The sequence below is a fragment of the Diplotaxodon limnothrissa genome, linkage group LG10 (genome assembly GCF_057381915.1).
Source record: "Diplotaxodon limnothrissa isolate DT_005_m linkage group LG10, D_limnothrissa_male_GT1.1, whole genome shotgun sequence".
Taxonomy (NCBI): domain Eukaryota; kingdom Metazoa; phylum Chordata; class Actinopteri; order Cichliformes; family Cichlidae; genus Diplotaxodon; species Diplotaxodon limnothrissa.
The window spans coordinates 35,284,285-35,351,203 of record NC_140605.1 but is presented as its reverse complement, the minus strand read 5'-3'; the positions used below and the strand labels follow the sequence as shown (position 1 = coordinate 35,351,203).

At 45.8% G+C, this 66,919-nt stretch overlaps 5 protein-coding genes across 6 annotated transcripts; all 5 read left to right on the top strand.

Annotated features, from left to right (window-relative positions):
- The first annotated feature begins 3,576 nt into the window (after window positions 1–3,576).
- LOC146624849 (odorant receptor 131-2-like) lies at window positions 3,577–4,542 on the top strand. Its single transcript, XM_085363482.1, has one exon. The coding sequence runs from the start codon at window positions 3,577–3,579 to the stop codon at window positions 4,540–4,542; it is 966 nt and encodes a 321-aa protein (XP_085219608.1).
- A 9,149-nt stretch (window positions 4,543–13,691) lies between these two features.
- On the top strand, window positions 13,692–14,630 carry LOC146624848 (odorant receptor 131-2-like). Its single transcript, XM_085363480.1, has one exon. It carries the CDS (start codon window positions 13,692–13,694, stop codon window positions 14,628–14,630), a length of 939 nt encoding a protein of 312 aa, XP_085219606.1.
- A 13,047-nt stretch (window positions 14,631–27,677) lies between these two features.
- Window positions 27,678–28,637, top strand: LOC146624847 (odorant receptor 131-2-like). The gene has a single exon (XM_085364180.1). It carries the CDS (start codon window positions 27,678–27,680, stop codon window positions 28,635–28,637), a length of 960 nt encoding a protein of 319 aa, XP_085220306.1.
- A 9,460-nt stretch (window positions 28,638–38,097) lies between these two features.
- Window positions 38,098–39,504, top strand: LOC146624846 (uncharacterized). Its single transcript, XM_085364179.1, has 5 exons — window positions 38,098–38,293; window positions 38,850–38,911; window positions 38,988–39,050; window positions 39,135–39,194; window positions 39,277–39,504. Exons 1-5 carry the CDS (start codon window positions 38,098–38,100, stop codon window positions 39,502–39,504), a joined length of 609 nt encoding a protein of 202 aa, XP_085220305.1.
- Window positions 39,505–42,074: 2,570 nt separating this feature from the next.
- On the top strand, window positions 42,075–65,671 carry nup98 (nucleoporin 98 and 96 precursor). 2 transcript variants are annotated; one of them, XM_085364762.1, is made up of 35 exons: window positions 42,075–42,205; window positions 44,047–44,155; window positions 44,582–44,677; window positions 44,983–45,168; window positions 45,380–45,522; window positions 45,624–45,731; window positions 45,819–45,999; window positions 46,086–46,252; window positions 47,685–47,822; window positions 48,733–48,868; window positions 48,954–49,046; window positions 49,169–49,303; window positions 49,459–49,592; window positions 54,014–54,201; window positions 54,286–54,402; window positions 54,545–54,737; window positions 55,087–55,186; window positions 55,275–55,388; window positions 55,503–55,641; window positions 56,484–56,661; window positions 56,868–57,023; window positions 58,548–58,787; window positions 59,073–59,205; window positions 59,306–59,553; window positions 59,764–59,948; window positions 60,205–60,467; window positions 60,541–60,810; window positions 60,934–61,091; window positions 61,438–61,578; window positions 61,759–61,895; window positions 61,970–62,191; window positions 62,470–62,711; window positions 62,992–63,146; window positions 63,602–63,713; window positions 63,918–65,671. In XM_085364762.1, the coding sequence occupies exons 2-35, from the start codon at window positions 44,077–44,079 to the stop codon at window positions 64,112–64,114; spliced, it is 5,484 nt and encodes a 1,827-aa protein (XP_085220888.1). In that variant the 5' UTR covers window positions 42,075–42,205; window positions 44,047–44,076; the 3' UTR covers window positions 64,115–65,671. The 2 variants fall into 2 exon arrangements, with proteins under 2 accessions (XP_085220888.1, XP_085220887.1); XM_085364761.1 differs by having other exon boundaries at window positions 49,166–49,303.
- The last annotated feature ends 1,248 nt before the right edge of the window (window positions 65,672–66,919 follow it).

Below are 66,919 nucleotides of genomic sequence, written 5' to 3'. Positions count from 1 at the left end.
GTCTCTTCTGTTTTTTTTCTCCATACAGGTGATCCAGGTGTTTTGTTTGTCTTTCTTTTTTTTTCTTCTTTTTTTTCTTTCTTCCCCCCTTCTCACCGTCTCTTCTCCCCTCTGGTTTTCTTTCTCTCCCCCTCTTTCTTTCATTCTTTCTCCCTGTCCTATCCCACAGTCATGTCTGTCCCGTTTGTAGCAACTGAAAATAAAATAAATTCATAATTATAATAAAGGTCAATCAAGTGGACCAATATGGCAAGGCCATGATGATCCACTTGGTAAAATAAATCCGCTTGGCATCTTTCTTGGCCTCAAGACAACAATTCTGATGGCTAAAGATCCAAACGGGACACCAAAAAAAAAAAAAAAAAAAAAATACAAAAAATAAATAAATAAAACCAGTACCGGTACCGAAAAAAAGAAAATTTATTCATAACACGCGTGAAAAGACCCAGGAAAACCGAGTAAACGATAAAAACGATAACAAAATAACGCTGAAAACCGATAAAAACCCTGAAAACTATACATTTCACACCTGAGCCTCAACTCTCGCGCCCCGGTACCAAACGACTCGCGGACCGGTACCGGTCCAAGCCCCGGGGGTTGGGGACCGCTGCTATACATTACTTAATAATAAAATATACTGTAAGAATCCAAGCTTTTCATTTTTTTGCAAACTGTATTATAAATTAAGATCTTTAACATTTATTTATTTACTTCAAATTATTTATTATTGTTAACAAGTCCAGATCTTTAAGATGTAGTCAAAGTCTTCAGGAAAAGCAGTGAAGACTAAAGTTTTCTCCATTCGTACTTGTTTGTGCTTGTTAAACTTACACTTTGTCCCTACAGGGATACACACAACACTCACTTCATTAAGCTTAATGATGCCAACAGGAGGCGTTATTACATCATTATTTACTGCCAACCTTAAAAAAGCAATTAAATAATTAATGTGCTTAAATGACTAATCAGGGGACTTTTATACCTCTGAGTATTTCATCAAGCTCAAAACAAAGTTTACAGAAGGAAAAAACAACATAATTATTTGGAAAGTTTAGTAGGAATCAAAGTTTTAATCACAACTCTTACTCTCCATACTTGTTCCTTTCTTTTGTTAATATTGGTGTTTATAACCCTTTAGAATAAAACCTGAACATGTAACCTAACAAATGACACAGCAACACTGCATAAAATATCTTGATCCATGCTCAATCATCCATGTAAGCAAGTCCGAAAAGGTGGATTCCATTGATGTCGACGTAAACGCTACATTCAGATCAACAGAATCCACCTTTTGGGACTGCATAAAACAGATTTTGGAAAATGTGGCATCCAGAGTTTAAAACTTATTAGCTTACTTTACTTACTCCATTACATTTTTAACTTACTTTATTCTTGAAAGGTTTATATTTTGGACTAAAGTAAGGAATTAAAAATTGGTCAATTCAAACTGTCTCAGGTGTAACACTGTCTGTGAAGCTGAATTTAATATTAAAGTTTTAGAGCATATTTAGTGTCACCTTTTGCCAGCACAGAGCATCAGCTAACTAGTGACAGAACCTATAAGTCAGGGGAAAATGAGGACACTAAATGTATTATTATTATTATTATCAGGAAGTCCTAAAAACTCCCTGAAAAGCCTTCAGTTAATCCAAAATGCTGCAGCAAGAGTCCTGACAGGGACTAGAAAGAGAGCAGATTTCTTCAAAATCCTGCTCCTCACATACAAGGTCTTAAATAATCAGGCCCTATCTTGTCTTAATGACCTTCTAGTACCATATCACCCTATTAGAGCACTTCGCTCTCGCTCTGCAGGCCTACTTGTTGTTCCTCAAGTATTCCAAGGCCCTAAAAATGACCCAAAGCTGATGAACAGTATCCTGTTTAATTGAGAAATAGGTCATTTCAATTTTTTCACTTTACTTTCATGGGGCATTGTGTATTGAATTTTGAGGTGGAAAAAAATGAATTTAATCCTCTTTGGGATAAGGTGGTAACATGATACAATGTGGAACAAGTGAAACACCGTGAATACTGTACTATAACTTCCAGCTGTTGTGCATGAATCTACAAATTCCATAAAATGTAACAAATCACGCAATAAATAAATAAAACAGGCTGTTACGGCCGAGACCATTTTGGACGAGTGACAGGACTCAAACGCAGGACGCCGAACAGCTCGTAAGTAGATTTTAAAAATAATGTTTAATGTTTCCAAAAATATTCATAAACAAAAAGGTGAGAGTGGACAAGTACGACGTTCCACCACTGAAACTAAGTAATGATCTGGTCCGGGTCAGAGAGGACAGCTATTCCGGGGATTGGACTGGAAAGCAAGTCACATTCGATCCAGGAAAAGGTCGGGGTCACTGTAACAGAGTGCAGATGTTCAGATACGGATAAGGAGACATATGAATATGTTGCTGGTTCAGAATCCTTCTTCGTACTGCGTACTTGCCAAAGGAGGTTGAAGATGACGTAGAGGGGTGAGTAGTCCGGGTGTGAAATCCAAAAAACTCCTGGCGTGGAGGCAGAGAGGCAGGTAGGTAATTCGGGTGTAGCCTGTGGGACTGCCAGATGGTCCAGCATCCAAATAGGTGCTCTTCGACAGGGGTTGACAGTTGGGTGTAGCTGAGAGAGAGGCGCACAAAAGACAAACATACAGTGAGGCAAGGTGATTCACAAAATACATAGGGAATGATGGTGGTGGCCTGCACTGACTGATGTTAGCAGAGAATCTGGCGAAGAGAGATTGAGTACGCTGGCCTTAAGAGTCCCCGGCTAAATTACCCACAGGTGTAAGCGATCAGCAAAAACACTGAGGCCCCTCCCCGGGGTGGAGACGCCGGCTCGGAGGGAGACACACTGGCACACACCCGGACCATGACAAACTGCATATGGCATTTATTTTGAATTTAAAGTGAATGTCTACACTTATAAAAGAAAAAAAAACATCTAATAGTAATGTCATGTATACTCACGTTCTTCACAGTTTGCAGTAATGCTAGGAACCCTGGACTCTCAACTATCATTTGAATCACCATCTCAACTCTGTGAAGTATCAGAAACTTATACTGTAAGATCGAGACTGATGAGATTGTGTTTACAGCCAACATTTTATTTATTTTATCGGTTATAGAGAGTAGCTTTTGTAACAGGCATTGGTGGTAATTGAGGTCTTTTAATGTCATCATATCTATTGAGAAAAGGATAGATCACAGTTTTGGAAAAAGGATTACATTACTCACTGCCGTCTAATTGGCTTACTACACTTACATGTGATGCTGTCATGTGAATGGTGTGCGAGGACTGAGTTCATAAAATGCATGTGGACGTGAGTAAATCCTGCAGAAGACTCCTGAGCAGATGGAACCAAGCACTGCTTGTTACCTGCTAACCACTGACAAAGCAGAACTTTTCTCTTTGGAATGTGAACTTAAAACTTATTGTTTCTTTGGGTTATAGCTGCAACAAAAAAACTTTTTTCTGTGTTAACTGACTTTTAGTTGAGAATGACTACATATCTAGATAAAATCCTTGGTCAGATCTTTTGGACAGTCATGTAAATGTGTGTCTAACATGTCCAACATCACTCCATCTAAGACTAACTTCACTGTTGGACTGCAGTACCGAGGGATACTGGAAGTCTTGTTATTTTCTGCTCCAATTACAGCATCCTGCTGTGTGTTGCTCTTCATCAATGGGACCATGCTACACATCTTGAGGAGTAAAGCAGTGTTTCGTGAGACAGCCTGTTATGTTCTTCTTTATAATTTACTTTTTGCAGACACCATACAGATGGTCCTGAGTCAGTTATTGTACTTACTAGCTGCTTGTAGAATCAGACTGACATATCCTGTTTGTGGCATTCTTGTCATGCTTGCCAATCTCACAACTGGGATCTCTCCTCTCACACTGGTGGTGATGTCTCTGGAGAGATATGTAGCTGTGTGCTATCCTCTAAGGCATGCTAGCATCATCACCATCAGGAACACAGCACTAGCGATCATCATAGTTTGGGCCGTCAGTTCACTAAATGTTTTTATTCGACTGATTTTGCTGTTAAATTTTCAATTTGAAGACTTAGAGAGTCTCCAAATGAAAGACTTTTGCTCTAACACCCCTTTGTTGCTTGGCCCCATGTCTGATCATTATGACAAAGCTTACACTTGGGTTATTTTTGTATCTGCTGGTGTTGCAGTTACTTGCTCCTATATTGGTGTTATGATAGCAGCCACGTCAGCCTCCACAGATAAAGCTTCAGCCCGTAAGGTTCGTAGCACACTACTGCTGCACCTGATACAGTTAGGCCTCAGTCTGTCCTCAACTATTCATGACCCTTTGGTTACAGAGATCTCAAAAGTCCTTGACAGAGTAACATTTTTACGCATCTACAGTATACTTTATGTGTCTATGATCCTTTCCCCCAGATGTTTGAGCCCACTTATCTATGGCATTAGAGACCAAATGATCAGAGGCATCCTCATGTACCATCTGTGCTGTCGAGTAAAACTGCCCAACAGTATAAAATTGCTCAAACATTAAATTAATGTAATTTGGAATAATACTGTATATGTTGTTCTAAAGAAAAGCAGACTCTAGTGTATAAACAAAGCTAATGTTGAAGACAACCAAGCTGACATCATATTTCTGCTTTATACTATACTGTAAGTCTTTTCTTATTATTGTATAATAGTAATAAAAGCAAGGCAATGAAGCTGCTTTCTAAATTATGTCTGTTGTGTACATTCTGGACAACTAATATACAGTGGCTTGCAAAAGTATTCGGCCCCCTTGAACTTTCCCACATTTTGTCACATTACAGCCACAAACATGAATCAATGTTATTGGAATTCCAGGTGAAAGACCAGCACAAAGTGGTGCACACGTGAGAAGTGGAACCAAAATCATACATGATTCCATACATGATTTTTTTTTTTACAAATAAATAACTGCAAAGTGGGGTGTGCGTAATTATTCAGCCCCCTGAGTCGATACTTTGTAGAACCAGCTGCAGTTCCAGCTGCCAGTCTTTTAGGGTCTGTCTCTACCAGCTTTGCACATCTACAGACTGAAATCTTTGCTCATTCTTCTTTGAAACAGCTCCAGCTCAGTCAGATTAGATGGACAGCATTTGTGAACAGCAGTTTTCAGATCTTGCCACAGATTCTGGATTGGATTTAGATCTGGACTTTGACTGGGCCGTTCTAACACATGGATATGTTTTGTTTTAAACCATCCCATTGTTGCCCTGGCTTTATGTTTAGGGTCGTTGTCCTGCTGGAAGGTGAACCTCCGCCCCAGTCTCAAGTCTTTTGCAGACTCCAAGAGGTTTTCTTCCAAGATTGCTCTGTATTTGGCTTCATCCATCTTCCCATCAACTCTGACCAGCTTCCCCGTCCCTGCTGAAGAGAAGCCCCCCCAGAGCATGATGCTGCCACCACCATATCTGACAGTGGGGATGGTTCAGAGTGATGAGCAGTGTTAGTTTTCCACAACACATAGTGTTTTGCATTTTGGCCAAAAAGTTCCATTTTGGTCTCATCTGACCAGAGCAGCTTCTTCCACATGTTTGCTGTGTCCCCACATGGCTTGTGGCAAACTGCAAACGGGACTTCTTATGGTTTTCTGTTAACAATGGCTTTCTTCTTGCCACTCTTCCATGAAGGCCAACTTTGTGCAGTGCACGACTAATAGTTGTCCTATGGACAGATTCCCCCACCTGAGCTGTAGATCTCGTCCAGAGTCACCATGGGCCTCCTGGCTGCATTTCTGATCAGCGCTCTCCTTGTTCGGCCTGTGAGTTTAGGTGGACGGCCTTGTCTTGGTAGCTTTACAGTTGTGCCATGAGCGCAAAATGGCGCCATCTCTAAGCCCTGACTTTCTACAACTAAAAATGCAGAAAGAAGCTGTTCACTGTTCTCTGTAGCTGTCAGTTTCCTTGACTACTCTTGATGACAAAAAAATGTAACAATGATGATGTAACAAAAAATTAGAAGACAGGTATACAACAAAAATCACATGTCTAGTACAGCAAAATGTAAAGAGGATGTCCCAAAATGGCCTGTCATCCAATATCTCAAGATTTAGCCCAGTTGATGTTAACCAGCAAGTAATCATATCCAGAGTGGTGTGTGTCTCACCCAAACCACAAGGCAGCAAAGATATTCAACAACCTGAAAAGACACCACAAACTGCAGTATAATGAATTCATTTGGACTCTTTTTCTCCAGTTGGTCTTTCTGAAATGACTTCAGTAATTCCACAGGGTTCTGTGCTAGAACCAACTCTGTTTACATTATACATGTCTCCCGGCCGAAGATGGAGCCAGTGTACGTGGCTTGCCGTCCTCGGCTGTATCTGTTTCGCTGCTTTTTACCCCCTCTACACTCTTTTATGGACCTTGACATTGTATTTTTTTTATCCTTTCAGTTGTATGCTCATCTAATGGCTGTGCACTGATTACATACGACAGGCAAACACTTTTAAATCTAAGACTCTCCCATTCCTCTCGGGCTGATCCTTGATGGAACCTGGGCGACGCCACCCCGGCCCGACTGGACCCACCGACCGGCTTCTTCCACCTACCTTTTCCCAATCTACACAAGAAACGCTACAGGAAATGCGGTAGAAGGAGTGTCTGTCGCGTTCGCCTCAGGGTCTACTTTAAAGCCAGAGCACAGGCTACCCACATGCCAGCCTGGACATTTTATCTTTTTTCCTCCTCCATCTTTTTTCACCCACCGTTGGATCTGCTCGGCTGACCACGCAGCCTACACTGCCCTTCCTGTGGCATGTTTTCCTGCTTGGATTTGGATAACATCGCTCCGATGTGGCATTTGTCGAAGCAACTTAAGTGTCCTACGACACACCACCCGTGGCGATTTAGCCCCTAGGATACGGGTGGCATTGCTTAATGTCAGGTTGCTGGTCAATAAGACCTTTCTCTTAAATGACTTCCTCTCCACTAATGGGATTGATGCTTTATTCCTGACTGAAACCTGGATTCGTCCTGGTGAGTTCATCCCTTTTACCGAACTTCTCCCATCAGACTGTATCGCTTTTAGCTCACCAAGGCTTACTGGTAGGGGTAGCGGCGTAGCTTCAGTTTTTAAAATTCACATGCAGTTCGGCAGCTACCGACACCTACCTACTCTAGGTTTGAAGTCCAGTTATTGGAGATGACTGCATCCACGACCACACTCTGCGTGGTGGTTTACCGACCGCCTGAATATAGCAAATGTTTTGCCACAGACTTTGCTGATCTCCTAGGTTCCGTTCTTTTTAAGTATGGTTGTGTTCTCATTGTTGTTGATTTTAACATACACACTTGCTGTAAGGATGACCCATTTGCTAAAGACTTCCTTGCCTTAACGGACTCTTTTAACCTGGCTCAGTGGGTTAATGACCCAACCCATGTTAAAGGACATACTTTGGACTTGGTTTTCTCATGTGGTCTGGACATTTGTATCAAGGATATAAGTGCTGCTGGGATCTCGGATCATTGCCCAGTTATTTTTGATACTGGCTTATGCACTAATGAACTACATCCTGTGGCTCCCTTTCGCCCGCTACGTGTAATTAATGTTGAAGCGATGTCAAACTTCTCTATGTCTTTCTTGGATTCTGCATCTGTCACTCCCGACTGTTGTTCTTTGCGCTTGGTTGATGACTGTGCTAATACCTTGTTATCGTTATTTTCTTCTATCCTTGATACTGTTGCCCCCATTAAGATGAAGCGCCCCAGAACCTACTCTTGGTGTTGGCTTAACGACACTACGCGCGCTCTACGTCGCGTGTGTTGGCGTGCTGAGAGAAGGTGGGAAAAAGATATCAGAATCAGAATCAGAATACTTTATTGATCCCTGGGGGCAGTGGCGGAGCGGGGGGGTGGCTTACTGGGCTTAAGCCCGGGTTGTTTTTTCAGAAGCCCGGGGTCTTTTGGAGTGTAATTTTTTCATAGTTAGATGCCTGGCTGACAACTGTATAAAACAAAAAGTACACACAATATTCGAAGCACATAGCGCACACTGTGGGAATTTATGACTCTGCGTAAATCCCCCCTAATATTGGTATGATCCGAGCTCAGGCACTAAGCGAGGGGGCGGGGGCAGCTGCTGCCTGCGAGTGCGCTGTTGGAGAAGCGCAGGGAGGCAGACAGAGGAGAACTGAAGTTCGACCAGGTACCAAAGCAAATCATTCGTACTGTACAAATAATGTAAATATGACGGTGAATCACGAAAGATTGATATCAAACTGATCACTTGACCAATTTTACGTTACTTTCTCTTCGAGTGAATCAACAAATGAATGAAAAGGAATGAAAAGCGGAACAACAACAATGCTGTTTCTTTAGAGAGTCTTAGCTTACATGTGTGTTTATTTCATATTTTCAGTTGTTTCCCTCCACGGCTAAATAAATCGGTTTCAGTAATGCACTGATATACAAGAATGGACATAAGGAGCTTCTTTCAAAGAAAAAACTCAGGTAGATGTTATTTTATATATTATGCTTTGTATGTTGTTCAGTATATTTCTATGCAAAACAAGAGGAACTTCAACACAGCAGTACATTCACAGTTGAAACCAGATATTTACACTTTATGGAAAACACAAGAACATGTTTTTACTGTACAACATCAATTTAGAGTAAACTTGTTTTGTTTTGGATAAATAAATATTGAAATATCTTTTGAATGAGTTAAATGTCAGAATAAAGAGAGACAGAGCTTCTATTTTTATCACTTTCATCAAATTTAGGGTTACATGTACACTAAGTTTATTGTTCATTAATAAGAAAACTGCAGACGATTCCATTCTGAGCTGAAGAAGCTTCTGATAGGTTAGTAGAGTCCATGTGAGTAAATTGGTGGCACAGCTGTGGATGCATATAAGGCAAAACACAGAGCCTGTTTCTGTGACATGGGAACATCAAGAGATGTCAACCAAAACACCAGGAAAAGAACTGTGGAGCTCCATAAGTGTGGCTCAGTTTGAATACAATTTGGTGCCATTTACAATTAAGAAATACAGACAGTTTCTCTCTTTACTCTTAAAGTTAACAAATATGTTTTTATATTTATCAATCTAAAAAAAATAAAGATTTAGTCTGATTTGATGTTACAATTAAAAAAGTGTTTTTATCTGAAGAGTATTTAAACATCTGGTTTCAACTGTAGATTTGATGGTGTTGGTGTTTGAGAGAGAGAGAGAGAGAGAGAGAGGAACAGAGAGGGAGAGAGAGGAACAGAGAGGGAGAGAGAGGAACAGAGAGGGAGAGAGGAACAAGAGCAGGTGTAGTGCAGGTCTATGATGATTTTTAGTGCTACTATCATCTAGTTCTGATTCTGGGTCTGTCTTGGTTAAGTCCTAAGTAGTCCTGATTTTGAGCTGTTGTAGTCCTGTTTTAATTCTGGATCAGTGATATATATTTTTCCCTATATGAAGTCATTCTCTTTTGAACAAAACTCAAAACAGAGCCTATAAACAACACCCCCCCCCCCCCCCCCCCCCCAATCCCACATGCATACTACCCTTTAGGGCTAAGCCCCAGGTGTATCAAATGTCTGCCTCCGCCTCTGCCTGGGGGAAATTATTTTTTGTTACAGTGCTCCATTTTAAACCAACATTAAGACAAGACAGACAATACGCTAACTAAGAATAGTACAATATATACATATATATACATACATACATACATAAGTCACTTATAAATAAATATTTGGAAAAGAAACATGTGTAGTTGTAGCAGCAAACAGTGTGTTAAGTGGATGCGTTGTACAGGGAGATGGCCACAGGCAGGAATGATTTCCTGTGTCGTTCAGTGGTGCATCATGGGTAATCTCAGTCTCTCACTGAACGAGCTCCTGTGACTGACCAGCATGTCATGGAGTGGGTGGGAGGTGTTATCCAACATTGTCTTTATCTTGGACAGCATCCGCCTCTCCGACACCACCTTGAGGGAGTCCAGCTCCATCCCCACAACATTGCTGGCCTTACGGATCAGTTTATTGAGTCTGTTGGCATCTGCGACCCTCAGCCTGCTCCCCCAGCATGCAACAGCATAGAGGATCGCACTGGCCACCACAGACTCATAGAAAATCCTCAGCATTTTCTGGCAGATGTTGAAGGACCTCAGTCGCCTCAAAAAATAGAGACGACTCTGGCCCTTCCTGTAAAGTGCTGTGGTGTTTTTAGCCCAGTCCAGTTTATTGTCAATGTGTACTCCAAGGTATTTATAGTCCTCCACAATGTCAACACTGACCCCCTGGATTGAAACAGGGGTCAAGTGTTTCCTGGTCTTCCTGAAGTCCACGATCAGTTCCTTGGTCTTTGCCACGTTGAGCTGCAGATGATTCTGCTCACACCACGTGACAAAGGAGTCGACCACAGCCCGGTACTCTGTCTCATCATCCCTGCTGATGCATCCAACCACCGCAGAGTCATCAGAAAACTTCTGAAGATGGAGGTCTCTGTGCAGTGGCTGAAGTCTGTGGTGTAGAGGGTGAAGAGGAAGGGGAAGAGGACAGTCCCCTGTGGTGCCCCTGTGTTGCTGATCACCTTGTCAGACACACACTGTGGGAGACGTACATATTGTGGTCTTCCTGTCAGGTAATCAACAATCCAGGACACCAGAGAAGCATCCACCTGCATCGCTGCTAACTTATCACCCAGGAGGGTCGGCCTGATGGTGTTGAAAGCACTGGAAAAGTCAAAAAACATGACCCTCACAGTGCTCGCCGGCTGGTCCAGATGGGTGTAGACACGATTGAGCAGGTAGATGATGGCGTCCTCAGTTCCGAGACGAGGCTGATAAGCAAATTGAAGGGGATCCAGATGTGGTCTTACTATGGGTCGCAGCTGGTCCACGATGAGCCTTTCCAGGGTCTTCGTGATGTGGGACGTCAGTGCCACGGGCCTGTAATCCTGGGGGCCACTGGGACGTGGCGTCTTTGGTACAGGGACGAGGGACGATGTCTTCCACAGCACTGTGACCCTTAATATTTTTGTACTCCACCTCCTGTCTCCAGTCAAATATTTTGTATAAATTCTATTTGTTTATGCCACTGTGGAAGCCAGTTTTGAGACAATTTTACAAGAGGCTCACGAAGATACTCATCATAAATACAACCTTAATGATTACATGTAAAATATTCAGGCTGCTTATTGTCATCGTTATGATTAAAACTTTTTGTTTGGGGGCATTTTCCACTCTCCTGTTGTTTTTTCAAGTTGATGTCTATTTGTTATACCAGAAAGATTTCTCGGTGGGTCTTCTACTTGCAGATAACCTGGGCAAACGGTGAAGCTCTGTTGTTTGAAATTTCCCACACAGCAGTTTTATGTGAGAGATGTATTGTTGTATTATTAATGAATAATTAATCTGTTGTCTCTTTGTTATGCACCTTTTACTGTTACTTGCTGCTGATTGCTATTACGGCAGGTTGTTCTTGATTTGTAATAATGTCTATAATAGTTTTCACACTATATCAATTTTCAAAACACAGAGTGACAAATTGCTTTCAATAAAAACACACATTTAAAAAGTATATATTTACCAGATATAAAAACTGATAGTTGAAAGTACAGTCTTTCGGGTCTTTTCCTAATGACATGCTGACATAATGTCACTGTGGCCACGGGCCGATAGCTAGATCGGACTCGATTGCAGATAACCACAACAGAGACGGCTCAACGTTTTGCAGTGTTTATTATTTAGTCAACAAGTGAATATGAGGCAGGGTGTCGCTAATGATGTAACCGTGTGACAGTGGAGGTGAACGGGGGTCTAGCAGGTTTCGACGGGAACGGAGCGGTTGCGTTGGTGACCGGCGTGAACCTCGCTTTGAGGGAGAGGCAGCGATAGTCCAGGGGAGTAGTGGAGAGGCTGGCAGACCTGAGTTCCGCTGTGTCCAAGGTGGTCAGTGAGGCTGGAGAGCAGGCAGGTGAGGGTCCTTGTATTATTCCTGAATATGAAGATGATCCACGGAGAGCTGAGGTTGAGGGTGATAGCAAAGAAGGTCCAGGGAATCTGAAGCGCATGAAACCAAAGTTAACAAGGAAAAAGTGGCACGAGCGTAAAAAGCCGTAGAGTCAATACCAACGAGAGGTCGTTGATGAACTGTAGGTGAAGGAGAGTCTGAGGGGTCCTTAAATCCTCAACCTGTTTGCCCCGAATCAGTCTCAGGTGTGCAGGACTGCAGCAGGGATGATGACTCCGCCCTGGGGTGGAGACCAAGGAACTCAGGTGCCTGATGGAATTTTCCAGTCGAGTCTCCAGATCCTGACACATACATGCAATTGTTGTTAACTATGGTCAAAAAAATATTTGCGCAGTATTTGAAAATGACATGAAAACTGATTTTCTGCAGTTGATTTAAACAAAACCACAAATCTGATGAGATTAATGTGGCTGCTTCACACTCGGCTGCGAACCGTTCCAGTGCGAGCTGGAGGCCCTCACCCGATGAAGCCAACAGAACCACATCATCCGCAAAAATCAGAGATGAGATTCTGAGGCCACCAAAGCGAAAGCCCTCCGCCACTTGGCTGCGCCTACAAATCCTGTCCATAAAAATTATGAACAGAACCGGAGACAAAGGGCAGCCCTGGCGGAGCCCATCACCCACCGGGAACGAGTCTGACTTATTGCCGGCAATGCGAACCAAGCTCTTGCAACGGTTGTATAGGGATCGAATGGCCAGTAGCAATGGGCCAGACACCCCATACTCCCGCAACACCTCCCACAGGACACCCTGAGGGACACGGTCGAATGCCTTCTCCAAGTCCACAAAACACATGTAGACTGTTTGGGCAAACTCCCATGCACCCTCAAGTATCCTCGAGAGGATAAAGAGCTGGTCCAGTGTTCCGCGACCAGGACGAAAACCGCGTTGTTCTTCCTGTATCCGAGGTTCGACTAGCGGACGAACTCTCCTTTCCAGCACCCTGGCATAGACTTTCCCAGGGAGGCTGAGGAGTGTGATCCCCCTGTAGTTGGAACACACCCTCCGGTCCCCCTTCTTAAATATAAATATCAATGACAAAGTGAAGTGACCAGTGCAGATTAAACAGAGTACTTGTGAAGCTGCAGGGTAGCTTCTGAGTGCTGTGTTGTGTGTGTTTAAGTGTTGTGGTTGAGGTGTCGTATGGCTTGGTGGTAAAAACTAAGAACAGTGGTAAGGTGGTAAGAACTGAAAATAAAATAAACAAATAATAATAACAAAGTACAATCAAATGGACCAAGGCTGTGATGATCCACTTGCCAAAGTAAATCTGTTGGGCATCTTCCTTGGCCTTCAGACAGAAATTCTGATGGCTAAAGAACCAAACGGGATGGGCAAAAACAAAGAAGGATGTTTACATTGCTCATTAGTGATCAGTGTCATGTGACACTGCAACTGAGTGTCACATGACACTGTAAGGTTGCGAGGACAGAACTAATAAATTGTATGCAATGTCAGGCCAACTCTGTAGAAGAGCTCTGCCAACAGTGGGCAAACACAGATCCTGAGCTGATGACTGCCAGTAGAAGGAACAGTAAAATCTTTTTGTGGGACTGGGATTTTTATCAACCACCAGGCTTTTGTGAGATATTTTAATGTTTTTTTCTCCTTTATGAATACAGCAATTATTGGGATTCTGTGCTACATTGACTTCAACAGATTTGTTTTACATGTCATAAATTTTCTGCAATGTCAAATGTATCTCAGTCTTACACTAACATGTCTTTTGAAGTGCAGTATCAGGACCTACTGAGGGTAATTATTGTTTCCACTCTGTCAACAGTTCCATCTTTTACTTTTCTCTTCCTTAATGGGACCATGTTGTTCACACTGAGGAGTAAGCCAGTGTTTCGTGACACTCCCCGTTACATTCTTCTGTATAACCTCCTTTTTGCAGACACTGTGCAGCTGGCACAGAGTCAAGTTCTTTTCCTGCTCTCTATTTTTAGAGTAAAATTGCCGTATCCTGTATGTGTATGTCTCAGCTTGTTGGCCAATCTCACCACTGGGATCTCCCCTCTCACCCTTTCGGTGATGCCTCTGGAGAGATATGTAGCTGTGTGCTACCCACTGAGGTATCCTACCATCATCACCATCAGAAACACAGGGGCTGCTATCGTTGTGATTTGGATTATCAGTTCACTAAATAATCTCACTCGAGTCATCTTTTTTTTCCCATTTGAAGTGTTGAAAAACCTGCAGATCAAAGACAGTTGTTCTAAAATAGCTCTGTTACTCGGGACAAGGTCTGATCAATATGACACCGCTTTCACATGTTTAGTGTTTGTATCAGCTGGTGTGGCAGTCGTTTTTTCTTATATCGGTGTGATATTAGCTGCCAGGTTGGCCTCTGCAAACAAAGCTTTAGCACGTAAAGCTCGAAACACTCTACTGCTGAATATGATGCAGCTGTGCCTGAGTCTCTCCTCTACTATTTATAACCCTTTGCTCGCTGCCCTTTCAAGAACCATAACAATGACAATATTTTTATGGGTTCAGAATGTATTTTATTTGTGCTTTATTATCTTACCCAGATGCCTGAGTTCTCTAGTCTATGGGCTAAGAGATCAGACCATCAGACCTGTCCTCATGTACCACCTATGCTGTCATCAGAAACGAAGTCAGTAACTTGCAATATTTCACCTGGAATCTGAAATGGTTTAATAAAAGTAAGCCTCAGATTATCTGCTGGGTTTCTGCAAGATGTATACTTCTCATATTAAACTGATCCAGACTTATTTTCAAATATAAAATTTCAGCTTTTCGCCAAACTCTTCCTTGTTCTTGATCCTGCTGCTGATCGGAAAATTAAAGTCATTGCCGAAGTAAACTGTCACATACCTCGACTTTGACTCAGACCAATGACTAACCTTTTTTTTTTCAGAATTAGTGTTTCCATCATACCACCGGGCCTAATATAGACATTTGCTATATATAGACAGTTTTCACCTCCATAACACCATCATGCTTAACAAGCATGATTTAAACACTTGCCATTTTCATGAAGGACATCATCAGGTGTCACTCCCGTCATGTGTTGTGTCACTCTTTCCAACCAACGCAGAGCGATACTGAGGCTACAAATATATCTACACTCCACACTCCCAGTTCAACAGTCACTTATATTTTTCCACTCAGCTAATCATTCCCCTTGGCCAACCCGTACTCCAGAGGTGTGAGATGCACATTCTGCCTAATCACATTTTCATATATAAAGCTGGAGGAGAAATCATAGAACCGTTAGAAACCAATTTGAATTTGTGTGTACACCTTCAAATTCAAGATATGAATCATATCTATATTTTATCATCTGAGAAGAAATCTCCTTCATCAAAGAAGTGAAAACACAAGGAAGAGAGGGTGCATGACTGGCACCTGGATAAAATCTCATCCTATACTGCGTTACCTCAACCCTGATCTTCTGAAGTCATCGCATGACAAGGTTGAATTCAGAGGTCAAATCCAAGCTAACATTGTGCCAGCTAATGTTATGCACCCCCAAAAAGTTCATTTAAAAAAATCACACTTTCCCTCTGCAAACAGATGGATTACGTTCTCACATCGAATGGGAGTCCATTCACCAAGTGTCTGTAGCGCCTCTACTCAGGACCAGTACACTCTCACTTCAAATAGAGACCCTAGACATCTTACTAGGTTCAGGAGGAGGTTTTGTTTTGGAGACTCACAAAAGGAGTTGGCTTGGAAGTGAATAACTGGGACCTTTATTGCCTCAGTACCATTTATATACATATACAACACAATAGAGATTGACAGACCACGTGACTTTCGCGCACTGCATGCCGGTAACTCGTGGCAAAACAATCCAAGCGCCGCATCAAATGCACGCATTTGCAGCACCGCAAGAAGTTCATTGTCGGTTCCAATACCTTCTCGGTTTTTCTTTGTTCCACGAAATAGGAATGTACAAAATGAAGGAGAACAATGCCGGACTGTACAAAGACAGTGAAAGGGTTAGACCCGTACGAGCACACAGAGTGGACAAAGGACGTCAGTGTGCTGCCCAACTTTCACCACGCTCAGATTTATAATTACATGGTTCTTGGAGTGAGTGCATACACTCATGAAGTTTTTAGTAACTTCAGGTCACTGCAACAAGCCCAGGTACAGTTTACCGACGGATGGGTACAGGACCTTGAAATGCACCGTGTAGAACGAAAGACCATCGTACGAACAAAGGTAAGTTTACCAGTCTCACAAATCGTCTTCATAAATACACATTTGTTAACCATTTATTAATATAACCTTTGAGCTCAACGGTAATTAATTAGTAGTGGAAATAATTTCTGGTTCGCATTACAGAAATATAGCAGTGACAATAATATTGTATGTTGTAATTGTACAGGGCAATTAGTGATACAAAAATCTGTCATATATCCTGTGAATAAAAGTATGTGTTTTTGTCTATGTACCATGGTAATAACAGAAGAAAAATGTAATATTGTACCAGGACAATCTGAATATTTACTGTACATTCTGTCCTCACAAACACGTTTTTCTGCACTGACTGTTTCAGGTAAATCACTCAGCCTCAGCCAGAAGCCTCTTCAGCCCTGGGTTATTCTGCAATCAAATGGGGACTTTGAAAGTGCACATTGCACATGCATGGCAGGTGTGGCAGAGAAGTGTGTGCATGTGGCGGCTCTCCTTTACAAAGTTGACACAACTGTGCGCCTACGAGGGAATATCACACCAACAGATGTCCACACTTACTGGATAATGCCCTCCAACATCAACAGAGTGCAAGGAGTACCTGGACACACAATTGACTACACCACAAGTGCAGCAAGAAAAAGGGCACTTGACCAATCCTTTAGTGCTGGACAAAGTGACTATTCTCCAAACGCCAAAATCCGGACTCGCACTGGTGGCAGTTCGCTACAAGTGCGTACACTGGCCAATTTAAAGCCTCTCACAGATCTAATGCATGAAAACCGGTCAGGCCTATGCACCATTATGGAGGACTTCTGCCACCAATATGCTGACCCTGTCCAGCCTCGTGTCCTCCCCAAATCACTGCTACGCATCTATGACCCACAGATGAAGGGCTGTCAGCTATCTGTCCTTCTGTAGCACTGCGATCGTCTGAAGCACAGTGTTGTTGTCTCAAAGGCCGAGGCAGAGGCACTGGAAGAGAAAACCAGGGAGCAGCACAAATGTGATCTTTGGCACAGCACGAGCAGGAAGAATAACTGCATCAAACATACATGCAGTTGTGTCCACCTCCATTGCCACTCCTGCATTGTCAACTGTCAAGAAAGTGTGCTACCCACAAAAACTTTCACATCAGCTCTCCGACCATGAACCGCAACAATTCAAGTGGGGAAGAGACAGTGAAAACACAACACGAGAGTGGTACACCTCACAGAGAAAGGTGCGGCATAAAGAACTTAAAGTGGATAAGTGTGGTTTCATAATCAACCCCTCATTCCCAGAATTGGGTGCCACCCCTGATGCCCTCGTAAAATGTGAATGTTGTGGTAAAGGATGTGTGGAAATCAAGTGCCCGTATAAACACCGCAACAACAACCTCCTGCAGGCCTGTGAAGATGACAGGTTTTGTCTGAGGTTAACAGATGGAAGGGTGGAGTTGAAACAGACACACATCTACTACAAGCAGGTCCAAACCCAGATCTTTGTTACAAAGTCACACTTTTGTGACTTTGTTGTGTGGACAACAGAAGCTTGTGTTATTACACGTGTGATGCCAGATGTAGACTTGTGGGCTAAAATGCTGCCTGTCGCTCAGGATTTCTTCTACAAAGTTGTGATGCCTGAGCTCTTGGCCAATCACTACACTGATCCAGAACCCAGTGTTTCACAAGGGCCACATTCCATGGATGTTACCGTGACAAAAAAAAAAAAAAAAAACGAAAGAAAAAAGCTTGCATAGAAAACTAACCAGACAGTATTTCAATTACACCCGTTCAGAGACAACTCTTATATTGAAGGACTTTATTGTGATTTCATGTTTAGTGTCACTTTAAGGTGGACCCATCTTCCTGTACTCTGCACTCTATGGTTTGTGTTACCTGTTGTTCTGTCACTCACAGTGAATTATAAGATGTTTACATTGCAGTTACAACAGTCATACTTTGTTGTAAATATTTGCCGATTTGCACCACTGCACTTTACAGCTGTGCTGTAAATTATCTCTTTATGTCCAGAATGGGCCGACGCAATCTCTTTCTTTTCAGTTTGTACTGATATACAGTGTCAGAACCAATACAAATTGTCATGAACCGAAGTTCCGAGCGCAGGCAGGACCCAGTAGCAGAACACACACACGAGGGTATGAGCGAATAAAGAAAGTAATTTTTATTGAAACTAAAGGTGTCCCGTGAGGGTAGCCAGAAAAACAACGGGTGAAACCAGACGAAACCGAGGGACCGCACAGGGAACGCCGAGAGCGGGGCTGTGAGAGGCTGTAAAACAAAAAGAGAGACAGATTACTGGGGTGCGGGAAAAAGGCAGCATATGAGGGAAGGTGGAGTGTGCGTCTCACGGTGATAGCCGGGCCGAGTGAACCAGAGGGGGGTGGAGCTCCAAAAGGGGTCGAGACGGCGAAGCTGAATGTGAACCGAATCTCAGGCGGACAGGTGGACAGGCAGGTGGCTCGAAAAAAACACGCCGAGTTGAGATCTGGGTACACAGGGAAAGAAAAACAGGGTTAGGTCCGATGGAGAGTTTGTCATACGAGTTCTTTTCCGCAGGCGTACGTTACCGCTGAGAGGCGACTACGGACTGGCGTGGAGCAGCAGGTAGGGCAGGATTAAATAGTCCACCTGGTGATCGCCTGGGATGGGATGCAGGTGTGGGGTTAGCAGCCACGCTCGTGGGCGTGGACATCCCAGCAGCACCCCGGACGCCGGGCCGCGGACCATGACACAAATAAAGTAAGTGTTGCACAAGTCTTTCATCAGGACTGTCTTTATTTATAACTGACAACAGTGTTACATGTTACTATTGAAGCTTACAGGACAAAGGCAAAATAGTATACCGTTGTGCATTATTTGCTGATTTGTATAAAAAAAACAGCTGCACAACAAAACACATTACAAAACAAAACACACCTTAGAGAACACATTTTACAGTCCTGCAGATCTTCATCCTCGTGCTGTGGAGTTATCTGCTGTGGTTGGATCTCAGCTGTAGTTTCCGTAGTGACAGGTGCTGAAAAACACACATGCATACAGACAAAGACAAGATCATTTTATGATCAAAGGAGCATAGCGCGATGATTTCTGTTCAGCGCCATATAAGGCGTATTAACTACTACAAAACACTTACCTTTGTGGAAATGCTTGGAGCAGACTAACATGTGAGGTGGAGTGTTTTCGAACGTTATATTAGGTCTTCGGATAGCAGCAATCCAGGCCATCCGTCGCCTCTTCTTGACTTCGGAGACATGGCTTGGACAATTTCTGCTCCACGCCGGAATCCGATAAAAACCAATCGCTTTACCCGTCGGCTTCACGTGGCTGTTGCTCGCCCGGCTTGTGCAGTTAATAATACAACAGCTTCTTGCCATTTTTGGTTTCTTTTTATCGCTGTGTAACTGATTTCAATTGAAAGCCTGTGTGCGCTAGTAGCTCTTGCCACGAGTTCACACAATCCTTTGCGGTTTTCCCCTTGAATGACGTCACATTTTCAATCTCTATAACCCAAATGGCACACTAATAGTGCATTTTAAAGGTGAATACAGGTAAAACAAAACAAAATAAAGACATTTAAATGGAAGATTTATACTGAACAGTATCAGAGCTCTTTGGAATGAATGAAACAGATTAAAGTGTTCCTGTTGTGAAGTTTGAATTGTCCAGTCTGAATTGTCCTTTCAAGTCGTTGAAAACCCAAACAGGTGTACTGTAGGGGAATTGTCAGTGTGCAAACCCTATTATCCGGGTAGGAAAAGTAGTGCATAGGGCTTATCTGAAATCCAGGGTTGCTCGAATCAGTTTCTCAGGCAAATCCCACAATCCGATCGCATGGCTGGCCACACCATTTCACGATCATCCAGGATCTCATTTGGGCTGTTCTCGCTGTCAGTGGTTCTCCAGAATCCTTCTAGTATTCAAAAAAACCAATCTACACAAACAGTGCAGAACAATCAATTTCTTTTCCCATTTTGTGTTCTTAACATGAGCTCATTAACTTCTTTTCCAAATGCATTAATCACAAATGGCATTCCCTTTACCTTTACCAAGTTACACGAGTTACAGTAACTTGGGGAGGAGGTCAGCGCCCTGACCCACTGGTGTCAAGACAACCATCTCACCCTCAACGTCGCAAAGACAAAGGAGTTGATAGTGGACTTCCGGAGGTGCAGAGAAGTACACACCCCCATCACCATCAACGACGCTGCTGTGGAGAGTGAGCAGCTTCCGCTTCCTTGGTGTACATCTGGCTGAGGATCTTACGTGGTCAGTACACACAAACAAAACAGTGAAGAAGGCGCAGCAGCGCCTCTTCTTTCTCAGGAGACTGAAAAGATTCGGCATGAGCCCCCGCATCCTCAGGACCTTCTATCACTGTGCCATTGAGAGCATCCTCACTGGATGCATCACCACCTGGTATGGCAACAGCACCGCCTACAACTGCAAAGCTCTCCAGCGAGTAGTGCGGTGCTCTGAACGGATAATTGGAGGTGAGCTTCCCTCCCTCCAAGACATCTACAGGAAGCGCTGCCTGAGGAAAGCGGGGAGGATCATCAAGGACTCCAGTCACCCCAGCCATAAACTGTTCAGACTGCTTCCATCAGGAAGGAGGTTCTGCAGCATCCGGTCCCGTACCAGCAGACTGAGAGACAGCTTTTTCCATCAGGCCATCAGACTGCTGAACACGTCATAGACACCTCAGCTTCACTACTGGAACTTCAACATTATGCACTCCACACTGTATATAAATGCCACTTGTTTTGCACATATTCAACTCTGTATATTTTATATATTTTATTATTATTATTATTATTATTATTTATTTTATTTTTTTACTATTTAATTTGTAAAAATGTGTATACACACACACACACACACGCGTAGGAAAATATTTAGTATACACATCCAGAAATGCATACACTATTATATATTGTACATATATTTATTAGTTTCAGGTTGGCCATTCTTGTATTTTGCTCGTTTGTGTTGTTGTGTTTGCACATCTCTGTTGCTTGTGGGGCTCGCACACAAGAATTTCACTCGCATGTGCTGTGCCAGTGTGCCTGCACATGTGATGTGACAATAAAAGTGATTTGATTTGATTTGATTGTTTGTACCAGTATCAACAATTTTATCAAAATTATATCACAACAAAGAACATCAGCAGCTTAAACAGTAATGTAAACAGTCATAGCAATGAAAGCGACATTCATCCTTAAGGCTTACAAGCAAATGTAACTTAATTCAGTGCAAATACTATTAAACTTGAAATATGCTCATATCTATTAAGACATAACCATTCTAAGTCACCTCCAGGCAACCTACGGCCAGCAGTTCCTCCTCCAGGTCAAGGAGACTCATCCGGAGTGGCACGCCTCCCTGCTAGAGATTGAGAGCACTGAACAGTGTGATATGGATGACACAGTGGGCCCTGTTGTTTATACTGGTCGTAAGGTGCACATTCAAGCAGGGAAAGAGATGGATTTAATGTGCAAAATAAAAGCTGGACCACAAAGAAAGACTTATACAGCTCTAATTGAAGGCCACCCCTCCCTGCGGCTCAGCCAAGACATCCTGGTCGCCAGAGTTCTTGCTGATGTAAAGAAAGAATGTAAGAGTGATGAACCTCTCCCAGCATGCTATCACTATCAAGCCTCACACGCATCTGGCCAAGGCATCTCTGGTGGAAAGTATTGTGGACTTTTCAGACAGGGTGCAGGGCAGTCATCACATTAGCGGAGGCAGAGAAGCATGCCTGGGTATGGACCACGTTGTGGCAAGCCAGGAAGTGGATTTAAGTGGAGCAGATGTCGAAAACGAGCACCAGCGTTCCCTTCTTAAAGAGCTTGTGGAAAGGAACATGGGTGTGTTCTCACAGCACCCCCTGGATTATGGCCATACAAAGACTGTGCAACATGAAATCCCTCTGGTCAACTCTAAGCCATTTCGACTGCCTTTCCGTAAGATCCCCCCATCACAGTGGCAGGATGTGAGAAGGTTGCTGACAGAAATGGAGGTAGCAGGAGTTATCAGGCCCAGCAAAAGTCCATATGCTTCACCTGTCGTGATCGTAACCAAGAAAGATGGATCACTAAGGCTGTGTATTGACTACAGGAAACTGAACTCCTGTAGCACGAGAGATGCTTTTCCTCTCCCCAGAATAGAGGAAGCCCTGGAGGCTCTAGGGCAGGCAAGATACTTCTCCACCCTTGACCTCACCTCTGGTTATTGGCAGGTGGAGGTGGCGGAGCATGACAAACACAAGACGGCATTCAGCACCCCTATGGGGCTGTTTGAAGCAAATCGTATGCCCTTTGGACTGCAGAATGCTCCCTCCACCTTTCAGAGACTCATGACCTGCTGCTTTGGCGACTTGAACTTCACCCACCTCCTAATCTATCTTGATGATCTCATCATATTCTCCAAAACCTTTGATGAGCATCTGGAAAGACTGCAGCTGGTGTTCAATCGGCTTCGGGAGCATGGCTTGAAGTTAAAGCCTTCTAAATGCCACCTAGTGAGAAAGGAGGTTCAGTATTTGGGTCACTTAGTGTCTGCTGAGGGGATCCGGACAGACCCAGAGAAGATCAGCAAGGTGAAAAACTGGGTGAGGCCCACAAATCGCAAAGAAGTGTTGCAATTCCTGGGATTTGCTGGATACTATAGGCGGTATGTAAGTGGGTACTCTACCCTAGCTGCTCCCCTGTACCGCCTAACTGCTGGTGACCCCAGAAAGAAAAGGAGAGGGGGAAAGAAAAGTCTGGCTACCGACCCACCCTTTTTGTGGACAGATGAATGCGAGAAGGCATTTAAGACCCTAAAAGAAAGGCTGACAAGCGCTCCAGTGCTGGGATATCCTGACTATAGCTTGCCCTTCGTTCTGCAGACGGACGCCTCAGGGGAGGGTCTGGGCGCCGTTCTAGCTCAGACCCAAGGTGGAGCTGAGAGGGTCATAGCCTTCGCCAGTAGAGGTTTGAGCCCAGCAGAGACAAGGTATCCTGCACACAAACTTGAGTTCCTTGCTCTTAAATGGGCGGTCACCGACAAATTCTACGACCACCTCTATGGGCGTAGATTCTCTGTCCAGACAGACAACAACCCTCTCAAGTATGTTATGTCCTCAGCGAAGCTGGATGCCAGAGGCCAGCGGTGGGTGTCTAGGCTGGCTGCTTTCGATTTCGATGTCCAGTATCGGAGGGGACAGAGCAACACAAACGCTGACGCCCTCTCTCGCATGTCTAACCAGGAGGTCATGCACATCCTACAGACATGCCCTCAGTGGGTGGATGTCGACGAACAGGGGCATGGTGTGACACAGGCTACCCAGGATACTCAAAGCCTCACTGGCCATGGCACGCCTGCAGGGGAGGAACTGGAACTCGGGCCACCTACATCCACTGAGCCTTACAGGGATGTGGGGATGGAATCCCTGCCCACCATGACCAAACAGGAGATCCATGCAGGGCAGAAAAAAGACCTTGTTATTGGCCCCGTCTTGCACTATAAGAGTATGAACCAGAAGCCGAGCCGCAGTGAGCGAATGAGTGCTGAAGGGCACGTGCGCCTTCTCTTAAAGGAGTGGAGAAGGTTAGCGGTAAGGGATGGCATCCTGTACCGCTGCGTCCAAGACAGCCAAAGGGGAGTAGTTGAGCAATTGGTGCTAACAGAGGATTTGCGTATATCAGTGAAGACTGCTCTCCACGATGACTCAGGCCACCTTGGTTTTGAGAGGACATTGCACATGATAAGGGAGAGGTTTTATTGGCCACGGATGTTCCAGGAAATCAAGGCTTGGTGCGAGCAATGTGAGAGGTGCTGCCTTAGGAAAACTCCAACCGCAGGGGTCAGGGCCCCCCTGGTCAGTATCCACAGCAGTGCCCCCTTGGAGCTAGCTTGTGTGGATTTTTTGACTGTTGAGAAATCAAAAGGTGGTATCGAAAATGTCCTCGTGGTCACTGACCATTTCTCACGCTATGCGCAAGCATACCCCACTAAAGACCAAAAAGCCAGCACAGTGGCTAAGGTGCTGTATAGAAACTTTTTCTGTCGGTTTGGCTTCCCAGCAAAACTGCATGCAGACCAAGGGCGCAATTTTGAAAGTGCTGTGGTGAAGGAGCTTTGTAAATGCACCGGCATCACTAAGACCCACACCACGCCCTATCACCCACAGGGCAACGGGACAACTGAACGGTTTAACCGCACCCTCATGAACATGCTGGGGACGCTAGAACCTCACCTGAAACCCCGGTGGCACGAATATGTGGATGCAATGACACACGCCTACAACTGCACCCGCCATGATTCGACAGGGTACACACCATACTACTTGATGTTTGGCAGGCATCCACGGCTCCCTGTCGACTTGGTCTTTGGGCTGTCAACCACTAATGGGTCGGGGGGATATAGCGAGTATGTCCAGACCCTGCATGACTGCTTGTCACAGGCTTATGCACAGGCTAATCAGGCCTCTCGCCAGGCTAAGGGTCACCAGAAAAGATACTATGACCGACAAGCAAAGAGTCAAAGCTTCAGCCCGGGTGACAGAGTCCTTGTTAAAGTGTGTCATGTGGAGGGGCGAAGCAAACTAGGAGACAAGTGGGAGTCACGTCCATACATTGTGGTGAAGAAACAGCCAGACATGCCGGTGTATGTGGTGCGATCGGAAAATGGTGATACCAGAGAGAGTGGTCCACCGCAACCTACTCACGCAGTGTATGTTTCTTCCCGTGGAGCAGGTGGGAGAGGAGGCAAGAGAGGAAATGGAGCTCGACGTGGAGGAGGTTCATGGAGGAGAGATTGAGGACATAGAGGACAGTGGAGAGCAGGCTGGTGAAGTAATCAGACAGGATGAAGAGTCGGACATGATCGAGGACGGGGAGGCTGATAGCCTGGAAGGAGGTGTGGAGGGAGTTTCACCTGAAGCAGCAAATGGATCACTTGCCCCCAAGGGACCAGAGGAAAGGGACACAGGGGCAGGACAAGAGAGTGAAGATTGGAGGGGGAATGAAACTGCCAGGGTCACCCACTCACCTCCCAGACCAAGTGAACCAAGGAGGAACTTGCCGAGGAGTCGGCATCCCCCAAAGAGACTGACTTATGGGTCGAGAGTTAACGAGCCAGGGGAGGATCAGGAGAAGATAGAAAGGGGATGGAAGCTGTGGCAGAGGGCCAAAGCAAGAAGGGCTGCAGGAAACACATAAGATACACACATAGACATTTTCGCATTACACTGCACATCTTCCACCACCGTTATTCTTGTATACATAGTGAGACTGTTCTGTTTTATTTTGTTTTGTTTGATGACTGGGACGCCATCACTTAAAGGTGGGGCGGATGTAGGGTAGTGACTGGAATGGGTCACGGGGTGTCGCTGTTGAGCTGCATGTATGGTGTGAAGTTTGGCAGTTTTGACCATTTGTCCTCTGCGGGACACCGTACTTCGGATTTCTTGTTCGCGCGGGCGCCATCTTGGTTCAGTGTTTGCTGTGATTTGGAAAGGTAAGCACTGCCAGTGGCGAACTGCATCAGTTTTGTGTTGTACTCATTCCCGAGACCGTGGAATGTTGTAGAAGGCACGGTTATTTTTACTTAATGTGTATTCTGTGTATATGTGTTGTTGTATTTTGCAATGTTGATGGTCACGGAGTGTTTGCTGTGATTTGGAAAGGGTCAGCAGCAGAGTTGGAGTGGTGTTTGCCCCTGCTTCCGAATAAACGGCACGGTCCGAGCCACAAATTGAACGCCTGTGTCCGACTGGTCTCTCTGCGGTGCACCCCAATCCAACACAAATTAACACAACGCAGAGTCCGGGGTGTAGGGAGGCCCCTGCACTGGTTGGGTTACATTAATGTAGCGTGGTGTAAGCCACCAAGTAACCGCTGTGGGCCTCTACTATTACTGGTACGAACTTTCAGGCCCAAAACTCTCACAGGACCGAGTCCAGAATAAACGGGACAAGAGGGTCGATATCAGTAAAAGATGTTCAAAAATTTATTAATATAACAGGACACCAAAGTTTTGAGAAAAAGAAAAAAAACCTAAAACATCACTACAAAAAAAAGGTAGTATTGGTGCAACCTGCCAGCAACGCAACTATCACCTGAGGGTTTGTTCCTCCTTGGCGGTACCAGGTGCTCATCACTCTAAAAGAGACAAATCCACCTCAAACATATACAGGCCCAACCGAACACTTATAGCATGCACTAAGTGCTAGCTCAGGCAATAAACAGTGGTAATACAAAAGCACTCTTAATAAACCTTAATCACGGCAAATCCACACACAGAGCACCTCTAAAAAGTCCTCATTCCCCCAAGGTATGAGCCCCACTCAGGGATTGCACGTTGCCCGCTTAGTATTGCACCAACCCAATAAAAATAAGCAAAACCCGAAATAAAACAACGGAAATAATTGAAAACGGTGACCCTGCTAAAACCAAAAAAAAACACAACCACACAGAGAAGGAGGAAAAAACAGTGACACATTCGCATGTGCAGCCTGCCCTACAGGAGGAAATACAATATAAGTTAAATTATAATGCACAAATAGACTTTTTTAATGTTCAATATATCAAATTAACATACCTCGAGTAGGCATCTGTATTTGCTGCACACCTGATTTATCTTGGCTTTTTCTTCAACAGAAATCACTACTAAAACATAAATTATAATAAACATCAAATACATTTCAACAAAATTTAAGAAAGGACACTAAAAGACAAACAGCCTATACCTTGAACCTCATCTATAGAGGTTTAAAACAACAGTTTGCGTCATAGGCAATTAAAACTTCTCGGCTCTTCACCTACTCACGCATCCATTACTCACAGCCGCTTGTCAGTGGGAATCATCAGCACCTGTTACTACTCCCTCTTTTATGCCCTCCATTGAGTCCCCTGGGTCCTAAAGCCCTCCCCATTACATTTACATTATATAATTTACTGTGTTCAGTATACGTCACTACAATGTGATTTCGGAAATATATAAATATACGGACAACAGGCTCTTCCGCGGCAATCTGTTGTCGTCAATAAGCAACGTTTAGGGAGCTCTACAGTAATCAATGAGAGGACCCTGCACGTCACTTCTCGACGTGAGGGGGGTACCCTGCGCGTCGATAAGTGACGCAGAGGGAGCCTGACGATGCGTCACACGAGATGGGAGTGAGAACGTGTTGGTGTGGCACTGAGAGGCCATGTTCACATGTGGAGAGACTGTGTGAACCAATCAGTCAGTGTGATAAATTCGATTACATCATCTGTTACTGGCCTGCTTACCATGCTGACAAATAACTGTGTCACATGACTCTGTGTTGTAAAGGAAATGATATATATGACATTCAAATGCAGGCAAAGCTGGCAGACCAGCCCTCCATAGGACCAAGCACAGACTAAAGCCTGATAATTACCTGCACAGGTAAACAACTGGAGTTTTAAACCAGAATTTATAAGAATAGAAACTTATTGCATTCTTCTTGTCTAATGATATCAATGTTTCTTTTGATATGTCTGATATATCTCAGACCAACATCTCTGTTGGACTGCATGACCTAGAAAGAGGTTTGCTCTCCTCCCTGACTACATTACCATGCTGTGTTTTCTTCTGCATTAATGTGATCATGTTGTTCACCTTGAGGAGTAAATCAGTGTTTCGTGAAACCTGCCGTTACATTCTCCTGTATAACCTCGTTCTTGCAGACACGCTACAGATGGCAGTGAGCCAGATACTATACATGATGTCTATTTGTAGAATAACGTTACCTTATCCTGTCTGTGGTATTCTTGTCATGTTTGCTAATCTCACCAATGAAATCTCTCCTCTCACTCTGGTGCTGATGTCTCTGGAGCGATATGTAGCTGTGTGTTACCCACTCAGGCACGCTACTATCATCACCATCAGAAACACAGAGGTGGCCATTATTACGATTTGGATCTTTTGTTCACTGAATATTCTCATTCGAGTTCTGCTGCTGTTAGAATTTCCATTTGAAGAGCTGCAGCGTCTGCAGTTGAAAAGATATGTTTGTAATACATTTCTCATGTTTCTCACACCTGTATCTCATGAGTATGACAAAGCTTACACTTGCTTTCTGTTTGTGTCAGCTTTTGTTGGAGTCACTTGCTCCTATGTAGGTGTTATGTTGGCAGCTAGATCGGCCTCCACAGACAAAGCTTCAGCCGGGAAGGCTCGTAACACCCTGCTGCTACATCTGGTGCAGCTCGGCTTCAGCCTCTCTTCAACTGTGAACAATGCATTACTTTTACTCACCTCAAAAACAGTTTCAAATAGAGTGTCTCTGCTCATACAGAATGCTCTTTACGTCCTTCTTTTTATTCTCCCCAGATGTCTGAGTGCACTTATTTATGGTCTCAGAGACCAGACCATCAGACCCATCCTTGTTTATAATCTATGTTGTCAACTGAAACTTTTAGCTGTCACGGCGGGGGCTAAGATTTACCCTTAGAGTACATTTGGAAAGAAGCAATGAATGTTTCTGTCACACTGTCTACTAAGTGACTATCCTAAATTAACTAGAAGCTTCTCCTCCTGTTTTTTTCCTTTTAAGAATAACATGTTGTTTTTTACAGTCGTTTTTTAGAATCCAGCGATACAAGCCTGTCCTTGTTATAATTTTCATAATCCTCCATTAGTTGCAGTCAGAATGGATGGCTGGTGATCTATCTATTTCTTTCCACTTATCCAGCTCAGGGTTCAGGGGCCTGTAACCTTTCCCAGCTTTGGTGCGATATGAGGCAGAGTACACCCTCAACAGATCATCAGTCTATCGCAGGACGAACAGAAACCTAATATGTATGTCTTTGGACTGTGGGAAGTGGGATTCAAACCGGGATCTTCTTGCTCTGAGGAAGCAGTGCTAACCCTGTCAGTCACAATAATTTGAAAAGTTATATAATTTACATTCACTGAGGAGGCTGTTTGGTTACAGTGAAGGCAGGATTTGTTTTGCTTTATTTCTGTTTAATCAAATTAAATTTTTAGAACAGGTCTGTGTAAGTGTGACGTCGTGGTTTCATGGTTGTTACTAACTCTCTTATTTACAGTTCTGCAGCTCTTACTGATTAAATATGTTGCTATCAAACAATATTCTGAGGCTCACAACTGTAATAACACAACACAGCTTGTATAAAATATATTATAATACATGATAAAAAAAACTATCAAAGTAAAGTAAAAATACTAGTCTCCATCCATTAATCTTCTTCTGCATATCCTGATTAATCAACCAAAGACCCAAGAAGACTTTGCCTCCACCCCATCTGTAAAACTCAGAAACAGTCTTATTTGTTATCATCTATCGTCCACCCGGGCCTCACACAGAGTTTTTGTCTTAGTTAGACCCTACAATAATACATACAGAGAAAAACCCAACAATCATATGACCCCCTATGAGCAAGCACTTTGGCGACAGTGGGAAGGAAAAACTCCCTTTTAACAGGAAGAAACCTCCAGCAGAACCAGGCTCAGGGAGGGGCGGGGCCATCTGCTGTGATTGGTTGGGGTGAGAAAAGGAAGACAGGATAAAGACATGCTGTGGAAGAGAGACAGAGGTTAATAACAGATATGATTCAATGCAGAGAGGTCTGTAACACATAGTGAGTGAGAAAGGTGACTGGAAAAGAAAAACTCAATGCATCATGGGAATCCCCCGGCAGCCTACATCTATTGCAGCATAACTAAGGGAGGATTCAGGGTCACCTGGTCCAGCCCTAACTATATGCTTTAGCAAAAAGGAAAGTTTGAAGCCTGATCTTGAAAGTAGAGATAGTGTCTGTCTCCTGAATCCAAACTGGAAGCTGGTTCCACAGAAGAGGGGCCTGAAAACTGAAGGCTCTGCCTCCCATTCTACTTTTAAATACTCTAGGAACAACAAGTAGGCCTGCAGAGCGAGAGCGAAGTGCTCTAATAGGGTGATATGGTACTACAAGGTCATTAAGATAAGATGGAGCCTAAGGGTACCTCTTTCACCATCTTACAATGCTGTGATTGCAGCTATTCCCCAACCCTCTGTGAATGGTACTCGTGGCCACTGATCAGTGGTTGTTGATCAATAGGCACAAGAGTTTGCATATTAATGATCAAGGATCTGACCTCCCAGCCCATTGTTCCTTCAGTGGTGCGAGTTTCAGTAATTATGTAAATGTAATGCTTATAAGACTGGGGAAACCTGCAGTCAGCTGAGACTGAAGAAGTCACTTGGATGAATGACGGAAAGTTTCTCCCACTGAAAACAACCAGATGAACAGAATCAACTTTTGTGAATGAAGCTGATACTTTAGTTTAGTACATACAAATACACATACATTAAAAAGTATAGTGAACATTTACCCAACATTTTGGGTCCTATGGGCCCATCAGTACAGGTGGGAATATGACAGGTGGTGCTATGTGAACTGGAAAATCAGCTCTGACCGCCACTCCTCTGATGGAGAGGAAGCTTGGGCAACACTTGGACTAGGGCATAATTAACTGGAATTTTAATTTAATTTATTTGAAAGAACAATTTAGTTATATTTACCAACAAATACTTAAAAGTATGTACACTAAAATAAGAGGGCAACATGTCAGGTTGCTATAGAAAACAAAGAAACAATGTAAGTAATTTTAACTACTATGCAATTTCATGATAAATTTGCAGAAAAATGAACAAGATTTCACCATATTACAGTGTAAATACAATTCGGGGTTCAGCATTCTAACGGGCCACAGCCTATGCAGTGTGTATCAGAATGTGCAGTACCGTTATTAAAGCCTCATCCCTTCAGTATCCCAGGTGTCTCTGCTAATTTCTGTCTGCCTCATGTTGGGATTTAAATATATGATCTGAATGCTTATTTGCTGATTAGATTGTTCTAGGAGAGGCCCAACTCTGAGTACAGTCTGTGCCAAAAAGTACTGACAGGAAACTACATGCTTTTGCAGAGAAAATAGGACCTGCAGCCAGAAAGTGAAACTAGATGAAAGTGACCCGGATTCTTTTGCGGCTGAGGGGTCTAATTCGGAGCTTAAGGTACGATCTGATATGAGGCGGACAACAGACCGGTCTAAAAGATTTAAAGGTAAGCACAAGCCTGTTCAAAATTTGTGCATATTGGATGAATTCTAAATTATTTGTCCGCTGAGTTGATGATCGTGACCGTCAAATTGGCTCAGAAGTGGGGGAACTAAATTATAAAATCTGTTAAGTAGATTTCAGGTGACATGTCCATGATAATTTTTGGTAATTTGGGATAAATAAAAGTAACGTTTGGGGATATTTGACAAAATTTATTGTGATTAATCCTGGGGAGTATTTTAAGTTGATGTGTTGTGCTTGTTGAAGGTGACGTCAGCGAAGAAAAGAGATATTAGGTTAGGATATTTGGTTTAGGGATTTATCCCTGTATTGATCAGCGGAGTTAGACTCAGGCACCAGATAATTCAGCTGTGGAATCCCCACAGTGGTGCTTTTAAATGATAAACGTAAGTAGGCCCTTTGACCAGGAAAAGCTAATTATATCTGTTGTTAGTAAACAGTAGTTTTTGAGGGAGTCAGTTAATTAGATTAACTAATAGAATTAGTTAAAGAGGGGGTCTATTAGGAAATAAAATATATAATCTGAATGCTGATTAGTGTGTTTTATGAGAGGCCCAGACTTCAGTGTAAAACTAGGTTGCAGGCTGACAGGAAATTACATGCTTTTGCAGCTAGAAAGTGAAACCAACTCGGCTGTTGGATCGAAACTTAAAGTGTGGTGTGACGTAGAGAGCAAGAATATAAACACCTAGGCTTCCGTTTGTGCTTCAGACCTGGGGTTGTGTGTTTTGTGTTCAGGTCTCCATATTCCGGAATATGTAAATTAAAGATCATTTTTAAAGTAAAAGACCACTCTTGAGCCGTGTCTTTCTTGGTCCTAAAGAAGCCAAAAGAACCGGAATTTAACACTACATCCAGAGGTGATGAGCCAGATGCACGAAGGGCCAGTGGGCAGACATTTTGGTGTCGAAAGGACTGTGGCCAGACAAGAACCCGATTCTATTGGTATCACATGAGGGAAGACGTCGGACTCTGGTGCCGTACTTGTACAAGCTGTCAGTCCAGAGCCCGACCCCAGAAGACACCACAAGCTCAGATGGGAACTGTCTGGGTCGAAGCCCAAAATGAGTGCATTGCACTGGACATTATGGGACCACTGAATGAGACGGAGCGCAGAAACCGATATGTGCTTGAGATACAAGACTACTTTACAAAGTAGACTTAAGCCTTTCCTATCCCAGGTGAACGGGCTGCGACTGTCGCTGAGGTCTTTGATTCTCAGTGGGTGTGCTGCTATGGGATACCTCAAGCACTGCACAGTGACCAGGGACGCAATTTCGAATTCGAGTTCCAGGGGGTGTGCAGTTTGTTTGGTATAGACAAGACTCACACAACGCCATTCCGACCCCAGTCAGATGGCCAGGTTGAATGTTTCAATGCCACTTTCCCAAAAGATCCTGGCCTCCACAGCAGAACGTTGCCATTGGGACTGGGACCTGATGATCCCGTACGCTGTTATGGCCTACAGGGCGACCAAGCACAGTGGTACAGGTTTCACCCCAAACTTCATGATGTTCGGCCAAGAACTGAATGAGCCAGTGGACCTTTTCGCAGCTTTACCTCCCGATCCAGACAACCAACCCTCAGCTCTAGAGTATGTGCAACAGATGCACAAGCGGCTAGAGCTGGGCCACCTCATCACCAGGGAAGCCTTGCTTGAGTCAGTCACGCACGCAAAGAGACAATATGACAATAAATGTTGCCACACACATTACAAGATTGGAGATCCTGTGTCGTATCTCATCAAAGGAACACGTCACCTCAAGAACAATGTCAAAAGGTTTCTTCCATCGTATGAAGGACCATTCATTGTCCTGGGGCATTTGGATGACCTAGTTTATCGGATCCTGAGGTCTAAAGAACCCAAGGTCTAAAGTGAAAGTTGTCCACCATGACGACCTAGAGCATTATCGCTGCCGTGAGCCCCTGGACAATACCTGGGTCCTGGATCAAGCTCATCATTGGTCACCTACGGCGGTCCCACCGCCAACTTTAGAGGATCACCCAGCAGACCGTGATCTGGGTCTGCACAGTCTGCTCTCCACTGCAGCTGGCAATGGCCCCAGCTTCTCTCAGCCATCCATCTCAGTTGCAGCCGATCCCGCTCCGGTTGTGCTTGTCCCATTGTCCCCTTTCCATGTAGACCATGAGAATGGTGAGGGTGCGGTGGCTGAGCCAGGCCTTCTGGGCCAGCAGTTTCAACGACCAACTTGTCGGCGCAGAGCACCAGACCGGTATGGTGTGTGGGTCACTTAGCTCGATTTATCTACTATGGACAATTCCAAGTAGGACTGAAGATTCAGTTCGAGTTTTAAATCATTTCATTCTCCTACAGTCTTAGCTACAATGGTTTAAGAGGGCTGTATCTTTTTTTAATTGTTTGAGTGTTGATATAAGAAAAAAAAAGTAACTGAAAAACCTAAGGGGCTATCTACATGCACTTGTCCATAAGTTAGTTATTCCCGGTCACCATGTAATAGTTACAATTGTGTAATTTCTTTCCTACTTTACGGCACTTGAAATGCTTTATTTTGTACATGTATGTACACCGTAGTTGAGCTAATGTTTTCTTTGTCACTGGTGCACTAGTTAAAACTATGCCCACCTTATATGCAGTAATGGCTAACACATTTATCTCCCCTTGTGTCTCCCGACCACGGTCACGAGACCAACGGTGAGGAATGGTTAACAATGGGGTGGCTGTAGTTTAGGAGGTCGAGCAGGTCATTGGTGTTACGACCCCTGTCTGCTCCAGTCTGCATGTCAGATATCCTTAAGCAAGATGCTAACGCCAAGTGTCTCTCTGATGCATCCATCAGAATGTGAATGTTAGATAGAAAGCGTGGAAAAGGTGCTTGTATGAAGAATCAGTCCATTTACCAAAGAGAAAGCCTTCTTCAGACAAAACCGGCTTCAGTTCATTGTTGGCTCTGGAGGTGTCACAGATTCATGCACCGTCTCTGTCGAACGGAGTACAACTGCTGCATGCAATCTGCTTAGCCACCAGCAGATGGCGCTACTTCTCCATCGATTCCTTAAACACAGACTTATCTTCTCTCATTGAGCAGGTTGTGCTGCTGATTTGTTTCCCGGGCTGCTTGAACCTCTGGTCACCTCGTCAGTGTCTCCCTAGCAAAACAAGAATAAAAACAAAAACTAATCAAAAACCAAGATATCTGAAGCTCTGTGGTGAGAAACCCTGTGTTTCAAGTTAGAGTTCCTTACGTGGTGTGCATCAGAGAAGAGGATGACCTAAAGACTGTGTCTAACACTCCTCTTAAGCATTTTTAGCACCTTGTTGGTGACACCTCTGCTCTGTTTCTGGCTTTTGTTAATAAAATCATCAGAAAGTTCCTGAAACCACTCCAATGTTGGATAACACCTCCCACCCACTCCATGACATGCTGGTCAGTCACAGGAGTCACAGTGAGAGACTGAGATTACGGAAAAGCACCACTGAACGACACAGGAAATCATTCCTGCCTGTGGCTCCCTGTACAATGCATCCACTTATATATATATATATATATATATATATATATATATATATATATATATATTGTACTATTCTTAGTTAGCGTATTGTCTGTCTTGTCTTAATGTTGGTTTATGTTGGTTTATAATGGAGCACTGTAACAAAAAATAATTTCCCCCAGGGATCAATAAAGTATTCTGATTCTGATTCATCTTTGTCCACCTCAGTCACATCCTGATTTCCCTCCAGATCCTCTCTGATCACGAGCAGCATGAGTACTCCAGCCTACATTGGCTACAGCTGCACTCACTGCTAATTTACCTCTGTTGTTCCAAAGCAGGGGGTCTCAAACAAAAATTAGCTGTGGGCTCTGCTGGCACTGTTATCTCATGCGAGGGCCACTTTAGTGTTCAAGCAGTAGGAAAAACAAACAAACAAGAAAACACCCACAAATATTTCAGAAAATGTAGTGTTTTTTATAAAATTTCAAATATTGTATAACATGAAAAAATCTGAACTCAATTTTTTTTCCTCCGTCTTAACTGAAGCCTTTCATTGAACTACCAAATAAACACACGGGCCATCTCTGTCTGTCCACACACGTGGCAGCACTTCTGCTATGGGGATCAGACTCTGCTTTCAGTCTGTGTAAGTATCAGGAGCAACGAGCGACCACGGCGTGGTGCCCTGGGAAAACAGAGCAGCTCCGACTTCCTGCTGGGATCAGGAATTCACACCAGACTTCAGAGCTGCCTGGTTCTCGATTCTGGATTTTTGAGAGTGTGGTGTTTGATTGTTATGATATCCATAAGCATTTATGGTCCAGCTTCTTAAATGCTTCTATTAAAATGTCCATCTCAGTCCAAGTCGACTGTATTAACTGACTCTGACGGATCCTTTTCCTCTCTGACTGCAGCAGCTGTTACCTCCTCCTCACTCTGCTCTCACTGAGGTCTCTGGAGTGTGTTACTGAGGCGTGCCACCACCATCGGTATGGTTTGGTTCTTCAGATGAACAAATACGTCTGTTTCTCTCATACATCCTTACATTCGGTGTGTCTGCTGGTATTGTGTTAGACAGGCCGGCCTCCACAGACACAGCTTTGGCCCTGAATCCTCGTAACACACTGCTGAGCTTCAGCCTTTCTTCAACTGTGAACCGTTTTTTACCTCAAAAACAGTTTCAAGAAGAGTGTCTGTGCTGGTGCAGAATGCTTCTACGTGTCTTATCGTTCTTTGCAGAGCTCTGAGCAGCCTTATCTATGAGCTCGGAGACCAGAACATCAGACTCATCCTGAAGGCTGAGTGAAGGCTGAGGTCTGCCCTCAGGACATCAGGCCGATAGATACTTCTTCTTGTTGCTGTTACGTTTAAGAACAGTGTGCCCAGCTGTAGTTTTTCATGTCCAAATCCACAAACTGGTAGACAGTGCAGCTGTGTTTCTCCTGTTTCCGTGTCCACCTGCAGTCAGCCTGGTTTAATATGAACTTCGCTGTAGATTTTATCGAGACATGCAAAATAAAAACAAATCATTTCAAAACATTTCTGCACTAAGATAAGATAAGATGACCTTTATTAGTCCCACAGGTGGGAAATTTGTTTTGTTACAGCAAAAGTGTCATGGTCCTGGGTCATTTTGGCCCAGCGTTTTGTGTTTCCTTGAAGTTCATTTTTGTGCCTTGTGTTTATTCTGATTTTGTATTAGTTTAGGGTTGAACCTGTAGTTTGGTGTATATTCAGCCCTACCTGTGTCTGTCCTTGGTGCTCTGTTCATGTCCCCGTGTTGTGTTGCAAATCAGTCTGTGTGTTTCCCGCTTTACTTCGAAGGCTCATGTTCTGGATTTCCTGTTCTATTCTGAAGGTCTGTTGTTATTGTGTTCAGCTTGTGTCCTCCGGTCCTCATGTGTATTAGGTTCAGCTGTTCTTCCCTCCTGTGTGTGATTACCTGATTACCTTGTGTGTGTATATTTAGTGGGTGTCGGTCTGTGTTCGTTGTCGGCTCGTCTGCGTTCTATGGTGTTCCTGTCTCTGCGTCTCTCTGCCCCGCACCCCTTTTGTCTCAGGTTTGTCACTTAGTTTCTCCCAGTTTAGGTTTCCGTTTGTCATTACTCATGCTTCGTTGCCTGTTTTTTTGCCACTGCCACCTCTGTAAATAAACGTCACTCGAATCATCAGTTTGCTGCATTTTGGGTCCTCCTTTTCCTCCACACCACACGGCTCACTCCGCCAGCCGTGACAAAAAGTGCAAAGTTATGTAGCAGAAATTAGAAAACACTGGAATGCAATAAAATAAAATAAAATACTATATACAATAGAATAAAATAGAAATACAAATGCTATATACCACTGAGTAAGAAAATACAAAAGTACAACTTCGTCAGGAGAAGAATTGTACAAGAATTGCACATATCAGTCTTATTGGCTTTTAAACCCAAAACACACTCTGCCAAAAATCGGTCCACCCCAAGGATCGGGTCCCCTGACACAAACAAATCATATTAATGATCAAGGAGCTGACCTCACTGCGCATTGTTCATTCAGTGGTGCTGGTTTCACTCATTATGCAAATGTCTTGTTTATAAGGTTGGAAACCTGCAGTCAGCTGAGACTGTAGAAGTCACCTGGGCCCTGTTTCAGGAAGCCGGTTTAGAAAACTCAGAGTGAAAAACGATACGCAGGGTTGAGTAACCCCGAACTGTCCAACTCGGAATATTCGGTTTCAGAAAGGCTGATAACAATTAGTTCAGTCAACGCGGAGTTGCTACAACCCCAAGTTAAACGCGCGCACGAGGATACATAAAGCCCAGATCAGTGGAGCACAGATTAAGCGAGTCACCATGGAGACGGAGGGAAAGAAGGCGCGGTCGACGTATTTCACAGCGCTCGAGGCGGAAATTCTGATGGCAGCATATGCCGACAGCATGCACATCATGCAGAAAAAAAGTAACACAGCCGCAGCTGCAAAGGAAAGGGAGCATGCATGGCAAAACATAGCCGACAGAGTCAATGCGTGAGTGTTAATATAAACATTGATCGAGGGATTTCCACCCATTTAACACGTTATTTTATCATATGTTATTTTATTTGTTATTTTATACATTTTATTTTGTGACGTGATGTGAGCGCAGGTGCAACCCAACAGGCCCCAAACGTGCCTGGCAGCAAGTAAAAATGAAATATAAAAACATAGTCCAAACAGGTAAGGTGTAATTGTATTATGAGCCATAGTGCTTGGTCTGTGTGTCCTATGTAAATCAATTGCAGTTAGAGGCTACAGTAATATACCACCTGTAAGCACATATTGAAATTATCTGAGCACATTACAAGTACATATTTGCTTACTCTGTATGCCCAAATGTGTGCCGTCACAGCCAACAGAAAAAAAGCGGAGGCCCGAAAAACAGGTGGGGGTCCTCCACCACCACCACCACTCACAGAGGCTGAGCAGTTGGCCCTCAGCCAAAACAGTGGGCGCCCTGTGGCCGAAGGCATCTCTGCGGGGACATCCTCTGAGTCAATAACCCCGCAAGACACAAGTGCCTACATAAGGGGTAAATCCAAAACAATACATGGCGTGCATACATCCATTCTGCACAGTCACCTTGACCAAAATGAACTATGTCGTAGTGAAGTTACTGTCCTACTGACAGAGAATGACAGTCATCAAACAGTTAGGTGAATAAACAACACTGAGACACTTGGAAACTGTTAACGTGCTGCACGGGTGAGGGCCCAGGGAGAGACTCACACACACCGAGCTGCAGTGGTACGTCTTTATTATGAGCATAGCAGTGTCCTTTAATTTTGCATACATGCGTGTGTGTGTGTTAACCTCCCACAGGGTGAGCTCCCTGTTCCCAGAGACAGAGCGAGTAGTACATTCCGTACCTTTCCCAATAAGAGTAACATATGAACATATACCTCAATGCAACATAAAGCTCATAAAAGCGTTTCCACCCTGACACCTACTGATTTTGCCTTCCCTCAGTGTCGGTTGTCTCTGAGAGCATACTGACAATGAGGTGTATGGTGATTGGTATGTCTGGTAATTGCCATTTGCGCCCACATAAGTCATGAGTGACCTGTATGAACCCCATATTCTTCCAGTTGATGGTGATGGTGTACTGCATCTGGTGCAGCCCCCTGTTGAGCCAGACCGACATGCAGTTGTGAGTACTCGTAATACTCCACAGACTACATGTGTCAACAGTAGAACAGCAATGTTGTTAAATGTCACCACCACAGGCACATGATGACGAAACAGTGACAGCTGCTACAGAGGAGGCCGCAACAGAGCCACACTATGAGGTATACAGCGTACAGTGGAAAATATAACAACTGACGACAATGTGGTACTATGATGACACCATGGACTTACTATGTCCCCGGCAGAGTGATGCTGGAAATGAAGAGGAAGAGGGTCCAGCCACTCCTACAACGAACCTTTCCACAGTGGGTTGTTCAGCACTGATTTACAACCAACCTAAGTAGGCATGTACTATGGATGCCAATGCTATGTCCCTTGTTGCAATAGCTCCCTGTGAAGCAGCTGTATAAGACATATCTGGCCAGGAAGATAAGAAAGTGCGACATGGAAATGGTGCACCTCCAGCTGCAGATCCAAAAGTCGAAGCTGGAGATTGTACTGCTGGAACAACAGTTAAGGGTGGGTGGAGTGATCATAGATGGACGAATCATGTCAGTGTTTGTACAACATACTAATATACGCATTTATTCTTTGTGTACAGGACATACAGGGTGACCAATAAAGGCAGTTGACCACAGTATCTGTCTTGTAACATGTTGGGTTGACGGGTCACAGGAAATGGTTGTGGCATATGGTGTCTCTGACTGCTCTTCCATCCTGTACGTTCGTGGGTGGGTCAGGATGTTCATCGTGTGGATCACTGCTGTTGTCTGGTTCAGCTGGACACTGTTCACCTCTAATCGTGGCAATGTTGTGTAGGATCACACATGCCACAATGATGTCACATGCCCTTTCTGGGGTGACCCTGAGTCCACGAAAGCACTGGAACCGGGCCTTGAGCATTCCGATGGTCATTTCAACTCTGGCCCGTGTCCTGCAATGGGCCAGATTATAACGCTGCTGTGGGCCCGGTTCAGGGTCAGGGTAAGGGGTGAGCAAATAGGGTAAACATGGATACCCCCTATCACCAAGCAGGTGGCCAGTGAACTCTCCTAAGACAGAAGAATACATGTCAGTGCAAACGTCCCTGTGGCAATTGGTCTCTGTATATTTCACAGTTACTTCGACCCACCATGTCCAAATTTGGTGCTCAGTGTACATTCCCGGAAGATTCGTGAGTCATGTACAGAGCCTGGCCACTTGGCTTCCACATTTGTGATGATGTTGGCAGCATCACATATGATCTGCCCAGTGCAGAGAACACATATTAGCATCCATTACCATGATGCCATCACTTGTTGGTGTGAAATGCTACAGGGAATTATGTACCTGTACATTGATGCTGTGGACGGACTTCCTGTTCACATAGTCTCCTTCATTTGCTGAGGGTGCAATGATTGGGATGTGGGTGCCATCTATACAGCCAATCACGCCTGGGAACCCTGGAAATTTATGTACCATTTGAGTGGTAGTTCACGTATCACCACATCATGCATTGAGTTTTGTTCATCCTGATACCTGCAATTTTGTGGAATCCCTCTTTGATGAATCTTGTGGGTCTGTGACCGGGGAACACCACAAACGAGTACAGGAGACGTTTCAGTGCAACTGTAACATTCCTGACTGCCCGACAGACGGTAGCCTTGGAAACGTGCTCAGCGTCACCGATATTGTACAGAAAGCTCCCGTTTGCAAAGAAACGGAGTGCGGTACAAAGAATATGTAATGGACTGAGCGCATGTCCGCGATGTGTCACATGCGTAATATATGGCCTGAGGATGTTATCCAAATAACTTATTGATTGTGCTGAGAAACGGTAACGTTCGCACAGGAAATCATCAGGTAATGATAAGATGTCCATACGCGCTCTAATCACTCTCTCCCGGCGGAGAGCTCTGCGGAGAATTTGGGCTTCAAGATCTACTGGCTCTTCAAGGAAGGGACACGCCATGTCTGACACTTCCTGCTGTCAGGTTTCCGACAAAGAGGCGGGGTCAGTCAGGGTTAGTTGTAGTAAACCTGCTAGGGGGCAGGTTAGCTTCACGGCGTGTGTCGTCATAGTGACTCACTGAGGCTTCAGCTGAACTCGCTTTGTGAAACCGAAAACCCAGAGTTTTCGTTAACTCAGGGTATACTTACTCAGTTTTTCCACTAAACCGGCTTCCTGAAACAGGGCCCTGATGATGATGAAACGTTTCTCCCACTGAAAATGTCTAGATCAGGGGTCCCCAATCCCAGTCCACGGGGGCCGGTGTCCCTGCAGGTTTTAGGTGTGTCCTTGATTCATCACAGCTGATTTAAAAGAATAAATTGCCTTCTCAACGTGTCTTGAAGTTCTCCAGAGGCCTGGTAATGAACTAATCATGTGATTCAGGTGTGTTGACCCAGGGTGAGATCTAAAACCTGCAGGACACCGGCCCTCGCGGACTGGGATTGAGGACCCCTGGTCTAGATGAACCTTTTGGGCTGTCCACGTTTAATGGAGTGACAATAAAGAAAAGTATCTATTTCAAACTTTTTCCTCATGTCTCTCATCCCCAGAGACCGATGTTGTTCTTTTTCAGGTTTCTGCAGGAGGATATTCACTAAACCTGGACTGTTTTCAACTAAAAGCGATGCTGCTGTTAGTTTCAGAACCTCAGACTGATGGTGAGGGAAACAGAGACCTCCGAAATAAATATAAAAAGTATATATAGCATTAGAATATCGTTGCTGTTCCTTTTTTCGTACATAAACAGGCTTCGCGTTACTGTCTGTTGCTTCACCGCCGACGGCTGCCTTTGAGACCTTCGGACACAAAAGCAGAGTTATTTGTATTGATCTTCTTTAAGTGTATTGATCTTTAATCTTCTCAGCACAGCATGAAAGAGGTGGCAAAATGTTTTCTTGCACGTTTTCAGCCAATGCTGCACCACCGATTTATATGAATATCATATTTAACGCGTTATCGGTGGCTCCTTCATTGCTGAGTTCGTGATCGGACAGACTTCCTGTGTATTGTTGAATAAATATAGACAGGTTGCGATTTCATGTTTTTTTTTAAATACATATAGATATATTACTATTTAATTATTTTCATGTGTACCAAACGGCGACGTTTGGATTTTGTTTTAGGCGCTATTTGCAGCGTCATCGTGACGTTTGACGTATGAAAGTGCGTGCTGACGCTGCGTGGGGCCGTTTTCCCTCCTCGTTGACAAAGCTGTGCGGTGGATGTTGAGCTAAAGCGCTTCCATCGCTGAACTTTCTGACTCTGTAGCTTGGTCAGTGTGGACGGAAGGCAAACAGAGAGGCGGGTGTCACATTGGTGTTAAAGGTCAGTGTCTTTTAAAACGTTTCTTTTGTCTGTCTTAGTTTTGTTTTGCTAACGTTCACTTAGCCGCAAAGCTAGCTAGCTGCTTAGCATTAGCTTGACGCAGGTAACTCGTAACAGCGATTAAACTGCGCGCCTGTAAACGTCCAGGACAACGGTGAGTTTGTAACGGGGTAATATAAACCTTTACACCGTCCTCTTCACCGGGCGACGCAGCTGTTTGGTAGCTCGGTGTGTGTCGGCTAGATTCGCTGAGCTAACTTGTTGTTAGCGGGAGCGGAAATAATGCTACATGACTTCACCTGCGGTTTGGAGCTGGTTTGGTCTGGCTCGGACTCGCCCGGTTAGGAGCCGGAATAGTACCTACTGTAAACCCGCCCAGTTTTTCCAACATTAACGTTTGTGTTTCGGATGTTTGTGACTAACCGGCGGATCAGCTCGGTTAGCCGCACGTGGAGGCGAATCGAGGTCGGCGAGAAATAAGCGATAGCGTGATAATGTGCTCACAGAAGTCATTAAAACAAGGGTAAGGGTAAACGCGTGCAGTTTCCGTCAGCTGGGGTCATTTTGTACCCGTGAAGCATTTAAAGAATTCCACCTTAAATGCTTCCTGACTGTGGATTCGTGGAGCGAATGAAGATCAGAGGTTTGACTCATGTGTCTGTTTCCATCCCTGACAAAGAGAATAAATGAAAAACATGATATAAAACAAAACAACAAACCACAGCTGGAATCAACACCTGGCATTTCTTGTGTGTAAGAGGGTCATGAACCACAGTAAAAACAAGGTGCGAATATTGAATGAGTAAAGGTATAAAAGTCAGTGAATGTGTGATTTTCAGTGTCTCTGTAGGAGAAATGCTGTTGCATGTTCGAACATGTAGAAAGAGCTCAGAGTTAATTATCCAACACAAAGATTTGTTTTTCATCTAAAACGCATCAGAGCCGATGTGTCGTGTGTCAAATGTACTCGGAGGAGATCGAGAGCTCCAGAACACTTAACCTGCACTAAAGATGCTTTAGAACAGGAAGTGCAGTGATTTCTAATCAGGAGTGAGAGCAGTCGTTGTCCTTGTGTTCTCATCGTAACACTGTAGTCACAGGCCTAAATCACAGGATTGTGAGTACTGTTGTAATTAAATTCCTTCCCACAAACACTTGCTGAAGGGCTGTAGAGCTTTTGGTCCAAGCCTTGCAGCGGCTGAGTGTAAGTGTTGTTGTAGAGAGTAACACTGCAAATGCTGCGTCCTGCTGTTCTTCTGCCTGTAACAGCTGCTGCCTGTGCAGTTTAACAGCTGGATGGAGCTTCTGGTCTGAACCAGTGAGAGTGTAGTGTCACGGTTGGACACGCTCCTCTGTCGTCACGTCTGGGTTAAAAACAGAGCTCCGCATTTCCTCTGGTTCCGGCTCCTCCCACCATCCAAAGACGTGACACTATGAGTCATGCTCATTGGCTCTTCTAAAGTCCTCTGTGGATGTGAGGCTGAAGCCAAAGTTGTGTTTGTAAATGCGGTTTCTCAGAGCAGAAGCTGATACCGAACATTTAATTTGAGTGACGTCAGAGAAGGTTTTTCCTCAGCTGGGACACTAAAGTGTCTTTAAGGCATGATCTACGCTCAGTGTGTTACCTGCAGCAGTAAACCACACCCCCAAACAGACATACAAGCTAAACCTGAAAGATCCAGTGTGGGTTTAAGTGAAGCTGTTGCTCTCCATCAGACACCATCCACAAACACGGCAGCAGAAAACAGAAGCTGCACATCTGCTGCTGCCTCGATCGGTTAGTCGACGGGACTGAAGATAAACGTTTGATCTAAACTGTACGGTGGTGTTTGTGTCCACAGAGACTTATGCTGTCCTGCTAGCAGGGCAAGATGTTCAACAAATCATTTGGGACTCCCTTCGGTGGCGGGGCGGGAGGATTTGGCACCTCGTCCACCTTCGGTCAGCAAAGTAAGTGAATTTCTTTTTGTACAGGAGCGTGAGCTCGATGCCTCGGGCGAGTCAGAAATGCCAAATATCCAAACTAATGTGGAAGAAATGATGAGAGCAGCACATCATTAGGATTTACACACACACACACACACACACACACACACACACACACACACACACACACACACACACACACACACACAGACAGACAGTTTTATTACGCTTCAGTTTGAATTCCTGAAGCGTAATAGAGATTCAAATTGACAAAAACAAAAGTGAAACGTCAGGAGACAGTCGATGTTTTCACTATTAGCAGACTGATCATTGCAACACAAGGGCCCGCAATAACGCAGAGACTAAATATCTCACAGATAGAAAAACGTAGTTCCCTCTGATAGAGGTGGACATGAATCATCGTGTCTTCATCTGGTCTCTTTTCTCCAGACACGGGCTTTGGGGCGGCGGGAGGCTTCGGCACGTCTGCGTTCGGGGCGACGACAAACACTGGAGGACTGTTTGGATCCACGCAGAATAAACCAGGTTTGTGTTTCATTCAGCAACAATGTTTGTGGTGCTTCAGTGTGCAGAGATGAGATTTTCCAACAACATCTGAACGCAGCTCGGCGCTGTCTCCGATGGAGTCATGTGGTTTTTCAGTTTTGCTTTGTTGATGCGTGATGGGCTGCAGGACTGCAGAGAAACTGTCGGTTCAAAGCTTCCTTTCTGCTCTCGGCCTGTTCTGTACAAATCCAGTAAAATGATCCTTCAGAGGCGGCTTAGTCATGAGGGGCGTGTCTAAAGAAGGAAAGCTCGTAAGTGCTGACCTGTCCGTGTTGCTCCTTCAGGTGGGCTCTTTGGGTCCAGCACGTTCAGCCAGCCGGCAACTTCCTCCACCAGCACCGGCTTCGGTTTCGGCGCAGCGAGCGGCACCTCCACCAGCCTGTTTGGCAACACTGGCACAGGCACCACCGGCGGACTCTTCTCCCAGCAGAACAATGCTTTCGGTGCCAAGCAAGCCACCTCGTTTGGAAGTGAGAACCCTCCAAACCCTCACTCTCGTTTTCATTAAAAACGATAAATCCCTGCAGCGACGACAACGAGAAAATCAGAAACCTTAAAGAACAAAAAGCATGTTTACAGTTTTATGTAAATATGAGAAAAATGACGTTGTTGTGGATTTGAAGCAGCTGCTCCGACTCTCCATCTGTTCGGCCTGTAATGACGTGAACTCTGTCTCTTCAGGCTTCGGGACGAGCACCAGCAGCAGCGGCGGCCTCTTCGGCTCCACCAACACCACCTCAAACCCGTTCGGCGGGGCTACGTCCCTGTTTGGAGGTTCGGGGTTCTCCGCCACTCAGCAGCCGGGAACGACCGTGAAGTTCAACGTGAGTGACTATTCTTCCCCTTTAATCGTCTTTCTGCTCCTCAGACACTAAACGTCTCACTGTTTTTATGCTCTGTGTTAAATTTGTTTTCCCATCTTCAGCCTCCGACAGGAAGTGACACAATGGTGAAGGCGGGCGTGACAACGAGCATCAATACGAAGCACCAGTGCATCACTGCCATGAAGGAGTACGAGAACAAGTCTCTGGAGGTCCGTTTTCACTCGGCGGCTCTTAAACACAGCCACTAAAAACTCAGTTTTGTTGTTTGACGATGTTGTTTCTTCCTCTTCCTGCAGGAGTTGAGGCTGGAGGACTACCAGGCGGGCAGGAAAGGCCCAACCAACCCAATGGCCCCGGGAACCGGCAGTCTTTTCGGCCAGGCCACGGCCACGCCCAGCGCCACCACCGGCCTCTTCGGATCCTCGGCTCCCAACACCAGCTTCTCCTTCGGCCAGAACAAGAGCACCTTCGGAGGGCGTAAGTAGCTGTGATGTAGAGCCCACAAACAATAAGAAGTGTTGATGACAGCAAGTGAAGTGACGTGCGTGTCTCTGTCTGTTCAGCAACTACCGGCAGTTTTGGCGCGACCACAGGCGGCCTGTTCAGTCAGCAGACCCAGCAGCAGGCCGGCAGCCTCTTCAAGCCCTTTGGTGCGACCACCACCGCCCAGAGCACCGGCTTCTCCTTTGGAAACACAAACACGATAGGACAGGCCAACACCAGCAGCATGGTGAGATTAGCTCTGCTTCACTGTTCCTGACACATCAGGTTGAGTTTGATTGCTGCTCATTTTCACACAATTTCACTCCTGCAGCCACAAAAAGTAAAGACTTGCAGGTGGAAACCAGCAGACTCGGCTTCACTTTGATTCAGTTTCATTAGCAGCCAAATCACACGCTGTTGTCCAGTGATGGGAATAACGGTGTTACAAGTAATGGTGTTACTTTTTTCAGTAACAAGTAATCTAACTACTTACTATTTCTATCGTTACAACGGCGTTACTGTTACTAACAAGAAAATGCAGCGCAGTCGCGTTACTGTTTTTCAAGAAACAGACGGTTGAAGCTGTGTTCAGCTGGTTCAGCATCTTATATCAGCTGCAGGGAAGTAGCTGTAAGTAATCTGGATGCTGCAGCTTTAAGCAGCTGCGCGCTCCTGCGATCACTTTCTGCCCGACAACCACTTTTTGGCACAACACCTGGAGCTCAGGGGGCAAAACAATCACATGCTGTTTGACTGAGGAAGAATAAGGTAGTCGTGGTAAGCCAATCACATGACCACTTCAAGATGACAAAGCAACACGGTGATATATACCACAGTCATGATAAACGTGTTTTTCCTCAATAGTTTCGTCACGTTTCTCTAAGGACAGCGCAGCGAGCACGCTCCGCCTATGAGCAAAATAAACAAAACAAAAACAGCCCGTTGGTGGAAAATGCACCATGTCGACCAATCAAAACATGATATGGCAACATGACATTTTGTGTGGCATCTTGTTGAATGCAGAACAGCTGATTGTTCTGTAAATGGTTTGAAATGGTTAAAAAAAAAAAAAAGGTCAAAGGTAAATGGCTGCAAATAACTTTGTTTGCAAAATGTGTGGATATGATTTTAAAACTGACAATTTATATTTGCATTTTAAGTTATGAAATATGATCAATAAACATGTTTGGTTGTTACAGTAGAAAAATAACTTTTTCTACTTGGATCTTATGTTTGTCTGATGTTAGATCAATTGTGTGAGTACAGTCTGTCAAAATGAAAACATGACTGTAAATTCAGACACGTGAGGTTGTGCTGAAAAGGATGAGACCAAACAAAGTAAACAGTTTTTAAAGGTGAAATGTGGAGGAAACATCAAAACTAGTCAAAAATGGCTGATTATACCCTGGACCCCAGAGGGTTAAACGTTTTTTTATTTAATTTAAAGTAACGCAATAGTTACTTTACAACTAATTAATTACTTTTAGAATCTTGTAACTCAGTTACTTTTTTGAAGAAGTAACTAGTAGCTATAATGAATTTTTCAAAGTAACTTGCCCAACACTGCTGTCGTCTCAGTTTGACTTTCAGCTGCCTCTGCGTTGGTGCGGTGCAGCATGTTTTCTCTTGACTCTGAAGCTGTTTGAAGTCACAGTGAGGTTGTTTGGATGTTTCTTCAGGGTTTGTTTGGGAACACGGCGGCGTCTCAGTCGGGCGGCTTGTTCGGCTCAGCGCAGACCAGCACTGCCACTGGTTTCGGGACAGCCACGGGCCTGTTCGGCCAAACCAACACTGGATTTGGGAATGTCGGCACTCAGGTTGGGATCAGAGCAGACCCATTATTGTCCAGTTGTGAATTATGTGTGTGTGTGTGTGCGCGCCCCCGGCGTGCAGCAGCTCCTCCCCTCATCAGATGTTTCCTCATCAAACTCTTGTTTGTGATGGCAAACAACTCTGTGTCCATACAGTTTGAAGTGAAGCACAGTCTGATTTCAGTCTGAAGGACACGGCGCTTCGTTCGTGTCCGGCCTGTGTGCGTTTTACGATTGTATGCTCTGCTGTTTGTGAGGACAGTTTGATATAAAGAAGCAACGACTTTTTCTTTATTCTATGAAAGCAGGGAAAGGGATGGATGATCAAATGCAGCAGGACATGTGCTGCAGAGTTTCAACCACATTTACAACTAAAGAGAAGCTCGATAACATAGATTTTAATGTCTTTACTGGCAGAAGTTAGCAAGTCTTTTAAAAACCAACACGTTTAAGCATCATCCATGAGCAGAGCTGCTGTTACTGGTGTGGATTAACAATCTGTGAACTCTGACCTGTTAACTGTAAAATAAATCAGCGATTATGGTGTTTCATAGTGAAGTGACAGGAGGACAAAACTGTAAAAAAATAACTTATCATTTACTGATCTGTTTAAAGCTGGGTTGCAGCTCAGTGTGAGAGTCTTACCCTGCACCCTCGCTGTTAGCTTCCTCCACACTGTTAGCGCCAAACATCCCAAACCACGAGGTTAAAGCAGAGTTAACGGGTGCGCCTGTTTTCAGGAGGATGCCTTTAATGACTCGAGAACAAATATCCCAGAGCACGCGGGGAAGCGCGTGTATTTCCAGGCAGATGCTTCTTTGAGCACTCGCAGCTCTTTTGTAGTCCTGAGGCTGAGTTTAAGTTTGAGTGATAAGTTTCAGGTCCTTTACGTATCCTGTGACTTTGGCTTCTGCAGCAGAGTTTATTCGGTAACAAGACAGCCGGGTTCGGCACCACCACCACCAGTGCCCCGTCCTTCGGCACCACCACCGGCCTTTTTGGGAACAAGCCCACCCTCACACTGGGAACCGGAACCAACACCTCCACCTTCGGTAAGTCAGCTGAAAATATGTGACGATGTCAAAGTTTCTGCGCCTCCGGCTCTTCAGCTCGTCCTGTTTGATTGTCTGGCTGCAGGTTTCGGTGCAAACCCTGCTGGAGGAGGACTGTTTGGGAACAAGTCCACCACTGGAGCGCTGGGGACCGGACTGGGAACCAGCTTCGGAACAGGTAACAGACCCAGCAACGGTACCCAGTAACTGCCTTGTTGCTTTAACTAGGACACTCACCTCTGCTCAGTCAGCCAGAAAAAAACTAAACAGTCAGTTTGTCCACATCCGTGTGTCCAGCAGTCGGCCCCGGGCAGACACTGTTTGGCAACACTCAGAACAAACTGGGCACCGCGCTGGGAACGATGGGAACGTTCGGAACAACTGGGTTCAACAGTGGAACGAGCACCCTGGGATTCGGAGCGACGCAGCCCGTCGGTGAGCGGCCACATGTTTTAGAGATGAGGACAGATTGATGCTGTTAAAACGTCATCATTTAGTTCGTTCATGTTTGTTTTATGCTGCTGGTAAAGATGTGACTGTTTCACGTCCCCACGGGCACACGTGAAGCGTTAACGTCTTCTCATTTCCAGCCCTCACAGATCCCAATGCAGCGGCTGCCCAGCAGGCCATGCTCCAGCAGCAGCTCAGCGTGCTGGCGTACTCACCATACGGAGACTCGCCGCTCTTCAGAAACCCGCTCTCAGACCCCAAGAAGAAGGAGGAGGTAAGGGTGGCGTAGCCGATGAGCTCCAGCTGCTCATGTACGAAGTTATTTTTAAATTGTATCGAGATCCAAAGATGAGGATTTGCTTCCAGTTTTAACTTCACGGCAAAGAAGCCGCCAAACTCGAGCTTCTGCCCCACAGTAGGCTACGTCCACACTTACCCAGACAAATTTGAAAGCTGTGTTTTCATTTGAAAACGCTCCACACTTTTCAGTCGTCTTCACAGAGTTGTGCGTCCACATCGAAATGGCCAAAAACGCTGACGTTCCAGTGTTGCGCATGCGTGAAACGTAAGAAGATTCGACCTGCCTCATTTCTGTCTGCCGCTTATTTACTTTCTGGCTCTTTGAAAGTTTTTAAATGGACTAAGAATGAGGTGGAGTTGTTGCTGCGAGTAACACAAAAGTGCAAAGTTGCAAAGTGAGTGAGAATTTAAAGGATTTGAAGAAAAGCTCTCTGAAACACGTGCAGACTGATGTTGATCTTTAACAGGGCTGTCAAAACTGAGAGCAAACAAAACAACTGCTGTGTAATGCCCTCCGCTGTCTTAGTTTGTCACATGACTGCATCATATGACTAAAATGTGTCATTATTTTCGAGAAGGCTCCGGGTTTGCTGTCCACACTGCAATGCAAACACAGCGTTTTCAAATGTATTCGCTTCGGAGAGCATCTTCAAAACGCCTCAGTGTGGACGGGAGGCAAAAAACGCAGAGGAAAAAGATGTATCAAACAAAAACATTAGTGGGAGTAGGGCTGCCACCAATCGTTGACTATCAAAATCGTCGACCATTAATTTAATAGTCGACGCGTCGTTTGAAGCTTTGTAAGATCCCAAAAGACGCAGGAATAAGTAGCAGGATTTAAGAGTAATAACGGACTGAAACAGAAGATGGCAGAACAGGCGTTTCCGCCCAGCACGCCGTGTAATAATTACTCACAAAGAAAACGGCGCCGTTACAACTTCTGTCTAAAAATGTAAAGTTTCATGCATCGTTAAAACACTCGACTCCAGCTACACGACGCCCAGCTGGAAACACTTCGGGCAAGTCGAGCTGCCCGAGATTCACAGAATTTACAGAAAATGTTACATTTTTGTGAATTATATCGTTATCGGACGATAGAAGTCTTATATCGGGAAATGAGATTTTGGTCATATCGCACAGCCCTAGTTGATGCCTATTTTAATTAACTCTTCCTGTCTATTAGTGCCTCCCTTCTGTCTGTGCTAGTGTCCGATCTGTACTTAAAATGACTTGTGTTGTTTCTCTGTATTACTGTGAAGCACTTTGGTGAGCCTTCAGGTTTTTACACGTGCTATATAAATAAAACTGTATTGTATACCATATTTTTTGCACTATAAGGTAGGGCTGTGCTGTTCTAACGTTTGAGTCTAAGGTTTATTTTTTAGCACCTGACGGCCCTTTTTTGCTTCTCCTCTGTAAACTCTCTGCATCCTCTTTCACGTGATTCAGTTTATTTTGAAAAGTCTCAACAGGATCTTGAGCTTTATTGTGAAAGGTTTATGTGGAACATAAACAAGCGGACATGCAATGCTGTTACAGTTGTTGTTGCTAACGACAACGCATAAAAACAGGCGCTTGTCCGTCCGTAGTGTGGTTATATTAAATATAAGAGAAAGAGAGAACTTTAAGAAATGAATATAGCCACTACAGTGACATCAGAACCATGAAAAAATATTGCTGTGAACAGTTTATTTTGTGACACCACAAAACAAACGATAGCGTAAAATGAAACGATAGATGTTTTTATATCGTCATCCGATATACATCGTTATATGAACAGCCCTACTATAAGGCACACTTAAAATCCTTTAATTTTCTCAGAAGTCGACAGTGTGCCTTATGTATGAATTCTGGTTGTGCTTACTGACCTTGAACCGATTTTATGTGGTACATGGTGCACAGCAATCAGTCAAACTGTTTTAGTACAACTTTGCTAAGCTACGAAGCCGCGCCACTTGATGGATTGTCGGAGCATTAGGGCTACCGTAGTCAGGAGCCTCGCTGAGGAATCTGGGTCCTAAACTCCGTTTACTTCTGGTCCCAAAGTCAAACGAACACTGCAGCATCACTAAGAGTTAAAAACTGTCTAAATTCTTTCATCTTTGACAAAATGATCAGCGTTCTGCTCCACCAGGTGTAACATCCAGGCATCCATGAAAACCGAATTTATTACATTTAACAGAGTTAGAAGTTAGCAGGAAGTTAGCTCGCTAGTTTCCACCTAAGCATGATATAGCATGTTCTGACTGAGATTTATGAAAAATTCAAACGTACAGCTCTGCTATCACTTCCAACATAAATGAAGACAGAAAACTAAACAGCAGTGACGTTTGTAGGGTTACTGAAGTTGGGCTAGCTGGTATGTAATGATGTGCTACGTGACCGCTAGCGACACAACTATGTTAGCATAATATAAATACGCTAACTTTTTTCCACTGGATAAAAGTTAACATGAAGGTTCCCGATGGTCAGGGACAAATGCAGTCGCATGGCAGGATGCTGTAAAAGGACCAAACTTCAGTCAGGAGAACAACTGAGATAATCCATGATGACACCATCAACTTGTTATTGTGGTATACAGTGGGGCAAAAAAGTATTTAGTCAGCCACCGATTATGCAAGTTCCCCCACCTAAAATGATGACAGAGGTCAGTAATTTGCACCAGAGGTACACTTCAACTGTGAGAGACAGAATGTGAAAAAAAAATCCATGAATCCACATGGTAGGATTTGTAAAGAATTTATTCGTAAATCAGGGTGGAAAATAAGTATTTGGTCAATAACAAAAATACAACTCAATACTTTGTAACATAACCTTTGTTGGCAATAACAGAGGTCAAACGTTTACTATAGGTCTTTACCAGGTTTGCACACACAGTAGCTGGTATTTTGGCCCATTCCTCCATGCAGATCTTCTTGAGAGCAGTGATGTTTTGGGGCTGTCGCCGAGCAACACGGACTTTCAACTCCCGCCACAGATTTTCTATGGGGTTGAGGTCTGGAGACTGGCTAGGCCACTCCAGGACTTTCAAATGCTTCTTACGGAGCCACTCCTTTGTTGCCCGGGCGGTGTGTTTTGGATCATTGTCATGTTGGAAGACCCAGCCTCGTTTCATCTTCAAAGTTCTCACTGATGGAAGGAGGTTTTGGCTCAAAATCTCACGATACATGGCCCCATTCATTCTGTCCTTAACACGGATCAGTCGTCCTGTCCCCTTGGCAGAAAAACAGCCCCATAGCATGATGTTTCCACCCCCATGCTTCACAGTAGGTATGGTGTTCTTGGGATGCAACTCAGTATTCTTCTTCCTCCAAACACGACGAGTTGAGTTTATACCAAAAAGTTCTACTTTGGTTTCATCTGACCACATGACATTCTCCCAATCCTCTGCTGTATCATCCATGTGCTCTCTGGCAAACTTCAGACGGGCCTGGACATGCACTGGCTTCAGCAGCGGAACACGTCTGGCACTGCGGGATTTGATTCCCTGCCGTTGTAGTGTGTTACTGATGGTGACCTTTGTTACTTTGGTCCCAGCTCTCTGCAGGTCATTCACCAGGTCCCCCCGTGTGGTTCTGGGATCTTTGCTCACCGTTCCCATGATCATTTTGACCCCACGGGATGAGATCTTGCGTGGAGCCCCAGATGGAGGGAGATTATCAGTGGTCTTGTATGTCTTCCATTTTCTGATGATTGCTCCCACAGTTGATTTTTTTCACACCAAGCTGCTTGCCTATTGTAGATTCACTCTTCCCAGTCTGGTGCAGGTCTACAATACTTTTCCTGGTGTCCTTCGAAAGCTCTTTGGTCTTGGCCATGGCGGAGTTTGGAGTCTGACTGTTTGAGGCTGTGGACAGGTGTCTTTTATACAGATGATGAGTTCAAACAGGTGCCATTCATACAGGTAATGAGTGGGGGACAGAAACGCTTCTTACAGAAGACGTTACAGGTCTGTGAGAGCCAGAGATTTTCCTTGTTTGAGGTGACCAAATACTTATTTTCCACCCTAATTTACGAATAAATTCTTTACAAATCCTACCACGTGAATTCATGGATTTTTTTTTCACATTCTGTCTCTCACAGTTGAAGTGTACCTCTGGTGCAAATTACTGACCTCTGTCATCATTTTAAGTGGGGGAACTTGCACAATCGGTGGCTGACTAAATACTTTTTTGCCCCACTGTAGTAAAAATCTCTGTTTAGTTTATACCGCCCACCCCTAGTTTCTTTTGCTGCCGTCACGGCGGTTTCACTTCCTCGCTGTCGGTACCTCGTCTAAACAAACCATTGGGAGGCTCCGCCCCTCACAGGTGACGGGAACGTAGAATTTATTACATAAAGTAATACAAAGCTGTGAGGTAAATTGAAATCTGCATCTCTTCTTTGTTCTGACAGCGCCTGAAACCGACCAATCCGACGGCTCAGAAGGCTCTGACCACGCCCACTCACTACAAGCTGACTCCGCGTCCTGCGACCAGGGTGCGGCCCAAAGCGCTGACGTCTTCCGGAGCCTCCAAGTCGCAGCTTTTTGACGGCCTGGATGACGACGAGCCGTCGCTCACCAACGGAGCCTTCGTGCCGAGGTACACCTCCGCTCGCCACGCAGCGGCAAAGTTAAATATGACTGTGCGCATGCCGACAGGTAACGCTGTCCGTTTCCTCCACAGGAAGAGCATCAAGAAGCTCGTGCTGAAGAACCTGAACAACAGTCAGTACAGCAGTCCTCTGAACAAGGAGAGCGACGACCTTGCCTCGCCGTCAGAGTACCCACAGAACGGACACAGGTCTCGCCACGTTCCTATTGGCTGTCACGTCTCTGAGAGTCAAGTGTAACATGACCGTAGAAACTGCAGCGCTGATTTAGGCGTGAGCCACTTTGACGTTTCCTTTCTCTCTCCTCCCCTCGCCATGTTCTCCTATTTGCAGCCACGTGGAGGAGGAAGAGGAGCAGCTGAGGAGGGTGGCGGGCCCCGGCAGGCGGGCCGACGACGACCCGGAGGTCACCCAGTTCTACGTCAACCCCATCGCCAAGCCAATCCCACAGGGCCGCGCCCACGCCAGCCTGCAGGACACCATCAGCGACCTGAACATGCACAAAGGCTCGAGGAACGGCCTCGAGGTCAGAACCAGAACAAACATCACCGCCTCCCCAAGCGTGTCGTCGCTAGCAGAGAACGAGCGCCACAATAACGTAGTTACGATATCGGACGATGAACTAGCAGCTGTGAGATTTAACCACGAACACGAAACTAACCGCCGATTTAAGTTGAGCTGCAGAATCAGCGGCACAAATAAATCAGTGTTCGAGTCCCGAACATCAGCTGAACAAATTAGAAACATTAATCCCGTTTTGCAGCTCCTCGTTTTCTTCACTGCTTCTGAACTTTTACATTTTGCTGCCACCTAGTGGCCCGAGGCGGCACAGCACGCTAGAATCACAGCTAATTCTGAGCTTTTTGTTTTTTCAGCTGAGCAACGATGACGTGTCTGCGTCCTTCGGCGAGGAGTCTCTGCAGGAGGAGCGAGAGGAGGAGCAGCAGCTGTCCCAGCAGTCTCCGCACCCTGCAGGTAACTGAGCGTGCTCGCTGATTTCAGCTTCCGTCCGCATTTCCTTTGCTGGACGGTAAAAGACGCGCGTTTGCTTTCCTGTTTTCAGGCATCGTTCTGAATCGTGTGGGCTATTACACCATCCCCTCCATGGACGAGCTCGCCGACATGGTGGACGAAAACGGGGAGTGCATCGTGGAGAACTTCACCATCGGCAGGAAAGGTACCGCCTGCGCACGTGTGATGTCATACTTCAGTCGCACGCTAACAGGTTTGAGCTGAAGTCGGCTCTGATTGGACAGCTGTCTCACCGCTCTTCACCGCTCTGCTTTTCCAGGTTACGGCTCCATCTTCTTCCCCGGCGAGGTGAACGTGTCGGGACTGAACCTCGACGAAATCGTCCACTTCAGACGCAAAGAGGTCATCGTGTACCCGGACGACAAGAGCAAGCCGCCGGAGGGGGAGGGGCTTAACAGGTGAGCGACAGGAGATGACGGGAAACCTTACAAACCAAAACGAACATCTCAAAGGAAAAAAGATTTCAGTTTAAAAACAAGCTAACTTACAGGATTCGTTCACCTCATTTTTCTAAAACTAAGGACTGCGCTCGCTGCTGGCCAGCGAGAAGAAAAATCCACCCTTCCCTATTGGTGGAAGAATTTAGCGTATCGACCAATCACAAAATGATATGGCAACATGTGACATCTGGTTGTTTAGGAAGAGGAGGAAGTTTAGGGGACAGAGTTTTGAGATGTGTTGTTCAGCGTGTGAATGTGTAGTTAGTGTTTTCTTGTGTACTTATTGTTTCGACGTGCACAACAAAGCAGTCGGCAGCACCGCGCTCTGAGGCGACTGCTGAATGTCACCGTTCTGCCAAAAAGCCACCGAAGGCAGATTATGATGTAAACACTGCCTCCAGGTGGGAAACAGGAAGTGATGTGCTCTTCTGTCCTGTGACGCTTTCATGGAGTGGCACAAATCACGTGTGTGGCAGAACACGGAGTTGTTCTATAAATAGGTTTAAATGGTTAAAACACTTGAACTGCATTTTTAGATGAATGGATTTATGGAACTTGTTTGCATTTCAAGTCGAAACCATGAAAATGGTTTGTTAAACATGTTTGTGGTTGTTAGAGTAAATATTACTTTTTCCTACTTGGATTTTATGTTAATGTTAAAATGAAAAATGATACCAAAGGAAGCGAACAGTTCAACAGTAGTCGAAAACGTGCGATCATACCCTCGACCCCACAGGGTTAATCAACCTGTGGCGTTCTGCCTCTGCTTCCTGTCCTGATGTGGATCTGTGTTTTCGCAGGCGCGCGGAGGTGACTCTGGACGGCGTTTGGCCGAACGACAAGACGGCGTGCACCCAGATCAGGAGCCCCGAGCGTCTGAACGACATGAACTACGAGGGCCGGCTGGAGAAGGCGTCGCGCAAGCAGGGAGCTCGCTTCCTGGAGTACCGCCCTGAGACCGGGTCCTGGGTGTTCGAGGTCAGTTTCAGATTAAAGCACGCTCGCTGCCCGCTGCTGTGGAGCGACACCTGTTGATCTGATGAACGTCAGCACCGTCCTCGTTCGTTGATGTTTGAATGTTTTCAGCAGGTTCAGATCCACAACACTTAGATAAAAATGATGGAGTCACTTCTGTTTGTGTGGTTCTCAGGTGTATTTGACTCCTCCCCCTCTTTATTCCTCAGGTGGCGCACTTCTCCAAGTACGGCCTGCAGGACTCGGACGAAGACGAGGACGTCCCGCCGAAAGCCGAAGCCAAGAAGCTGAAGACGCTCCCTCCCTCCCGGCTGCAGCAGCAACAGCTTCCCCCCTCTCAGCAGCAGGTGGCGCCACAGGCTCAGGTAGAGCAGCCCGCGCCCTCCCACACTCACCCTCCTCCTCCTCACTGATGCCACTGATTAAAGGAGCGCTTCACCCAATGGTGTGCTTGCAGGTCGATTTTAACCAGACGTTTTCTGTCTTTTGTTTTTTCTTTTTAAAGTTTGAAACTTTTTGATTTTGATCATTTTCACTCGGAGCAGCTGTGCAGCGTCAGCGCTCTGCCTGATGTGGAACCAGTTCCACCAGTGGCTCTATAAAGTCACCACTGATTCGTGGATGCAGATTACACATGACCCTGATCTCGCATATTAATCATTTGGGAAATGTTGGACAAAGGCAGAACTGGCTCCACGGCGCCGCTGCGAGCGTGTGACGCTTTAAATCCTTTTACTGTCAGACGTTTATGAGTGAAGGAGTTGTGTGACATAAAGGTCAAAGGTCAGGAACAGAGCGCTCAATAAGGAGCCGACTTTGAGCTGCTGTAATGAAGTCTGAGAATAACGAGACGCATTCAGGAGTTTTACAGGATTAACGAAGGAAGTTCAGCGTTAACGATGACAGAAGGGCGAAGAATGTCGAGACAGAATCCAAAATATTTATATTCAAAGCAAAAAACTCTTTTCTTTTACCAATAAACTGAGAAACAAGAACAGACACATCTCTTCATGTTCGGCGAGCGCTGCGCTAGTCCGAGAGGTTTCCAGAACTAAAGATCGCAGGCGCTCGATTCTCCGAGAGTCAGAAACAGACGACAGGCTTATCACCTGTGAGAGGGTCGCGAGGTGAAAGGTCGGGTCAGCCTTACAACCAGAAGCCGTGAAGTAGAAGAAAAAAAAAGGGGCGTTTCAGGGTCAGAGTTCTTCGGAGGATTTAAAGTTGTCAGTTTTCTTTGTGGCAGCGCCCGGGCGTCCAATCGCCTCTCACTCATCTACGCAAACGTTTTGCTGTTTTGTGTTCTTGTGATGTTTAGACGCTGACAGACTGTTTGATCTTTGTAAACAAACTCAGTTTATATCATGAGGGAGATTTTTATAGAAACCTGATTTAAATTGTGACAAAATGTAACATTTCCTCGTTGAAATGAATGAAAACAAATAAAGTTAATGAAGACATTTGAACTTTGGTCTGTAAACTTTGTGTGAAGATGGTCGTTACTCCAGAGAGAAGCTCAGCTCTGATTGGCTGATAAAGAGGAGAACCCGCCTGTTTTATTCCCGCCTGGTTTGACAAAAATGTTTTTTGGGCTGTTTGTCGGTGAGCGCTCGGCTCGATTCAGAGATGGTTTTATTTTTACTCATCTGAACGTCTGAGGTTGGAACACGACCGAACACGGCACAAGAAGAGACGTTCAAACGTTTTGTCCAGGATCCGACATGAAGCTGTGTTAAAGTAACAAAACCACAGGTAACACATAGAGGCGGGGCCATCAGGTGGCACGATCTCTGAACTCCGCCCACATCGTCTATAAAGAGCACGCTCTGTAAACTCTGAATATGAAAACTCTGAGAAACAGCAAAATCACTGCCATGTCTGTTTGCCTTTAGGCCATCGCCATCATGGAGCACCAGGGCGGCGCCATCGAGCTCGACAGCGACATGGCTGACATCACCCAGAGCTTCCCGACAGAGAGCATGCTGGGAGGAGAGGAAGACTGCGACCTGCTGGCGTGCGAGACGGACACGACGATCTCCAAGCTCGGCGGTCTGGCCTCCTCAGAGCTCGACGGCGTATCTGCATCCGGCCACATAGCCTCTACACTGGGGATCAACCCACACACGCTGCAGGTACAGCTATGAGCTCCGCCCACAGGAAGTGCATCACAGGGCCTGTTGTTTTTTTTTTTATTTTAAAGACCAAATGGTGAATAATGTATTATAACATTATCATACATAATGTTATATGAATGCAGTCCATGAATGTGTGACTGGCAGGAAATGGTTTTGGAGTCACGTGGCGATGTTTAAACATGTTTCAGAGACGTGAGGATGCATCAGGGGGTTACCGAGGCAACCAGAGCCTTTTACTTCACTCTGCCGTTTGTCTGTTCAGTAAAATTGTCTCGTCTTCAGATCATGAAGGCGTCTCTGTTTGCTGAGGACGACGATGACAGCGACATGTTCCACGATCACGCGGCGATGAAGGTTTCCACGGACGTCTCGTCTCCTCACCTCGTCCTGCCGGCCGCTCAGGGCCGACCCTCTGGTATGAAACGCTCGCTCCCTCACACGATGTTTCTCATCAGTCTGTTAACAGGCTTCAGTAAAAATGGCGGCGACGTAATCAAACTTCTGTCTCTCTGCAGTCGGCGGTCTCCTTCAGGCTCGATTCACCTCGGGCCTCTCTCAGCTGTCAGACTCTCCCCGCCCTCTCCTTCCTCCATCACGGCCGTCTCCAGCCAGCGTTGAAGCCCCCCGCTCTCTGCAGTGGGCGGGGCCTGGCCCGTCCCCCTTCACGCTGCCCTCCCGGACTCCGGAGCCTTCATTTAGGACGGTTGGCGTTCGGCGGCTCGGCGGCCCCGTCCCCCTCAAAGAGTCGATCACTCACGGGAAGGTTGGTGCTCAGGAGGTTGGCGTTTCCTCTGAAAACTCCTCGAGTGCTCAAAGTGACGGTCACGTGTCACTGAGTCCTGTTAACGCTTAGAAATCCAGTTTAGAGGTCAGAGGTCAGAGTCTGTAAAGCATCATCTTCATGTGAACGGCAGGTTCTCCGAGAGGAGACAAGTTCTCCCCCTAAGCTCAAAGTCGGGCCGCTGTTTTTCAGGGAGGTTTACTCATGGACACCGGGCTGTTCGCCGTGCGCTCCTTCCGGGTCGGGTGGGGTCCCGGCTGGACGCTCGCACACTGCGGCAGCCGGCTGAGCTCGCCAACGTCCAAGCAGTTCGAGCACCAAGAACTGACGGCAAAGACTGACTTCAGCTTCCTGCCGAAACCTGCCAGGAGCAAACCGTAAGAGCCACGAACACGCCGCACGCCAACACATCAGCCAGGCTGCGTCTATAGTTACCATGACAACATGGCTCCATTATGTGAGGTGAACCGTACAGGCACATTTTCATCTGCCTGTACGGTTCACCTTGATGTAATGTGCCGTCGATCTTAAATGGTTTTACTTCAACGGCGCGCCCCTCCTCCTCGCCGGCGAGGAGGAGCGGCACGCCCTCCACAGATCAGCTCCATTAAACTGCTTGATTTGGTTCTGCAGACTCACAGAAAGCCCCTACAAGGTAGTGGTGGAGCAGGTGGTGGGTCTGGAGCCTCCCAGAGGGAAAACCATTGAAGAAGAGGAAGATGAAGCGAGCCAGGCGGTGCTGCAGCGCCCCCTGGAGATCTGCCTGAAGCACAGCATCGTGGAGGTCCCCGACAGCTCCGCTTGCCCTGTGGTGCGACCACAGCCCGGCGTGGCGGCGCTGCACGAGTATGCCGAGTGGATCGCCGAGCTGAAAGACAGACGAGGCGACACTGAGCGTAAGTGATGACATCACAGCCGAAAGATGACGCGTTGGTGTTGGCGCCGGTTTAAACGCTCTCTCTGCTGCAGCGCTGCTGGGGTACTGGGCCGAGGTCTGGACTCTGTGTGCGGCGCTGTGGGGCCGGCTGGGCCCCTCGGATCAGGAGGCCGAGGTGCTCAGCGAGTACGAGCAGCAGCTGGAGAGGAGGCGGAGCTTCTCGGCCTGGCTGTCCCGCGGTGCCTCCCACAGGGTGGAGGAGGAGGTGGCTTTGGCCGGGAAAGGTCACCATGTCGACGCGGTTTTCAGCTACCTGACGGGAAACCGCATCAGCGAGGCGTGCCGACTCGCCCAGAAGGAAGGTGAGGTTCACTCGCTCAAACAGGAAGTAGCAGCGATGAGTGTTGAATGTGGCGCTCAGTAGACACGGCGACACGTTTTCCCGTCTGTAATGAAACCTCCGACTGAACTGTTTGTCCGTCCAGGAGACCACCGTCTGTCCCTGCTGCTGTCTCAGGCCGTGGGCTCGCAGTACTGCAGGGACCTTCTCGCCCTTCAGCTCGCCGACTGGCACCGCATGCAGACCGACTGCTACCTGCCCGAGGAGCGACTCCTCATCTTCGCTCTGCTCGCCGGGAAACCGGTATGACGCCATGACCAGAGTCTATAAAGCTAATGTCACACATGCAGTATCTTCTTCTGTGGTGTTAGAGGTCGTCAGCTAACGACCCGAATTAGTTCCACCTTCTGCTGGTTTTGGCGCATCACGTCCTACCAGGAAAGAATCAACAGCGTGTAAAACAAGAAATATTTTCACGAGCTTCTCTCGTGGTTATTGTTCAGTGACTTCAGTCGTTGCATCCATGTTAATAATGCTTATAAATCATAAAGCTGACGTCAGGGTGAAATCAGGGCTCCTACCTGCAGAGATCTGCACAACCTCCACTCAGTCTTCAGCTGTGGTTGGATGCTGACGGTGTTCTGTGCAGGTGTGGCAGTCCACCGACTCTTTGGTGAACGTGTGCGGCGAGCTGGACTGGAAGCGCTGCGTGGCTGTCCACCTCTGGTTCATGCTGCCCCCGACTGCCTCTGTGGCCGACGCCCTCGCCAGATACGAAGCCGCCTTTCAGGTGAGCCGCCGCTGATTTTCTTTGACTTCATTTCTGACCGTCGAGCGTTCAGGTTACATTTACACTCGTAAAGCTTCGTTTCACTGTGTTCAGCAGAGGGCGGCGTGTGCGGCGTGACGGGTGTAGCTAGTGACCTGCTTGTGTTCGTGCTGATCGGTGATCGTTGTTTCTGTCCTGCAGGGCTTGTGTGAGGCGGGGAAGTACGCCTGTGCACCCCTGCCTCCATACCTGGAGGCGGAGCAGCCAGATCTGGAGGAGGCGACCAAACGGCCGCTGTACGACCTCTGCTTCCACCTGCTCAAACTCTACAGCGACAGGTAACCAGGCTTCAGCCGCTGGTTGGGTAAAACGTGCAGAGCGCTACTTTAACGCTTCTCCTGTCGCCCTGCAGACACTACGGCCTGCAGCAGCTGCTGGAGCCTCTAGCCGTCACCTGGGAGCGCCTGGACTACCGCCTGAGCTGGCACCTGTGGGGCGTCCTGCAGGCGCTGCACTACACCCACCTGAGCGCCCCACGGCAGGGCCTCCTCCACGCCAGCTACGCCGCGCAGCTGGAGAGCGCCGGCCTGTGGCACATGGCCGTCTTCATCCTGCTGCACATTCCCGAGCACGCGTACGTTCACCGCGCCGCCAGCAGCTATGGCGTTTCTACAGCAGCTTGGCTCTGAGCCAAACAGGGCTCAGGTTGCTTTACGACTCGGAGCTTTGAATCCTCGAGTCTCATGGAAACAGCTGACGGCTCTCAGCTGTAGGCGTGTTGGCTCGGTGATCTTCAGTAACAGTCAAGTTGAACGTGGTCGTTGCGCTCCGGCCCACTTTGTTCTAAAGACCGTCCTCACTTTAGATCTCAGCTCGTTGTTTCCTGTCTGATCTTCTTCTCTGCGTCTTCAGTCAGAGGGAGCGAGCTGTGAGGGAGATGCTGGCGCTGCACTGCCCCCTGCAGGAGACGGAGGACTCGGTCCGCAGGGAGCGCTTCCTGACCGAGCAGCTGCTGATCCCGGAGCGGTGGATCCACGAGGCCAAGGCCACCCGAGCCCACCGCGACGGCGACAGACACCAGCAGGCCCTGCACCTGTACCGAGCCCGATACTGGAACCAGTGCCACCGCCTGCTGATCCAGCACCTGGCCTCAGGTAGACCCGCCTGTTTGCACACGCGGTCTGAACCACGTCCTGCAGAAGAGTCAAAAACTTCAGGCTCCTCTGATCTGAATAATTAGCATCATTACATGGTTACATTAGAGAGAATTAATGTTCCTGTTGGTTAAAAAACACGATGAGCCAACAAGTGCTGCGTTTTTTTCATTCATCAAAGTCTAAAAAGCTGAGGCGCTCGAGTCCACACATCACGCTATGTTTCATGTGTGAGATCAGTTTGCTGAAACTGAGTTCAGAGTCTCTCTCCCCCTCTCAGACTGCATCATCAACGATAACCACGACTACCTCCTGGAGTTCCTGGAGGGTCTGGCGCTCCCCGAGCACTGCGCCACCATCCAGGACTGGGACACAGCAGGGGGGGTTTACCTCGATTACATCAGAGTCATAAAGACTCTGCAGCACATCCAGCAGGTACCAAACACCTCTGAGTGTTTCTGATGCTCAGCTCGATGAGGGCGACTGTTCTTTCAAAGTAAAAGTACTTCATTATGATACTTATTGAAGTAGAAGCACAAACTTACTGTAAGTATAAAAGTAGTGATGCAGTAGTTATAGAAACACGTTTTCAGCTCAGGTTTTTCTTTTCCTCACGTCTCTGGCGCCTGCGGCGTTCACACGAGGCGATGTGATCGCAGCTCGAGCTCATTTCTGGTCGTCTGCATTAGAGCGATGAACACGAGCAGCATCGAGTCTCTGCTTCACGCAGCACGCCGTGGTTTCATCCAACAGTGTTTGGAGAATAAATCTGAAAGCAGGGCTGTAAAATGCTGTGAAATGTTGTAAAATGCTGTAAAGTCTTCACGTGTTTTTGTAACTGTTTCGTCCTCACGCCGAGTTTGATCTCGTGTTTCCGTCCTCGCTGTCAGATGGAAAACGCCGGCTACGAGCTGGAGCGTCTCTACACCGATGTGACGTCTCTCTGCAGCAGGATCGAGCTCCTGCCCTGCCGCACCGCTAAAGACCGCCTCGCCCAATCAGGTAAGAGAACAACTGCATCTTTGTCCTGATTGGCTGATGTCAGACGGAGGGGAGGAGTGTGTGACTGAAACTGTCCAGGCGCGCAGTAGCTGACACACACACACCTCTCTAACAGAAACGAGCAGTTTAAAGTCTGAACAGCTTCTGCAGCTACATCAGGTGATCTAACAAAGCCCCGCCCCCTGGTCCCCTCCCTTTCTGCAGAAATGGCGAAGCGCGTGGCGAACATCCTGCGTGCGGTGCTGAGCCTGCAGCAGGGCGATACGGCCGACTCCCTCAGCATCCCGCTCGCCCAGCTGGCGCCGCACATCAGCCGCCTGCCGATGCCCGAGGACTACACGCTGGAGGAGCTGCGAGGCCTCACGCAGTCGTACCTGCGACAGCTCATCGTCAGCCAATGAGAGCGCAGAGCGGGACGAGAAACTTCGGCTGCTCAAACGTCTCGAAACTGACCCCATAAAAGATGAGGCGAGCAGTGTGTGACCTTTAACCTCACGTCTGTCAGTCTTTTAGCTTGTGCTCAGATTTAAAACCAAACAGGAAGTGACACGAGATTTGCAGCAACATCAAGAAAGCAGTCAGAGAAAAAAGGTTCAAATACTTCCTGAGTGATCATCAGAATTTATTCTTCCTCACTTTATCTTCAATGAAATAAAACGAGCTCAAACGTGATGAAGGGCTGCTGCAGGTTTGACCCGCCCACCAGAGGCCGCTCCACCGCTGACGTTCCTCTGCAGGAGCCTCAGGCTGAGGCTGGAGATGATTTTTCCCATCAAACACCTTCAGTTTAATCGTTCAGGGTATTTGTTCTTTTGCATTCTTTCATTAGCTTCTCCTGAAACATCAGGATCATTTGATCCGACTCAAACCTGCTGACTTAAAGCTGACGAGTAAATATTAATAAACAGGAAACTGGGGGAAGAAACGGGACACGAGCAGTTCGGAGTAAACAAAGCTCAATCTTTAACTTCCAGAAACAGCAGTCTCCTCCTCTTTGTGTTGGACTCGACTCGTTTGACCTCTGACCTTCAGAGAGCGGGTCGACGTGGTGTTTCCCCCTCGGTGGGTTTACAAGCGGCTGTCTGTGTGTGATCACAGAGCAGGCGGCGGTGGATGTGTAAAATGTTGACGCTCTATTTTTGTAGGTGTGTTCCTGTGTGGATGTAACTCAGATCGTTAGTGTCGCAGCTTTAAAGTCAAGAGTTTCCTCCCAAAGCGAGCCGCCGGCCCAAGATTTCACTGTAATTATATAAATATTGTATATTTTTGGAAATCAAACGGGAACATCAGCTCGTTTTTATCCCTCGATTATTATCAGATCGGATGCAAAGTCTTTGGAAGTGAAACTCTGCTTACTCATTTATTTTTCTGTTGTAGATGAACGCCAACGATGTTTTTGGGTTTTTGTTTTTCAAAGTGAAATCGGTTGGACTGTTTGAAACTGTCGTTCACTCAGCGATGCTGCAGTGTGTGTGTGTGTCTGCTTGTTTTCCTCATGTTTGATATTTTTAATAAAGTCAAGTAGAAATAAACAGGTTGTTTCACATTATTAATGTTTTTTGAGCTCGGGATCAACTAAAGCTAGCTGGGAATAAACGTCGTAACAAACCTAGCTTAAAAAACAAACCCAGCAGACACACGAGGTCATGAGTGAAGCAGTTTCACCTGCACAGGTCAGAAACAGACATTAAAGCCACAGCAGAACCAGAGTTGTGGGTTTAATGCCCGTCACGAGCGTCCCCGTCAGACTGACGTCCTCCGTGGAACCTGAACTCGCCACAGAGCTCGTTCTTTATTGGTCTCTGTGAGGAGCACAGTTTGTCCTGAGCTTGCGTGTGGTTGGTCAGGTGACGGCACCTCTGAAGAATGACCCCACAAACCAACCTTCAAATTAAACCATGACCAGAAAAACTTAGCTTTATTGTTTCAGACAGGAAAAATGTACAAACGAGTTGACGTGGCTTTGAGGCTGGAAGCAGCTGGAGCTGCCTCTGGAGCTGGATCGCTTATTCTTTTTGGGCTTCGATGGTCCACCAAGTGCAGCCTGAACAAACCACCATCACAAAGTTAAAAGATGAGCTGGCAGATCAGATATTTCAGTTGTCAGATATTTCAACCAGAACAGCGTTTGAGGGGAAAGCCAAGCGGACACTCTGGTTTATCTTTTGAGACAGTTGTTGCCTTTTATTGGATCTGATGGCAGAGAGCCGACGGCAAAGGGCCGCAGGTTTGAATCCAACCCGGACAGCTGCATTCACCTTCTGTGGTAAACGGTGATCTGCTCACACCATGAGCTAACCTGGCACTCAGCAGAGACATGGTTAACCTGGCACTCAAACTGGTCTGAGTTGAGAAAGTACTGAATAAAACTTTTTACAATGTTATTGCTTAATCACTAAGCTTCTAGAAAAGGTTGTGGCTAAGCAACTTGCGATAAGTTTCAGTCCAGCTTTCCATGAGCTCACTCCACAGAAACAGCTCTTCTTTGGGTCTGTAGTGACATTTTGATGAGTAATGATGCAGGAAAATGCTTGGTCCTCCTTATGTTGGACCTCACATCAGCTTTTGACACTGTTGACCATCACATCCTCTTCAAAAGGCTTAAACATTGAGTTGGTGTATCGGGTACTGCCTTGGAGTGGTTCTCCTCATATCTACATCACCGATCTTTTTCTGTGGTGGTCTCCGGTTTTAGGTCATCCTCTACCTCCCTCCCTTGTGGTGTCCCTCAGGGTTCAGTTTTGGGGCCTTTATTGTTCTTAATATATCTTCTCCCCCTCCAGCACATAATGGGCTCTTTTGAGGACATTTCTTATCACTGTTATGCTGATGATATTCAGTTGTACGTTTCTTTTAAGCCCCAGGATTTATCTAATCTTCAGCTTCTAAATGATTGCTTAGATTCCATCAAATGTTGGATGGCTGCAAATTTCCTCCAATTCAACGAGGGGAAAACTGAAGTCCTCCGGACAGATTTGTATCCCAGATAGTGAAAGCCCTTGGTCCTCTCTCAGTGTATGTTAAATCCTCTATCAGGAATTTAGGTGTCACTTTTGACTCGACTCTCACATTGGATGGGCATGTGAAATCTCTGGTTCGGTCTTGTTTTTATCACTTAAGAAATGTGGCTAAGTTAAGCCCTATTTTATCTCGCTCTGAACTGGAGATAGCTATACGTGCATTTATTTCCTCATGCTTGGACTATT

Bases quoted from the DNA above. Each gene is read 5' to 3' on its own strand.
- LOC146624849 (XM_085363482.1), top strand. From the start codon at position 3,577: ATGTCCAACATCACTCCATCTAAGACTAACTTCACTGTTGGACTGCAG.
- LOC146624848 (XM_085363480.1), top strand. From the start codon at position 13,692: ATGTCAAATGTATCTCAGTCTTACACTAACATGTCTTTTGAAGTGCAG.
- LOC146624847 (XM_085364180.1), top strand. From the start codon at position 27,678: ATGTCTGATATATCTCAGACCAACATCTCTGTTGGACTGCATGACCTA.
- LOC146624846 (XM_085364179.1), top strand. From the start codon at position 38,098: ATGTGTGCCGTCACAGCCAACAGAAAAAAAGCGGAGGCCCGAAAAACA. The intron at 38,294-38,849 runs GTAAATCCAAAA...ATATTCTTCCAG, and splicing joins CACAAGTGCCTACATAAGGG to TTGATGGTGATGGTGTACTG. The intron at 39,051-39,134 runs GTATACAGCGTA...TGTCCCCGGCAG, and splicing joins CAACAGAGCCACACTATGAG to AGTGATGCTGGAAATGAAGA.
- nup98 (XM_085364761.1), top strand. From the start codon at position 44,077: ATGTTCAACAAATCATTTGGGACTCCCTTCGGTGGCGGGGCGGGAGGA. The intron at 46,000-46,085 runs GTAAGTAGCTGT...CTGTCTGTTCAG, and splicing joins CAAGAGCACCTTCGGAGGGC to CAACTACCGGCAGTTTTGGC. The intron at 47,823-48,732 runs GTTGGGATCAGA...TGGCTTCTGCAG, and splicing joins TTGGGAATGTCGGCACTCAG to CAGAGTTTATTCGGTAACAA.